The sequence below is a fragment of the Mya arenaria genome, chromosome 16 (assembly GCF_026914265.1).
Source record: "Mya arenaria isolate MELC-2E11 chromosome 16, ASM2691426v1".
NCBI lineage: Eukaryota > Metazoa > Mollusca > Bivalvia > Myida > Myidae > Mya > Mya arenaria.
The window spans coordinates 23,907,526-23,979,614 of NC_069137.1; the positions used below are offsets into that span (position 1 = coordinate 23,907,526).

Below are 72,089 nucleotides of genomic sequence, written 5' to 3' on the forward strand. Positions count from 1 at the left end.
CAAACGTGCACCAATGGCAATATATTGTATTTAGGTAAAATATAGATGTTTCAAATTTATCAGTTTTTGCAGATGCGTGTCTGAAAAAGAGTCATGGTTTACGTTAGACGACACTTGGAACAAATATCAATTATGACGTATAAATCGATGTAAAATGACAAGCCCAGGGGTTACTATTTTTGTTCAATAATTAACCGCACAGGCAGTGCTTGATTATCTCTAAGATATCCGGTACCGTGATTGTCAGTTTTAAACAGTGAAACAGCTTGATATTATTCAAAGTAATAAAATTATAGCCCGCTTTTAATTCATAATCAGCAATTAGTCAATGAGCAAATTGTGCAGTTAGGCCACAATGCATCATCTCCGCAATAATGTTATGTTCGCATATAATTTGGTACGCATTTATGAAAAAAAAATGACTTTCATATTTAGGCAAACAATCCGAATAGATACATAACCATATAAGCATTAATACCTGTCCAAGTAGATACATGTACTTGTAAGTATTCACACGTGTCCAAAAAGGTACATGATCATGTAAGCATTTACACCTGTCCATATATATACATGACCATGTACGCCTTCACACGTGTCCAAATAGGTACAGGAACATAAAAGCATTTACACGCGTCCAAATATATGCATTCAGACCTGGCCAAATAAATACATAACCGTATAGGCATTCCCAGATGTCCAAATAGGAACATGCCCATGTAAACATTCTGACGTGTCCAACTAGGTACATGACCATGTAAGTATTCACACGTGTCCAAATTAGTTACATGTCCATGTTAGCATTCACACGTGTCCAAAAAGGTACATATACTTGTAAGTATCCACACGTGGACAATAGGTTCATGACCATGTTAGCAATCCCACGTGTCCAAATAGGGAAATATACTTGTAAGTATTCACAAGTGGTCAAATAGATACATGACAAATACAAATACAAATACAAAGCATTTATATAGCGCAAAAATGTATAAAATATTCGGTTGCGCTGTACAATATCAGAACAAAACATCGCATACATACATAAACAAAATTAGCAATAATATTAAAGAAATATTATATGCGATATGATTTTAAAAGCACTTCGTATAGTCACTCTTGGGTTTAGTATCTTTGATATAGTCATTTACACAACATTCTAATTGTTAAACCGCCCAAACAAGTATGTCTTTAGTTTTGACTTAAACTGCTTTTCATTAGCAATGTCCATGACCATGTAAGCATCTACACGTGTCCAAATATATACATCCATATAAGCATTCCGAGGTGTCCAATTAGATACACATCCAATTGAATAACGTGTACATTCATACGTGTCCAAATAGATACATGACTATGTAAGCATTCACACGTGACCAAATAGATACATGACCATGTTAGTATTCACACATGTCCAAATATAAACATGACCATGTATGCATGCATACGTGTCCAAATAGATACAAGACCATGTTAGTATTTACACATGTCCAAATATAAACATGACCATGTATGCATGCATACGGGTCCAAATAGATACAAGACCATATTCGCTTTCACTCACGTCCAGACAGATGCATGAACATTTAAACATTCACACGTGTCCAAATAGGTACATGGCCATATAAGCATCCATACGTATCCAAATAGATACATGACTATGATAGCATTCACACGTGACCAAATAGATACATGACCATGTTAGTATTCACACATGTCCAAATATATACATGACCATGTAAGCATTCAAACGTGTCCAAATAGATACAATAGTATGTAAGTATTCATATATGTACAATTACGTACATGACTATGTAAGCATTCAGACTTGTTCAAATAGGTACGTGACCATGTAAGCATTCACACGTGTCCAAATAAGTACATGACAATGTAACCATTCAAACATTGCCAAATAGGTACATGAACATGAAAGCATCCACACGTGTCCAAAAAGATGCATGACCACGTAAGCATTCACACGTGTCCAAATAGATACATGACCATGTAAGCATTCATACATGTCCAAATAAATACATGATTATGTTACTATTCACATATGTACAATTAGGTACAAATACTTGTAAGTATTCACAAGTGTCCAAATAGGTATATGACTATATAAGCCTTCATACGTGTCCAAACAGATACATCACAATGTAAGCATTCATACGTGTCCAAATAGATACATGACAATGTAAGTATTCATACGTGTCACTATAGATACATGACCATGTACGCATTCACACGTGTCCAATAGGTTCATGACCGTGAAAGCATTCATACGTGTCCAAACATATATTTGTAAGTTTACACACGTGTCCAAATAAATACATGACCATGTAAGCATTCACTCGTGTCCAAATAAGCGCATGTACTTGTAAGCATTCACTGTAGGCGAAATAGATACTTGACCATATAAGCATTCACACGTGTCCGAAAAGGTACATGATTATGTAAGCATTCACACGAGTCCAAAAAGATACATTAATATATAAGTATCCACAAATGTCCAATTATATACTTGACCATATAACCATTCACACGTGTGCAAATAGATACTTGACCATATAAGCATTCATTCGTACCCAAATAGTCACATTACCATGTTAACATTCACACGTGTAAAAAGATGCATACACATTTAAGCATTCACATGTGTCCAAAAAGATACTTGACCATATAAGCATTCACATGTTTCCAAATAGATACAATACCACGTAAGCATTTATACGTCTCCAAATAGGTACATGACCTTGTAAGCATTCATACGTGTCCAAATAGATACAATACTATGTAAGCATTCACACGTGTCCATATATATGCATGAACATGTAAACATTCACACGTGTCCAAATAGGTACATAAACATGTAAGCATTCACACGTGATCAAATAGATACATGAACATGAAAGCATTTACACGTGTCCAAATAGATACATTAACATTGAAGCATTCACACGTGGCCAAAAAGATACATGGCAATCTTAGCATTCACACGTGTCCATATAGATACATGACCATGTATGCATTCACACGTGTCAAAATAGATTCACGACCATGTAAGCATTCACACGTATCCAATAAGATACATGACCATGTACGCATTCACTCGTGTCCAAATAGATACATGTATATTTTATAAAGTGCCTAGAAAATTATTTTTACATATTCAATAGTGAAAATAAGTGTTTAAAAATCGGACTACATTTGATATCGATATTCGGATCGAATCAGACCAAGTATTTTGAGTCAATATCGGACAATAATCGAAATTTCATAATACCATTTAGGAATACATTCTTTATGCATAGTATAGTCATGATCATTTAAATAGTTTAACCTGGAATCAGTACGTGTGATGCTATATGTATGCTTTTTGCAACAGTAAATAAATATCCATAACCTTTTTCTGTCATTAATAACTTAAAGAAAAAATATAACAACAAAATACATACTTAATAAGTGCACATCCATTGCAAAATGATGCACACCGCATCAAGTAAATTATCTTAGCATTTTATCCAGGTAAAAGCATATTAAATATTTGTTAACCAGCGTAACTTTCAATAAACTGTAATATTGAAGATTTCATTAAAACATCTTAAATTCATAGAAACTTCACAAACAAAGTAAATTTGTTAATAACAAACGATACCAAAAAAGGTTTTAAAAACAGATTGCATCGAGCCGGGATCCCCGGTATTTGCAGGTAAGACCGGACCGATTACACCATAGAGACAGATTATTGATGTTTATTTTAAAATATATAAACAATTAAAACAAATAGTTATTTTGGGAGGGTTTGTCAGTTTTTCAGCAAATGTGTTTACATTCACCGCATTTGTCCTCCGTGAGTGACCTCCCTGACTGAACTCACAAACGAAGAAAAGAAATGAATCAACCATATAAAAGAGAAAGAGGCAAAAAAGGATTCAATCTGCATGTTTGAAGGGGTCATAAACCAATCATGCATGGGCGAATCTGGATGCTTTTATAACGGGTCTGAGCTCTTATTGATATGTTACTACTCTTTAAAATGCAATCATAACTGAAACAGTATCGGGTTCACAAGAAATCATTCACAGATGGACGCAAGGACGACGGACATCGCGCCATGGCATAAACTATTCCGGCCAATGGCCAGCAGAGCTAAAACATAGGTTGATGAATGGTTGATCTGTCTGTGTTGCTGGCTATAAGGTTTGTCACATATATCAGATTAATGGTTTATAATTTATCTTCTGAATGACTATCTATCGATGCCTCAAGTTGTGTACACACATTGCTCCTCCTAGTTGGTAGACCTCTTTTGATTTTGGGGTCTTAAGGTAAAATTTCATCAAAATGAGTTAACATTTAATATAATGTTCTATGATCCTTCTGTTGTTTGAACTGAATTCAGAAATGTGTTTAGAAACAAACCAAAAATAGTGAAAAAAACACAACAGAATGCCAGCAATCTGCTGCCACCAGTCATTTTTATATAGATTCAAAAAAATAAGTTACGACTAAAATCAATTTGTTCTATTGCGCTGTATTTCGCTTGTTGACGCTATTAACCAAACTTGTGTTTTAATTCGTTCAAAACATCGACACTGCATAAAAGATGTTTAAATAAATATGAACTAAGGCGCTGCCTCTACGGGTTTGAAGTGTTATTGCCGTACACTTTGAGTTTACTTAATGACTAAGTGAAACATGATCACATACCAATAATGTTGCACTGAAGTATATTACAAGCAGGGATAATTATAATTTTAACTAGAATTGAATGGGCAAATATCTATTTAAATATGATAGTAAAACATGGCAAAACATTTTATCAATTGCTAATAATTATGATTGTATATATGAAATATAAGTAGCCAAACAGCTCTGGCAAATTGTCTGCAAAATATCTCAGTGAGAATACAGAATATATTCTTATTTGTTTGTTACAAAAACATACACCTTACTCCCCATCCCCCCAAAAAAGTTGCAAAATGTTAATAATGAACAAATATATTGTTTAGATTTTAAGGGATAATACAATTCTTCTTTATTGCATAATTATCTAAACGATGCTTTCAATAAACTTTAAAATATTTTTTTGTTTGCAATGACAAATCTGACAAATATCATGTCTCATGATCAAAATTATCTAAATTTCAATTAATGAATATTGTAAACAGTTTTGCTAAAATCAGGTTTAAACAAAAAGACCTGTGACAGTTAAATATGCAGCAACACATGCATTTTTACATATCTTCAACGGAGATCTTTTGTCTTGCATTTTGTTTAAAAGGTTGTTGTTTTTTACATCTGGTGGGAAATACAATTGTATGAATAAATTAATGTTAAAAATTTCCAGACTTTTAAAGGCCAATTATGTTATGACCTCTTATGAGGTATATTCTAAATCAAGCATAAAAATAGTCAAAACCAATTGTTCATATCATGGGACTTTCTTAAAGACCAAGTATATTAAAGTTTAAACTTATCAAGGTGTAATTACAAACAAATGACTTCTAACCCTCACATAATGTTTAACCCACAGGGTGATCTAAAAAGAAATGATAAATTGCAATTACAATCAACATTCAAAAGAGCTGAAAATATATTCTAAATTTAGCACCTATATAGAATATACCATAAAAGTAATCAAGTCAGTGATACTGTTGGAACGCACCCAAAAAAGAACACAGTGAAAAACCGTCAGCTGAGCTCACTAAGCACTATATCATATAATTTATTAAATTTGTTCAGCCAATAGAGCAAGACCAAATTTCAGTTCCAAAACCATATTTATATGAAAACAATTGAAACAATTAAAATCGTTATATTATATAATTTATACAGAATGACATCATGAGGCTATTCAATTATTCACATACGTTAAAATGCACAAATTAAAGCGACAGTCCGCAAATCGGGCAAATTAGCCATGAAAAAAAAAAATTCATCTATGTGTTGATAAGCATTCCTGACTGACGAATCCAAAAAAAATTTGGTTCAAATCGACCTAGAAATGAGTTTTTCGTGTCATTTTCAATATCTCTTCTTAACTATCGGCCCCCGAGAGTTAACGGTTATATAAATAGAAAAAACAGTGGGATTCCAAAGTTCTTGCGCATGCGCAGGGCGATACTATTTCCCGGTCTCTCCTCGTAAAATCCGGTCTCATAATTCCCGGTTCATAACTTATGGCCCCAGGCAACGGATTGTGTTGCTGATGTTTATAACACGATTTTGACAATCTTATTTGTTTTTATATGTAACAAAATGGTATAAAATATATAAACATTATGTCTTAATTTATGCAATTTGTTATAGGTATACACTATTTATGCAATTCGTGTTAAAGGTGTAGAGAAAGATGCGATGCAGTACAAATGCTCATGTTTTTTGCATAAAAGATTGAGGACGGCTAGAGTATGAAGTAACTTAGAATTGCACCTTTTAAATTATGTTATGTTATGTTATTGTTCTTCCTTTTATGTTTACCCCCCCCCCCCCCTCCCGACATAATTTTTTTTAAGCATAAATGATTACAATTGAAAAATTCCATGTTTGCATATCCGACTCATATCTGATTTACATGTAGTCAAGCATTGTTATTTTTTGTATTACTATTATCAATAGTATACTTATAACTGAATTTAATATGAAAAAAACACACACTCAATGTGTTTGTTATTCATGACATTAATTTCAGTACATGTGCATATTTTATGTTTTTATCTTTGCCTAAATTTATTTTATGTTTTATTGATATAAAATTTGAAATAAATAGTGACATAATTATCATCAAATATCTAATGTTTTAATCAACTGTAATCTTTTGTAATCCTATTACCCCCCGCGGTCATTAACACCTTTTTGATCACGCCCGATAGCTACTATAAAACAGAGACCGGAGGAGACCGGGACCGGATGAGACCGGGACCGGGAAATAGTATCGCCCCCAAGAGTAGTCGGAAAAACCGTAGACCTACTTTCTCTTTTGCCGTCTAAAAATAGCAACTTTCGGCAATTTTCAATTTGTTAAATCTAAGTTATTAAAGCGATTTTTTAAAAAATAATTGCGGTTCAGTCGGTCTGAAACAATGTGGAACTTATTAAAAACTTTTGAAATACGGTTACTTTTGCGGACTGTCGCTTTAAGGCTACAGTTATCTACTTTTAATTTATATAGATTTATCTGAAAAAAATGCTTGCAATATGTACAAATTATGTTGATAAAATTCAGGGTTCTTAAAAGCACAATCAATGTTTTCTGTACTGACAGCTGGATCTTAAATGTTTAGCATATCAGTTCAACAACATAAAGTGATCTTGGATTTATTGACAGTTAAAACACCATAACTACTATATACTGAACTGATTTCTTCTTGAAAAAAAATCATGAATAACAGAAACCGAACAAACCAGCAAAAACTGAAAGTATCTGGTTTGAAATGCTAAATATGGCGCAAAATTATTAGAACAGAGTTTTGCAATTGTCTATATGTTGCTCAATTATTATATATTTGCTGTAACATTTTGTATTATTTACACACAAACAAGTTTGACAGGGGTGACTAATATCTGCATTCTCTTGAAATATGGGATTCTGTGCTGCATCCAGTTTCAAATTGTTTCACCACTTCAGGCTGCTGGTACATCAGAATCTGCAAATAACATAAGTGCAATGTTTTTAACATAATAAAAGTACTAACTACTACTGTGAAGGTATACCAGTTAACAATCATTTGAGGCATACACAGTTCTTTACGTAGTCATAAATTTGATATAGTCACATAGCCATAGTTTAATTTGACGGATTCAAAGATCAAGACAAAATAGATGAAATATATTATGTTTGAATATTTTGCAATGAGTATTAAACAACTCCAAGGTAATTGACTACAAAGAAGCATTTTGGAGGAGTCAGAAATGCACTTACTTAGACATTTTCCATTCTCTGGAGGTGGTATGGAATTCCAGACAGAACTATCTTGAACAGGATGTTTTGTCCATAAAGGTCCTCTAGAGCTTCAGCAACCAGGTGGCAATAAAAACAGAAACAATACATTTGTGCTTTTACAGAATGTTGAAATGTATTTAGAAGTATTAAGGGATAAATCAAAAACCTGAAATTTAAAAAAGAGCAAACAAAATAGTTTCACAAAATTGACAAACATGCAGAGGTTGTTGTTTCATTAGAAAATGTGATATAATCTCATAGCCGTGACCGGAAATAATTTACAACCAGCATGAACCAATGTTATTTATGAATGAAACAAACAGAAAAGATAAACTGAAAAGATTCAAACCTGCTACTGTTTGGATACATGTTCATAAAGTGATTGTAAAATACTGATAAATTACCGCATGATGTCAACTCAAATTTAAGTTCGGCTGGCTGGTCTGTCAACATCTCTATCTCCATCCTGTTGCAAACAATACAAAATTAATAATACGTTATTAAGAAATTGGATTACTAAATATGTGCAATATACCTGTTTGATATAATTACTAAAACTCTTAAATCATAAGGACATTTACTAAAGGCTTCGAGTTGGGTTGGTGAAGCTGACGTTAATGCACTAGTCAATTGTACACCCCCCCCCCAGTTCAGGGGAATAGCGGGGACTTTGACTTTCGGTCAAGCCAACCCCCGCTAAAATCCCCACCCTGCGGGGACGAACAAATGGTAAAATCATTGCCAAATGGCCCCGCACCCCAGGAACTCTTAGTAAGGCCCATTCCCAATATATTTTGCACGAAGAAAAACTCACCGCATTCATCCGGGGCCACCTGAAAGGTAAAAACACGGCCCTTTTCCCCGGCTATCCACATTGATCTGTGGGGGGTGGGGCGTGGTTACAATTGACCTGGTGCATTTCACAAAATTATGTTGGGGAGGGGGTTACAATTGACTAGTATATAAATTGTTTATATATACATATAAGAACAAAACGACACATGAGTATTTAATAAATACGACATAGATGTATAAAATTACGTCTTGATGATTAAATAAACGCTGAATATTTTCTCTTTCTCTTTCACAATTTTCAATGTTTACATGTCAATTAAAAACAATACAGCAATAAGACTAGCGCAATCACTGTTCATTTATTTCATTCAGTCATTTTAGTAAAACGTTCAATCTCAAAAAAGAACAGCATTATGTCTCACGTATTTAGAAAGTACAGAAAGTAACGTTTCTGGTTTGTTTTTGTGTGTTATGGGTCATATTGCAGATCGTTCATAATATTCAAAATGGCTGCAGCTGTCTGCATGACATCAACAATCTTTTTCAACTACTATAAGATCTTGTTTAGAAGCTTATTGTCCCAAAAATCGTTGTAAAACGAAACTTCGTGATTTTTTCGGATGTCATAACTGCTTCAATGACATTTTTTTGGCTTTATACTGTATTGCGTATAAGTAAAACACGCTTTCCTATTAAATGAAGTAGTATTTTAACTCATACCCATATGTGGAAGTTCCGACCTAAAAAGTACATGTACTTCGGGTGTTTCCGTAATGAATTTTCATTGGTTTACGGAGGTCAAACCCCGCCCAAAACATGTAAAATTTGCTTGCCGGCGTGCACAAGCTTTATATGAACAATGTATGATAAGCTTTTCTGGTTTTCATTTTCATGGTTCAGTGGTGCCCAATTTTTTCATACCTATCACTCTGGCAAAAAGAAGTAGTCCCTTGCATATACGTACAAACCGTAAGAGGGCTTGTCTTCAAGCCCGTATAAAAAACGGACTATGTCATGAGTCGCTATGATAGCAAAACCTGATGAATGCATTCTCATAAATGCAAAGAAACCTTGCTCATTTTAAACCAAAATCTATTTTAGGTATTCAAAAAATGGATATAAAATATCGAACTGTTATACTTAAACGGAGTATTTAGGATAGGATTATATACGCAGTTGTATGGTAAAAATACCCAGACACATTTATCCAGTTTATAAAGAACTATAAAGATCCTTTCTCATCACATTTTAAAAGGTATAGAAATTTAGATGGCATGTGATCTTAACAAATAAAGTGCTTTAAATAACATCATCAAAGTGTTACCATTAAAACGTCAGTATGAAAGCTTGATCTATTTAATCCATGATAAAGAGGTTATAATGTTGAATCAAATATCTTACATGGTTTGCTGATATTCTTGGCAATATTAAACTGTAGTCGCGAAAGTTTTCTTTTTTAAAATACTTAATATGTCTGTAATATGTCTGAAATTTTAGATAAAGAAAATATTGAAAAGGTTAACGATTTTACAGGCATTGCATGGCTGTTAGCTCAAGAGCATGCATGTGCGGACATTAGTTATAAGCCTACGTGCATCCCATAATAGTTCAAACTCTTTAGAAACCACAAACGCCTCAACCTTTAACGGCTTTTGCCATACTGTATCTTAATTTCTTCTTGTATAATTGATATATATGACCACATTAGGATGGCAGTCGCTTTACGAATGTTTTAAACGGTTATTCCAACATGATTGTAAATATATCAATATCATATCATCATGTAACGTCAAGGTACACTTGATGCAATTTTGATATAAGAACATACGGTTTTGCTTAATGGAGTTAATACATATAAACTCGCGAATTTAAGTAATAAATACTTCGCAAGCAAGTTTTATCCAGATTGGAACCTTACGTTACCGATTTGGCAATACATAACGTTTAACTCTGCCAATAAATAAACTATTTAGATGCTAAATAGCTTCTAAAGTTTCAAAACGTCTGCTGGTTTGAAACGTCAACATAACATTTCCACATTCAAGAGTTCACAATTTATGCAGAGTCAAGAAATAAACTATGGCAATAGTACGCGCAAAGTAAGAAAGAACAAATATGGCAAAAAGCTGTACAGCATTTACTTCGTATTCCCTTACAAATGTGTGTTAAACGTGAAAATGAATTCCTTTCCTAACGCCCATTTATTAAACATTCTGCTAGCATTAGATTGATTTTAAGCATATACTTGATATTAATCGTATTACTAATAAATCAATGTAAATGATAAGCCAAGTAGTGTCTCTTTTTGTCTTACAATTAACCTTAAACCTCACAGGCAGTGTTTGAATAATCTATAGGATATCAAATACCGAGCCTGTCATTTGTCATATCATGATACATAGAATACTTGACCCTTTGACTGATCGTTTATTCCGCTGAATGCGTACGTATAATGCAATTCAAAACATGGTATGCCGCAATGATTGTAGCTTAAATATAATAAGGCAAGCAAGGTATATCAAATTAAATAAAATTGGACTGTTTCTTCACACCCTCAAACAAAATTGGCTTTTTTAGCATATCCAGAAATAGGGTTGGCAGAAATCGAACTGTTTTATGTACATTTTTGTGGTTAAAATCATTAAGAAAGCAGCTAAACCTTACAAGTGAATATCGCACTATTTCCTTTAACTTTCAATGAATTTCTACATTTCTAAATTGCTCTATTCTTAAACATTATTTTTTAATAATTTCATACAGTAATTTAGAATATCGCAACTGATATTTAAAAAGTGTTTTTATGCAATAAATGTAAATAATGTAGACCGCACAGTCATCAGAATTGCATTACCTGCTAAATAGGTAACCGCCTTGGAATGGTCGGTGAAACAAGAGTTCATTCGAGTCTACATGGGGCTTAAACTAATAAACATGACCATACATTTTTAAGCTGCTGTGCCAGAAACAAAGTTTCAGTAATAATGATGTAGGCTTGAAGCATGTGTTTTGTATTGATGATAACTGATTGATGATGCCATCAGCTGTTGGAAACTGAGTCATATAGAGGATATGGGATTCTTGTTCAATTCTATCAGGTTTTGCAGGTTTGACACAAGCTGACCGCAGTATGAGTGGTTTGCTCAAGAACTGTTTCATCATTGGTCCTTGTGATGGATCTCAGCTACAGAGTGCACACTTTTGTTTGTGTTCGTGTTTGTATAGATGTATATATCTTAACCCCTACAAATTGTTTGATCAACTGAACATTATAACCATGTAAAGTGGCCGAGCAGTTAATATTTTACCATTTTTTATGTTTGATATTATCTTATTCAAACCAATTGGGCGCATTTCCTAAGGAAACGTGTGCCCACATACATTGAAGAAATTACTAAGCTTGCAGAGCAATACTAGGCTCACCGGTGGTTTTATGAAATACGTAGTCAAGTCGTATGACACCAAAAAGTAGTTGAACAGGGTTAAGAAGTATATTCCAACTATTACAACAACTAGTGGCCGACAAGGGAACACCACTATCATAGCGTTTGACAGCCACATTACATGGGCCTATCAACAACTATAGATACTCGTAAACCGATGACCAATTTGGCGATTCAAACATTTCCATTGTTGCAAAGTTGGATGTAAAAAAGAAAACCTATGGGCTAGCGTAATTTCATCAAATGCGTTGCGCGTAAGACCTACGATATATATTGATAGTCCGAGTACATGGAACAAGAGGAGATCATGAAGCGTCGGGAGAAAAGACTGACTGACACACCTCATGAAATGATGAACGTCTATACGTTTGCAGTAATTGCATTAAGGCTAGGAAAAAGATATTCTCAAAAGATACTTCTTACCATTCCAAATAACTCGCATTTACCTTTGGGGCGAATTTAACTTTGGGAGATGCCCGACGAGGTTATATGTGTCCCCTTTGGTAAATAACTGACTTGCCTCTGGGGGTTTATCGAATTTTGCATTTTGCAGCGCTAACCGTATATAGTTCACATAATAAACTAAAATAAAATTAATTGTTGTGCTTGCATTACTATTATTAAAAATGAAGTTCCAAACATTTTACGTTTAGTTTTAAAGCACCTTCGTACACCATTTAGCGGAAACTGTAAATTATATAAAACCTACTTGATTCTTATTTTGTTATAAAATAGACACTTAAACGGTTATAAACAAATAACGCTTATATAAATGTATATCACGTTTTTCTTATTCAAGCACTTTATTATTGGTTTAGTTGTCTTCTTGCAAAAACCATTACCTTTACCTTTACATTTAAAACAACATTTAACTAAGCGGGCATAATTTCCCGACGAGAAAATGTAAGTAAACGCAGCATATAAGTGTGTCCTATTTGGAGAGAGGGGGGATTCGAAAAAAGAGACTTAAGTTTAAATACTTTTTATTTGTTGTTAGAGGTTTCATTTCGTTTTCATTTTCAGAAACATTTTCTAGTGATAAATGTCCGTTTTCTAAAATAAACAAATTACACGTTACATTTATGCCCGCCCTTTAACACGATTTGTACGTTTCATAAAATGTTTTTATACGTTTAGACAATAAAATGGACTAGACTTCTTGAACATGACACTACTTTAACATGGATTTTTGGCAATGCTATTGTTCACCTCTTTGATACCAGATAAAACCTATGCTGTAATCAGTGCCACGCTTATTACGAATTATTTGCGGTGTATAGTCAAAACAGAAGATTTTTACGAAACACGCTAGGTTTACATAAATAGGAAATATTTTAAGCAAATAAACTCAACCAATGTTATAAGTGATTGAGGTATGTATTTTATTTATATTTTATTTATTCAATATTTGTGTTTCAAAGTCTGTTTGTGATGTACACTCTAAAGAGTATTGTATATTGTTTTCAACCTTTTTTTAATATGTCTTATGATCAGTTCAATTCGATTCAAATTAGTGTTAACAGTCCGTATTGTTTAAACATAATGAAGTGTTTTACGGATACAACCCTGTAGAAAAAAACACTTTGTAATTTACCCATCAACAGGATTGTTTGAGCAATATGATAAACACGTGAATTACAATACTTATGTGAAAAACTACAGAAACAAGCTTAGTAGCAAAAACACAAACCCGGTTTTACGGCACTGGGTAAACGCCAACGACACAGAACACAAAAACAAAAAACCACAACAAGAAACACGGAAAAACAGCAAAAACACACAAACAGCACAGGACACACAACCATGTATAAAAAGCTAGGTATGTTTATCAAGGATTGTTAGGCACCCTGGAACGGCCAGTAAAATATCAATTTACTGGGGGTTTAAACCAGTTTACATGTACAAATCTAACTATCATCCCAACGATCCCAAATACAGAAAATCCTATCAAAGCATTACCCGCGAAATCTAAAAAATAAAACAAATAATTAAAACCAAAAGACAAAAAGGACTGAAAGCTTCGTTATGTAAGGATGCTATATTCAACCATATATTTTGTTTCAGGAATTCATCTTCAACAAATAAAATCAAAGTATGGCCTTTATATTCACGGTTTAAATAAAATCCATGTAATTCATTGAGTCTATCTGCCCAACTACCTGCATTTTAATTTTACGAAATTGCTTGAGAACAACATCATAAAAATCGGGATTAGCAATACTCTTAGCAATCTGAAAGTTAGGACAATTATTATGAATCGAAGCTTTTTGTTTCGAAATAAAAGTCGGTCTGAGGTGGAAAACACAAATTTCAAAATTTAAACAAACTCCGGGTTGGAGTTAATACATCAAATGGGGCATATATGTTGCATATGCTTTTTCAAGTTACAAAACAGTGCAATTGCAGCTTCAGCTAAGGCTACAAGTAAAAAAAAATGTAAAAAAAATAAATATTCGAACAACGAACCACGGGGCAACTTAAATCGTTATCACGTCCGGCTTACATGCTATCAAGAATATACAAACCTCGGGGTCGGACTCATTGGCATGGGTGGCAGTACCAATGAAGACAGAGAAATTAATGTTGGATATAATAATAGAAATTAAAATGTATTAAAAACTGTTGAAACCCTTAGACGACGTGTCAAGGCTATAACATAAGCTGCAGTTGGTCTCTTCATAAAGCTGTTTATAAAATATCTATGGCCAAGGCACACTATGACTTTAAAAGCAGTCATCTAAACCCTGATACAAACACGAGTTAAATAAGCAGCAATCTAAAGCCTGATACAAACACGAGTTAAAAAAGCAGCAATCTAAAGCCTGAGTTATACTAGGTCTTTAAAAGCAGCCATCTTCATCCCGAGTATCCAGATGCCTATTATTTCAAACTCGAGTCACACTAGGCGTTGTTTAGCAATTATCTTAAGCCCGAGTTAAACTAGTGTTTCCACTGCACTTATCTCAAGACGGTGTTTCAGTAGTACTTTCATTGCTACTATCTGAAGCCCGAGTCACACTAGGCCTGTATGGCGATAATATAAACCCCGAGTCACACTAGGCCTGTATGGCGATAATATAAACCCCGAGTCACACTAGGCCTGTATGGCGACTATCTAAAGCACGAGTTACACTAGTACCTTAATAGCAACTAACTCAAGCCCGAGTTACACTAGTTATTTCATAGCACTTAACTATTGCCTGAGTCACATCAGTACTTTCATAGCAACTATCTCAGCCCGAGTCACAATATTACTTTCATAGCCAATATCCCAAGCCCGAGTCACACTAGTACTTTCGTAGCAATGATCTCAAGCCGAAGACAAACTAGTACTTTTATAGCACTTATCAAACGTCCAAATCCCACAATGCCTTAATGACGACTATCTCAAGCCCGAGCCACACCAGATTTTTCAAAGTACTTATCTCAAACTAGAGTCACACTAGTACTTTCATAGCACTTATCAAAAGTCCGAATCACAAAAAACCTTTAAGTACTCTTAGTCACACCACGTCTTTTGAATCAAAATATTAAAATTGCTCAGTACATTTCCCATACGAATATGGCGTGTCGCGTTCATGACACATTTATGTAGGTCAAAGGTCCTAAGGTCTTATCCAATAGGTATTGGTCAATATTCCTTGTATTTGGCTTGTCGGTGTTGGAATTCGGTCATGCATTAGAGTTTTCCAAAGACTTGGAATGGCTAAAACTTGTCTTTGTAAAGAGGGTTTCTTCAATTAACTAGGCATAATTGCATCTGGCACAAAATGAAATGTATGTGGGTCAAATATCATGGTCACAATTAAACTTGTTTTATAGTGCTATGGCTTTTGACATTTCAAACAGACGTACCTATCAACATTAAACATTTAGTATAATTGCATATGTCTAGCATGTCAATACATTACAAAAAGTAGGAATTCTTTCACCATAGCATGTTTACATATTTAAAATTGTTTTTGCAATATCATAGTTGTACCCGTCCAGTGCACTAAAATGAAAAAAAGAAAAACATCATATGATATGGGACTATCTAGCTAAAATCGACGAAGTGAAAATAAATGGCAAATCGACAGACATTCAGCAGTTGTTTCGCTGTTTATCATATGAATTTCATGTACAATTTATCATACTGACTTCAATTGTCAAAATCGGCCTGTTTTCTCTGTTTTACGATTTCATATCTAATGTTTATCAGCTTGGTAACTTAGTAGTGTTGTCTTATATCTCGGAAAAAATCGAGATTCGGTAATATAACTACAGTTAATTCAGAGTTTTAGAACATCTGATTAAAATTAACCATTGACATGTGCACGCTCTCTGACTCAAGCATTCCTTATTTACAAAGCATGTTTATTCAGCTGTATTGCTTCAGAAAGTCTTGATTTATTTCCATTTATTGTGGTTTCCAAAATATATTAGAGTATGAACACGGTTTGGGTACAATGCTTATGAGCATTAAATCCTCGATATCATACCTATGTAACATGGCTTAAGATGTTAGCAATTGATAAATAAATGGACCGAATATTCTGCCTCAGTATTTTTATCTAAACACATTTGCCTGGTTTCAACTATGAAGAACACATAGATTTAAAACAATATATAACATATTACTAAGCAAAATCTGCCATACAATCTGTGTTCTTTAAATGATGTGCATGCCTTAATTGATAGTTGTTTAGCTATGGAAAGGCAAAATTATCTTCAGATTATCATAAAAGTTCTTAAACAACCAAAATAGAAATGTCTTAATGTTCTTCAAATGTTATTTCAAGCCAAAGAATTTACTATGGAATAAAATATTTAAATTTACTGAACAAAGCAAAATGAGACGGGTAGAAATAAACTAATGGCTTGTGACTTACGCAATTTGGCCTGACAATTTTGGTTGAATACATTATTTACTTGTGCCGAAACAACCTGCATTACAATTGGAATATAAGAAACTCACTTGGTTGAGGGTAAATATCATAAAACTCATTATACCGTGACAACATGGTTGTTCTATATCCGTAAAGGCTCGCGTGGAACCATTCTTAAAGAATTATTCAGGTAGAAATGTTGAATGCAATTATTATCGCTGCTTAATATATTAAAATGTTAATCATGGTTGAACCCTACAGATTTTTTAACGTGAAACATTGGTTGTTTAAGGAATAATGTTGTTTAAAGCTTTCATTTTGCACTGTCTATGGTTCAACAGTTAACTTTTCTGATTTTATTTGTGTCAGTTTCTTGGATCAATGGAATAACGCATTCTACCAAACCAGAATTTTCATTTTAGAGGAAATAAAACGTCCAACACAAGATGATACTCTAAAGTGAACATAAATAGTATTGTGTTTTGTAAATATTCGTTTTTAGAATGATAAAGTATGGCTGAGAGTATCGAGACAAGACACGAGAACTGGCTGAGAGTGGTCTGGGGACTCCTGTACGTGAAAGAAGGACTACAGGGATACGTAGATACAAAAGGCAAACAACAGTACCAAACGTTCATGAACAATGTCAATGCGAAGTGTAATAACCAAACATGTGATCAATGTCAGATCAACAGTAAATGCACAAAAGGCAGAACGAAAGTGACAGGAAAATCATCATTCAGGCCAGGCCATTTCTGTGATGAAATGAACAAAGAGATACATAACAATCATGCTAAAAACAATCCAATCTGGATGAATACAGATTCTACTCAATGGCATAATCGACACGTCGGTTACTGGGAGGTGACCAAGTGTTATCTCAGTTCAGTCGGCTACTTTTACAAGACGGGGCCAAATCATGTGGACGCTTCAGGACTTTTAAGCATCTGTATGAATAGTTCGTTTATCAAACAACATATAACAACTATTCAGAATTTTGAAGAGGTAAGCATTTGTTATACTTCAATAGTATTTTAACCCGGGTACTATTTACGCGTATGTATATCACCAAGAATAACATTATATAAATGTTTTTAATGTCATAGGCGCGTAAAAGCTCAGTGTATGTTGGAAATAAAACTATTCTTACTGTTTTGAAGAACAACAATAACTTTTATATAATGTATTCGAATTTGTGTTTAATATATCAGGTGCGAACCATAAGGAACAATACCCTGCATGACGCCCACTATGAGATGGACGGACAGACAGCAGACGACTGCCTGGACAAGATGATTAAAGTACTGGAGGACCCACAGGAACTTATACATGATACAGCTGCTAAGCAAGCCGCTAACCACATAAGAAAGGTTAGTAATTGTTATTATCAAACAGTTCTTGTATTCGATACATATACTGCTTGTATCATGTTATTATAAGTACTATTTGATATGTTGGCATAACATAATATTTTAATATTTCAGATCAAAGTTAAAACTGCAAATACACCGACTATTATGACGGAAGCTTTACACAAATGGCTGCAGATAAACTTTGACGTAAACAAATTTTTGAAAGAGATCGAGCGTCGGATGTTTGATAGGCTACAAGAGGGTCTGAAAGGATTCATAGTCGACGGTAAAGTTCATTCAGTTTTCTTTGACACGTATACTTTTCTCAAATTCTTAGCGTCAGGTTAGAAGTTGTCTTAAACAATATCATAATTAAAATCCAGTAAGCTACTGAATATTTAACTGTTTGTTTCATATAACCTGAACTTGTATTGAACGTCAAAGAGACCGTTGTATTGTCATTGGAATTCAACCATTATCGTCACCGTATATCTGAGGTAACAGACTCGGGTTGTATTTTTTATCAAAGGGCTATGCTACTTTTATTAACCAAAGCCATTGGTATACAGAAAATTGCCAAGCAATTCTCATTGAATATTAATCAAACCATTAAATATATAACATAAATAGGATTAACAAACTTTGGAATGAAATCGCGCTTAACTGTTCATATTGACGTTATTCTGTTTTAATGCTAACATAAGGTATACGTATTGTTACTTTCTCGACAATTCTGGTATTTAAATAACTTATTTAAGGACTCATATCAAGGTACAATACTCTGACAACGAGATGTGAGCAGTGATTGCACTATGTATATTCCTTGTTTATGGTATCAAGCCATTTAATACACATTTATATCGCACTTGCCGGATTAACAGTTAAACGCAATGGTTAGCGCGATTATATTTTAGGTTTGTGTAAGTGAATTGCGCAGTCCCAATAGACAGCAGTAAAATACTTTAAGTAGCTAAATAACAATGAATCTGCACTAGATATTCGTAGACATACTTGGACATATAATATGTATACGCCTCTTTCAATAATTTAATCATATGCATAAGTCATTGCTTATAATAGAAATTATGTTATTTTTTGTTCCTTTTAAGTCGTATTGTTGCATAATGATAATTTTTTTACATTTTTTTTTAACTTTTACCTTGTCAATGCAATATCCGATAATAAGTTTTCTTTCTTTATCTAACATTTGTTTGTAACCCTGAGACCGAAACAATTAAACGTAAAAAGTTTGTTTTGTATCTAGTTTTTTAATAAAATATACACTACATTAAATTTAAGTAAACCTAAAAACATACAATGGTATTTAAATCATAAGAACGTTAGAACTGAAATTGAACATTAGAGGAAAATAAAACAAGCAAGACTGTGGTAGGACTCGAACTTTTGTCTAAAACTTGAATCTTGTCCACACTTCTTTTGGTACAATATTCCGTTTAACCACTTCTACTCCAAATAACAAATGAAATAAGATGTTTTCAATCATTCACATCTTGTTGTTGGACAATACAATTTTCTGCAACACGGTTTTCTTAAAGGAATCATTTAACTACTTATTATTTACTGCTACAATATATTTTACGAATCTGATCAATCTTATATTAAGTACAAATAACGTATAAACAGCTTTTCTACTCGTTGCCTAATTTTATCATTTTTGCGTTACAGAGGTCAAACGTGAAGTGAAACACAGTTTAGATGACCGATGTAACGACGCAAGGGAACAAAAAGTGGAAGGTTAGTTCGTATCCACCTGGAACTTGAATATACAGGCTATAAAAATCTATATCAGAAACTATGATTAGAAACAGTTTTAGTTGTCCTTACATAAACATGTACTACGTTTGCAAGTATTGTATAGACCTTTTTCAATCAGGAAATCGGCTCAGTTTGTGTAGAATGTCGAACTTACTTAAGAGTAAAAATAGTTTACCCATGGATTAACATTAACTCAAAAATAGGATTAAAAAAAAACGTTTTTATTGTACAAATCTTATTATTAAGCCCCGGATGAAATAAACAAAAGCGGTTTTATTGTCTTGTATTTTTTTCGGTTAAGATGTAGGCCCAGACGGTGTCGTCGTCTTGCATAACCAAGGCCATACCTTAGGCTCGAAACTTGTGCATTACAATTACTGAAAACATGCTAATTCATATTCAGGCTTACACTACTTGGTAAAAGTGTTGTTTTGTTACCGGTTTGACTGATAATAGCCAAAGAAAAAAGAGATTAGCGTTGTCATCTACTGCTGAAGTGCTCAGCTTTACAAATCACACATGTAAACTAAAGATATAATTAAGGGTTTCTTTATTGTTGCAAAATATGGCATATGGCTATAATGGTGAATTAAATACAGTTTATGTATAATGTGAAACAAATCTCAACATTTGTGTTTTCTTCACAGATCTACGTCATCAGCTAGTCAAGTACTACCAGCAACAACTCAACGCAATGCCTATATCGCCCCTGCTGTCGGACAAGGACGAGAAGCTTGATAAGTTTTACGTTTCTCCGAAGATAGTCGAGAAGGATCCAAGAAAAGTTGGATCGAATGCGAATGAAAAAGAAACTCCTGTGACATCCTACAGACAGATGTTCTGTAAAGCAGGTGAATTTATGAAACACGTGTTTATTGTCGGCGAGGCCGGGATGGGAAAGTCGTCCTGCGGTGCAATGTGTGCCTTGAAATGGGCCAATCAGTTTTCATCAACGGAAACGTCCAATGACACGGACAAAAATGCTTCACATCAAATACCATTTCAGCGTCTACGGTCGAAATGGCAACATCGTATACATATAAACAACGAGAGTGAGCATACTTTATTTCCCGAAAAAGAGAAGAATTATAATTTCCAGGATGATTCTTTCTACAAGAAAATCGAGTTTTTATTTCACCTCAATCTGAGAAATTGTGGTAACATTTGCCAGATGACTGACATGATACGAGATCAGCTGATCAGCCGAATTTACCAAAAAGACGAGATGACTGATGCTTATTCAACTATGAAGCATGTGCTTTCCAATTACATGTGCATGATCATAGCAGATGGTCTGGATGAATGGTCCCATCCCGATGGCACAAACTGCAACTGTACAAGAGAAGACAAAGTAGTCCCATATTTAGCGCCAACCATAGATGCAATTGTTGTGATAACATCACGACCATGGAGAATGTCTCAGCAACGCGTTCGAGACACGAAAATAGACAAATATCTTGAGATAGTTGGAACTGCAGATATAAAGTTACTGATTCAGAAAATTTTGAACAGTCTTAATGAAACAGTAACAGAAAAGAAAACATTAGAAGATTTCGTTAAGTTTATTGACATAATGAAACTAAAATTTCTTCTATCGGTACCTATTGTATCAATGTTGCTTGTCTGTTTGTGGTTTCAGGGAAAGCCAGAATCGAGTTCCCTGTGTGATATATACGCACTTTTTATTGAAATGATGTTTGGTAGAATACATCGGAATGTGCCCATAGTTCCGCAAACCGATATTCAGTTACCGCGATGTTTCAAGAAAACAACTTGTATACAGAACAACATCAACATGGTAAAGAAGATGGCCGAACTTGCTTTTACGAAATTATTTTCGAATGATCGAACTTCGTTCTTGGTGTTTAAGGAAGTCGACATTTTGGCGCAGGATAATCTTGTGTTTCTTTTGAAATCTGGAATCTTGCAAGAAACTAAATCAGCATCTTTAATAAGAATAGAATCGAGTTACTCGTTCATTCACAAGACTGTTCAAGAGTTCCTTGCTGCAATACACATGTGTTATCATCCAGATGACTTAAAGAGAGTATTAGCACCCTTTTATGAGGAGAACGGTGAAATGTCGGATATTTCACAGGTGTTTGCCTTTATCTGCGGTCTGAACATTAAGATAGCAAATGAGATGTCTGCCATGATATCGAATAGTATATCCCTGGAAAATCAATCTTTCGTGACTGAAACAAGAGTCATTCAAATTCAGTCGACCATTGCATCGGGTTATAAGGAGGCCAAAGCCAGTCAAGTATCAAATATTCAGCTGTCACTCTTCAGCTTTGATTTTAGATACACTACCGATACCAAAATATTAGATGACTTGCTATCGATAAACAAGTCAAATGTACGATATATCAAGACCAGTACCGGGCAAAGCCAGGAGAAACTCAAGGAGGTGTTGTGTAGCTCCTCAGACACTTTAACCAATGTTAAGATTATTTGCCTTGCTGGAATATTTGATCTTTTGGCGTGCAACAGTCTCAAATGCTTATCTATACATGGAACTGAAACAACTGGTATTGTTGTCAATATAAATAGCCTAATTATATTGGATTTAAATTGTGTTTCAAAAAATGTTGAAAGCAGTATTTTGCAGTCATTTGATCGTGAACCGCGTGTATTGGAACACATTGAAATAAAAAAAATAACAAACATTAGTTTACTCTGCAAGACTCTTCCGTGTTTGATTTGTTTACAATACATTTCTATAGACACCGGAAACCTCGGTGATCACACTCTGCTGCTCCCACGCTCTATCAAGAGAGTTGAACTTTCAAATGTGACAATGAGTGCACGGTCGTTAAGAGAGATGATTAAGACGCTGGAAAATGTAAGGCATGATGTGAGGTGTAAATTACTGAAATGTACTGTGGATCCAAACTCAGAGTATGAGGAGATAATATCCAATTTTCAAAGGAGGGCATATTATTGTTTAGATATCGGGCACAAATATTTCTCTCTTACTTGCCTGAGCAGAAATACCTATACCTAGGGAGTTTGCGTAATGACCTTTGAAAGAGGGGTCCTTATTCCTATATAATAAATGAATAAAAATTATTCAAAAATGGACACAATATATTGTTTGCATGTTTTATTTTGATATATTATATTTCAATGAACATGGATTTATCAATGACTTTGTTATATCAGAATTTCTTTGAGCATATAATTTTCTTTAATTATTTTTTGGACACAAGCAAAGGTTTCCTTCAATATTGGTCTCACAAATTAGATTGCAATCAGTTGTACATCTTTAAGTGGTAAATTTATCTTAAATAAAAGGAACATGTTCACAATATTTTTATTTTTATTTTTTGTTAATTGCATCTGCAAACTGTGTCTGTGCATCTTATATTTCGGGCTTTCGGGCATAATCCTTACATATGACATAAAGATATGTAAAGTAGGCCATCAAGAATTCCTGTAATGTGTTAAAAAAACTTCAAAGCCTATTTTCTTAAAAGGAATGGTCGACGAAGCCTTGTGTCCGTAAATGAAATATTCAATAGTTTAACTTCACTTTTTTGGCATTGAAAATAAACAGTTTCTATTTTTGACAAAGCTCTACTTTTTGTGTGTCAGCTTGCGCTCGCTGTAAGTTAATGTACGTGAAAAGGTATAATTTCTTTAGGGGCAAATCGATGCGGGTATCAACAAGAGGTTTTGGAACGTTTTATACTACTTCATTTACGAATAGCTGACTATGACTTTACAACAAAAAAGGGTATAAAATGCACTTAGTAATCACACAGTCTTGGCCGAAGGTTGTATCAACTTAAAAACGTCAGTAAAAATATCCAGCACCAATAAAAACACCATAAAACAACAATAGTAATGATTTGGAATTAAAATTATGATATCACTACAACCAATTTACGACTATATCTGCATCAACAGTTTGTTTCGTAAATGTTCACTGGAGGTCACATTGGTAAATATTTATAAAAAAGTGAGGAAAGTAGTCCCGATTACGCGATCTCCTAAACCATACAATATTAGTGTAATATATTACTACAATCATCTAATGACATAAATTGAATTGATTTAAAAGCAACTGTATTGTGGCTATACGTACATGTATATCATAATATATTTTGATAGAATCATATTATAATGGAATATTTCAATGTAAATACGACAAATCCTAGATAAACATATAATAAAAAGACATGTACCAGTCATTATAGTACCAGTATTACTCTTTTGTTTAGATAGGAACGAAATATTAACGAGGTATAGAATCATTGTCCTTCTCTGAAACCCTAAACGTGTATTTGTGAAAAATGTAGGATATGTACAGTTTAATATTCTAAATTTTCATTTTTCAATGCCTCATTATATCCGAAATATGTTCCTTGCGATGCATATTGTGTCATGTTTATATGACATGAGTTTACTGGATACAATCCTTTTAAACACTGAAACGAACAGGTCTGACGTGTTTAAATTGAATAAAAAGAGTATGCATAATTGCACGTATGAAATCAAGCAATATGAAACATTTGTAGTTTGAAATAAGTATCAGTTTTCTGAAGGGAAATATGTTTAGAGAACTAAACCGAGTTTAAGTATATTGTAAGAGCGGCATACAGTTTACCGTAAAAACTAATAAGTGATATCCCTTTACAGTTGGTTCATTTAAGGTGCAATTAATAGTTGTTATCATAAATGCATTTAAAGATGTTGTTATTGTTCTTGATCTTGTTGTGGAATTGGATCTTGTTTGTGCCTTTGAAAGGTATATATTTTTTTATTTGGTTGTTGCAAAAAACATATAATGCATATGTTTTCATCTATCTAAAAGTATTCGTCATATAATAACATTTAAAATATAAAAACGATACCTTAGAGCAACAACAACAACAACAACAAAACAACACCAGTACTTTAAAAAATTAAAGATACGACAACACATTAAAAGAGACTGCTGAAAGGGAAGTAACAATGGTTTAATAACCCCCGAAGTCACAGTTAACCCCGAGTGTGTCTCTAACGCTATAGCTGACGCCCCAACTGGCAAGGCTGCTGGTGACGACCGAATCCAGTATAAACATCTTAAGTATGCCAAAGAAGGCCTATCACAGATTCTCGCTAATTTTTTTCACACAGATGTTAAGGCAAAGCTTCATACCTGAATACATGAAACGTGGAATTATAATCAAACTGCATAAAGGTGGCAAAAAAGAAAAGACAATCCAAACAATTTTAGAGCCGTTACGCTGATATCTGCAATTTTTAAGCCATTCGAGCACGTCTTGTTGGCTCGTACACGTAATAACATTCTGTGTAACATAAATAAACAGCAAGGCGGGTTTCAAGATGGTTTGGGCTGCAATATGACGTCTTTCATTCTTAAGGAGAGTATCTGTTTCGCACAAGAGCACGGTTCGAAAGTGTACGTGGCATTTCAGGACTGTCGGAAAGCTTTCGACAAGGTTTGGCACTCCGGCTTCTTGTACAACTTAATGACAGAATGCTCTTTGGACCCGACATCGATCCTAGCATACGCCAAGATATATTCTGATGTGTCCAGCTGTGTTAGATATGGAGGTAACATGTCAGACTGGTTTTCGGTACGTCAAGGAAATCGACAGGGGGGGGGGGACAAAAGCTTCCAGATCCTATATCTCCTCTATATTAACCAGGTTATCAACATGCTGGAGACGTCTGGTTACGGCATCTGTGTCTTCAACATCACGGTCAGCTCCCCTACAGTGGCCGACGACATGCTTCTCATATCGCACTCCGCAAATGGCCTTCAGGCAATGTTGGACATTTGTAACAATTATTCAGAGCGCCGGCGGTACGAATAAAATGCCAAAAAATGTTTTATTCTGGTCTTCAATGACAATATTGATAATAACAATGTACCTACATCTAAACTAGGGAACGATGTAGTATATATAGCTAAAGAATATGTTCACCTCGGAATTAAGTGTGACCCATTCTTGTCCTGCACTGCGACGACGCCCGTGTGAAAATGCGTGGTACCTTTCTTAATATCTGCAATAGTGGGTTATATTCGGGGAACCTCAATCCGATTACATATTTGACTTTATACAATTTCATCGTTATTCCAAAAGGTTTATTTGGCTGCGAGTTCTGGACAAAGTCTACAACGAATTTAATTAAAACAGAAAGGTCTCACAGATTTTGTGTCGAAATAATACAAGGTCTCACCAAAACTACAAATACAGATTTTGCATTATGTGCACCCGGAACAGTTTCCGTTGAAAGTCTTAAAGACTTAAAGAACTTCAATTTTTGGGACAAGTGTTTCATCATCCGAATAAATATATCGCAAAACATGCTTTAAACTACCGACTTGTTAGCTACTGTAATCTAGACAACCAATCAAAGGGATTGTGCCTGAAATACATAGAATCATGAAGAAAAACAATATTGAGGATATACTGTGGGACTATGTTCACAATGGAAAGTTTCCATCGAAGTGTATCTGAAAGAAATTTGATATGAAAGTCAGGAAACCTGCACAGAAACGACAGTTTGAACGTTCGTCATCATTAGGTTTTGTATCGGCGCATGAACTAAGGAAAAATACTGCCGCTGGCGTTTGGTTTTCAGCGAGAAAACATCCTCGACTATTGTTAATAAGTAGACAGTTACTGCGTCCAATTGGTGTGCTCGGCTCAACCTACATGCAAATATGTGAACAGTGTTATTTACATCATGACAATTACGTAGTACATAAATTGTGTTTCTGTCGTGAGATTACCACAGTCAGAAAAAAACTGTGGGGTCAAATTATAATCCAACACGGATACACCAACTTCAGAGAACTATCAACTACCTCTCTGAAAAATCAATGTCAAAACCTTCTAGGTATAGCCACGGCTACCAACGATAATCACGAATTGAAAAACGTATATTTTGCAGTACTCATTTGCAATATGCTTCGGCTGTAATGTTATATAGTTTCCATTTAATATTTGAACTCATGCTTATTTGAATCTCTGGTACAATGCAAAACACACTAAGTTATTTTAAGGTTTTGCTTTCGAGCTAGATTAACTATATAATTGTGTGGACATTATTATCACCCCGAATACAGACTAAGTCGTCCTTCCACGTCTTTATACAAGAAGGATGCTCTTACTGTATAGGACTTTTGAGAACAAATCCGAACAGGTTCTCTAATTTAACGTACATCCAACAGAAACAACGGGTTTTAGCTTTCTTTTAAAAATGTTTGAGTATCAGTATTAAACATCTCTGTAACTCAAGTACTTTGAACATCATTTACGTTATGTTTGATTGATCTTGTTTGTGCGTTTGAAAAGTATAGTTTTTAATAATTGTGTTGCAAATAACATAATGTTATAGTATTACTTTTTGTGTTAAAATGAGAACTAGTAAGATGGTGTGAACAATTGACGAGACGGTGGTCACCTCTAGTAATGCCAATCACAGACTTGGCTAAGCTCGGGGATATACACGTCTTTGTCACAATATTACCCTATCCCTTCTACCGTAATATATGGTGTGCATTATTGGCCATAAGGACTTCATAGCTTCACAATAGCCATATGCACTTGATGATAGATTGGTTTCCATTATCTTATCGTAAGATGGCCTCACCTATATGGCTTAAAACCAATTATGGTCTACATGCTAGGACAAACGGCCATATCTACAGATGTTCTTCTGACATTGACAAACCTCGACTAGTTCCTATTCAATGGTTAGGTTAACTACATGGATAATTGTAGGAGATTTGGCTCATATTTTACACTTTTTAAACCCAAAGAACAGGCATGCCTACCGATACTTCCACATGGTGACTGTTAAACATGGTGTACAAATAATGGAAAATTGGTCACACCTACGAATAGCTTACGTGTAATTGATTATGTTTTCATTTTCGAAGCTTATTAACCCGGTCTTAATTTATATACAATATATTGTGAGCGTTTAAGATGAAAGGGTCATATATTGTTCAGACTTGTTGAAATTCGATAGAGATGATCAAACAGTACTCAATAAGACATTCAACAGATCGTAACTTTTACATTAAGCTCAACATAATAATTGTAAGCAGTAATAGCTGGCGATAAAACCGACGTCAGACAGAAACACAAAATAATCACACGCGTTTGGCCGATATCGTTATTTCACTGTAGACAGAAATTAATCAAATAATATATTTCCAAAAAAAGTGGCCTGTTACCACCCGAACTCTTTCTTGTTTCAAATCGTATCTTAACTCGGATTATCTTAAAACAAATAATCTGTTATTCTATGTATAGAGTGGCCTTTAAGACCAGAGAACCAAATTAAGTTAACTGAAACAGTATATTTACGTTCAACAAACTGTTCTTTCTCCTGTCTATAGCAGTGGAAATCAGTCTTACTTTCTTCTCATATGCCCTATATCCACTCACTTAAGGCAACGTATGTTTAATTCCTTGGAATAACTGACATCCAGACTGCAATTCAAACTAAAATGTTGTTTTGAACTGTCCATCTCTTAAAAATATTAAATGTTCATTGCTTGAATACATTCATAATTTTCACTTTGATAAAAGGCTTGGGTTATTATGACAGCTGCATATAAACACAGGCTTTTAAGTGGTAGATATTTATAGAAATTGCAAGAAACGTATTTACAAAGGTGTTAACAAAATAACAAGATAATAAGGGCTCTTTTTCAAATAATCAAATAGAATGGTATCTTAACCATTCCTAGTGCATGTATTTTAAATATATCATACTATTCAATATTTGATTGATCACTATCCCTTAAAAACGGTGAACTGATGGATGATTGAGTCGATAGAAAGATAGCTACATGGAAAGATAAGTTTTATTTGTGTCGGCGAAATACAAACAAGACAACATAAGCTCTTGCAAGCTTTTGAACAGACTATGTCAAAACATTAAGTTTATGATAAAGAAGTATATGAAATATGTTAAAGCTACAAAGTCAATGACATCACAGTGGCATATGGTTTTGCAATGTTTTACAATTAAAACTAATATGAAAAAAGCAAATTGTAATTTAAAATATAAAAAGTTAAAGGATAGTTAACTTGAACACAATCATAAGGAAATAATCATCAATAGAATGAGCAAAGCTATACATTGCAGTTGTCTATCTACGGTATGTGATGATAAAGATCCAAAGGGAATATAATTATTCTCATTAAATTAGATATCTACTAAACATGTGGACCAAGAGAAGGCAGAAAACAAAAGAAAGCTTAATTATAGTATCAGTATTGTACCAGATTGACATATTTTAAAACATCAAACATTCCCATTGTTGCATAAACAGATGAAACAAAAACACATGCAACAAACATTATAAGACATGCATGGTACTAGCTTCAAATTGTTAAGCCGTACTTTAACAAAGCATACGAACGTGAAATGGACTAAGCAGAACTATGATTGAAGCACATGCAACTAAAATACTAAATACAGCAATGTACAAACTCATTGCACACATGCGTTTATAAGTGAATATGGAACAGCAGTTCATATACTCAGTACTAATGCAGTAAGCATTCTATTTAGCGGAAACAGATCAAAAAGACAAAATACAAACATTTTAAAAGCAAATAAAACCACAATAAAAATATGCATGTATACCCCACCAATGATGTTATGACTCAATAAACAAAGTTTATAAGCAGTGCATTTGTAGCCCCTTCCGAACCAAGAGGTGAGCAGATTTTAAAATTGGTTGAAGTTCGATCAAAATCTTAATTGATTTGGCCGTGAGTTCAACTGCGAAAGCGCTGCATTCCTGAACGAATATTTACAATATGTATTTTTTGGACATATCTGTCAAAATGTTAAATACCTGAAGTGTTTATGTAAAGAATTAAGAACAAGATCAGATTTTGAGCAATATGACTAACAGTTGTAAAATATTCTAGAGCAAATGTTTTCTTTCGACGAAACATTTTCTCTCTTGAATAAACAACATGTTCTGTGTACAAAAATGTTCAGCTAGTGAGCAGAAATTAGCATTTCACAATTCGAATGTGAAAAACAGTGAGTATGTTGCTTAAGTGTTAGTGTTGTATGTGTAGTTTGTTTATCTGTTTCTGTAATGTTTGTTTTTTATTGGTGTGGTGTGTATATTTTATTGATTTTTTTGTATTGATGAGTGTATGTTTTTGATCATTTGCTTTCACGTGTGTATCTTATTGAGAATGTGTTGCTTTTTGTGTATTGTGTTGATTGTGTGCTGTTCTGTATGTATTTTGTTCAATATTTTCTGTCTTTTGCGTTTTTTATTGATTGTTTTTTTGTATTTTATTGATTCATAGCTGTCTCCTTTTTATTCCGTTTATTGGTTGATGTTTTATGTGCATTTTGTTAACTGTTTGCTATCTTGTGTGTGTTTTGCTGATTGTTTGCTCTAGTGTGTGTTTTTCTTGATGTATTGTTGTATTGAGTGTATTTTATTGTTTTTTAGTTGTCATGAATGGATTTCGTGCAATATTTTCTTGTATATTTTGTTAATTGCTGGCCGTTAAGTGCGTATTTTGTAATTTGCTGTCTGTCTTGGGTGTTGATATTGATTATAAGCTGTCTTTTGTGTTTTTATTGACACATCACTCTTATGCGTGTATATCGTTGATTTTAAGTTGTCATGTGTGTACTTTGTTGATTATTTCATTATTCGTTTGTATTTTAAGGTGTGTAGTGTTTTTATTGTGGATTGTTGGCTGTTTTGTTTGATTTTTGTTGAGTGTTTGATGTCTTGTGTGTTTTGTTGATGGTTTTCTGTATCGTAATGCTTGTTTGATGTCTTGTGTGTTTTGTTGATGGTTTTCTGTATCGTAATGAGTGTTTTCTGTCTTGTGTGTATATTATTTGTTGCTTGTTATCAAGAGTGTACATTGTTGATTTTGTCATTAGCGTTCGAACGTTTGGCAATAAGCAATGTCTCATTGTGAGTTATATTGACTGCTTTTAGTGTTGCTTCCGTTGCGTTCTCGGTCGATAAATGCCGTCCGAATTCATCGAATTATCTTAGGCTTAACATGTTTCAGTTTATAACTGTATATAGCCACATTTGACCGATTTATCATAACTAAGTTAACAAATAGGGTAACGTCCTCGTTATTGACCTTTGATTATTAACCGCTCCGAAAGATTAAAAGATGCACTGAATATGATTTGCATTACTTATTTTAAGATTTGAAATATTTGTTTCAGCTGTCCTTGTTATAATTAAATATATGAGCACATCATAAACTATTAACCATTTACATTTATCATCGAAGGAGGTAACAGTACGAAGGATCTGAACAAGCGGCCCAGTATGTGCTTTAACTAATGTTATGAATGTAACACATTTAATCATAATTTATTTTGAAATTATTGGTCTTTAACAGTCATATAACATTTTAAAGGAAACAAATATTTAATTTAAGCAAACTTCAAATAGCGTGATGTTCTAAATCCAGATTTGAATATACAGATAATATCATGAACTTGTGTCTTCGAGATCGCATCGTAACCTAGTTGAACTAGTTACAAACGCGATAGTATTCTTCCAAATATATACCTAAGAGATAAGGATCAATAAATGTGATTTCTTCTCACGTTTGGATTTAGAAGTAGTTGATTTAATGATATCCACGCATTAGTGTAACATTATTAAATTGGCAGCTGTTTCTGCACAAGGGCTTATTTAAACAGTTCCGGAGAATTTTCTAGTCAGGTAAATAATATATTGTATATAAATAAGTGTTTAAACGTGCATTTAGGTTAAATTTACCTTTTTTACGTTGACAATAAAGTATTTCAAAAAAACTTGTTAAATACGTATCGTGTTGGTCAAAGTACTGTACTTTGTCTAGATTGATAGCAGTTTTCAGAATTTATAAACTACTTCATATGCGTGACAAGCCGATTCGTTTGCGAACTGTGGAGTCCCCATTGATTTTGTTTATCATACAGGGCTTCACTCATTGCCGGTTTATCAACTCTTCTTAACCGAGTTATAGGATCGAAACCATTGTATTTTTATCTATTGTAGTTGATACCTAGATTTGATAAGAAACGGCATACAAACTAGCCATTTTACTTTTCAACTTCGTGTAAGGACATACTATGTTGCAGAATACGTTTAAATTTAAATGAAAATACTTAAAGACCTGACGAAAGCTAAAACAAGGTCGGTTTGAAATACAAAATGCAATGCAACAAACGCAAGCCACAGCTGGAGGATTTGGAAACACAAATGTTGATCGTTTTGGTAAACTGCTTATTGCTCATTTGTCGAAAGTCACTGTGGGTGTACAATAGCGTCACAATTGATCCTCACAAGAAAAGTCCCCACTGATTTATTACAGACATTTTTTTCTAATTGTCGAAAAATCCTAAAAGATTTACTAATGAAATATAAAGATAATGGATTTTTATGTGTTTTTTTTTTCAGAATAAAATGGTATTTATCTATTTATTATTCGGAGCAGTACTTGGTAATTATTATATTTCTTTCTTTGCAATGAATCCATGCTATATTGAATTTTTTACCTGGCCTGGAAGTAAAGAAGCATCGCTTTTTTTGCCATGAGGTGATCGAATATAGATGTTCTTATCTTGCCATGAAATAATTGAATAGTGCATTTCCTACTTAACCATGAATTTAAAATTACACAATGTTAAGCTCAAAACTTATATTCAAAAGTTATATTTGTTTAAAAAGTGACCTTTTTATCTCATAATTTGATATATTTACACCAATAGTGTTATTTGCGCACTATGGTACATTTTTTCATTTACAGCTCCTGGTGCAGACAGTTTGTATTGTCTGAACTGTCACGATGTTTCAAGAGCGAGGAATTGTGAACACATTAAAGAATGTGGCCCGCATGAAGTAAGTCTAATCACATACTTATGTATGAAACTCGAATTATGTGTTTTTTGTCTTCTTATTTTCCTTCGTGTATATGCAGCTCAGATGAAGTATTTATGCAAACCAACTAATATACATATCACTCCCATAATTCCTGTTTTAGTCTTCCTTTTGTATATGTATATTTAAACTCTCTCACAGTAAGCAACAACCGTTGAACAAGCTTTTATTTTTCATGACTCTAAATTTCCCATAATAGAATTGAAGCGCTTTGCTCAAGCGAATTATTAATGATGTAATTTCAGTTGCCCTAAAAGTGGCCTTATTCAAAACGTGGCATAACAGTTTCTATTTCCATATCGTTAATGATCATATCAAATACCGTAATAGCGTCTTTACAATCAGTACTTTCAACGCATAATATTTTGTTTATTATCGTAATGGCGCCAATAAGATAACTATCATGAATATATCGTGTATAAGTGTATTGCCGTAATGTGGCATGTATGGTTAGCAGCATGACTGCATTACACAAATTGTATTCTCGTTGTGCTCCCTGTTCAGTTTGAAGCATGAAAGCATGATGTGTATTTGTATTTGCGTAATGGCTACTGTATGGTGCGTAGCATGAATGCATAATGTAATGTTATTGTAGTAATGGTGATTGCATTAATTTGAGGGAAAAAATGCGTGATTGAAGTCATTATCGGGGTGTGAACGCATTAGGGCTGGTTAAAGTGTGTGAAGTCCAAATGACTGTACTGTATTAATTTAAAACAATGTTCACAGTTGAAACTCATCATGTTAAGATGATGCATAGCGTCCATTTTAGTTCTTTGCTACTGTAAATGTTGTTCGCATTGAAACACGTCATGTTTAGATGGTCCATATGATACTTTTGTAGAGCAGTGCTAGTGTGAATAGTGTTTGTTGTTGAAATATGTCAATTTGGTCAATAATTTCCCATTGTAGTTCTGTGCTGGTGTAAATATTGTTTTAATGTATATTTCAAGTTTGTTGAGAATTTTCAATTTGTTAAACTGTGCTAGTGTCAAAATTGATTGTAGTGGAAACATGTCAAGTTGGTAAATAATTTTCCATTGTAGTTATGTGCTAGTGTAAATATTGATTGTAGTGTAAACAGGTCAAGTTGGTCAAGAATTTCCCAGTGTAGTTCTGTGCAGATGTAAATATTGTTCGAAGTGGAAACATGTCAAGTCGATAATTTTCCATTGTTATACTGTGTTAGTGTAAATATTGATTGTAGTGGAAATATGTCAAGTTGGTCAATAAATTCCATTTGCGGCTATTTGCTAGTGTAAATATTGTTTGCATTTGAAATATGTCAAGTTGGTCAATCATTTTTCGTTGTAGTTCTTTGCTAGTGTTAATATTGTTCGTAGTGGAAATATGACAAATTGGTCAATAATTTCCCATTGAAGTTCTGTGCTAGTGTAAATATTGTTCCTAGTGGCAATATGTCAATTTGGTCAATAATTTACCATTGTAGTTATGTGCTAGAAGAATTGCTCGCAGTTGAAACAAATCGTGTTAAGATTGCCCATAGGGTCCCGTTTTTGTTCTTTGTGAGTGTACATACTTTCGAAGTTAAAACATGGTTTGTTAAGTCCATAATATAGTTTTGTAGTACACTTGTAGAATAAGTATTTTAGTACAGTACTAAGACAAGCATTGGTCGCAGTTGAAATAGTCAAGGCTTGTTCATAATATCCCTTTATAATACAATGCTGTTGAAGTTGTGTTCTCATTGACTACATGTCATGTTGAGTTGATCGATAATGCTCCTTTGTAGTTCTGTTCTGGTGTAGGTATTATTCGCACTCAAAACACATCCTTTTATGGCAGTCCATAAGGCCTATTTGCAGTTTTCTGCTGGTGTAAATATTATTCACACTCAAAACACATCTTTTTAAGGCAGTCCAAACGGGCTATTTGTAGTACTCTACTAGTGTAATGATTAATCAAAAATGATACTTTTCATGTTTAGATGGTGCATAAGCTGCTTTTATCGAACTGTGCTAGTGAAAGATTTGTTAACGATTTCAACACATGGATGGTCCATAATGTTCATTTGTATTTCTTTGGTAGTGTAGGCATTTTTCGCATTTGAGACGCATATGAAAGTCCATCAAGTTAGTTTGTAGTAATGTATCGTGTAGATTTTGCTAGCAATTGAAACCAACTATAATAATTGTCTACTCAGACATCAGGTAGAAAATGTGTTGTTGTTTTTTTATTTATAAACCTAACATCAGGTTCGTTCCAAGGCAAGCAAATTAAGTCAAAGTTGTATCATATGAATCTACTGAAATATTTATTTGTTTCAGGTATGTGTATCAACTCTGTATCGAACATCTAATGGTAACCTAAGACGAACAGTAGGATGTAGAGGCTCAGATGTAAATAATTTTCTTATTTCGTTCACTCAAACACATATGCGAATACAGACACACACTCATGCACACGCACACACACGCACACACACACACACACACGCACACACACACGCACACACACACATGCACACAAACACACACGCACACGCTCACACACACGCACACACGCACGCACGTATAAGTACATGTCTAAGCACCGCCACATAAGGACAAGCAACATGGTACATTCAAATGAATACATCTCGTTTTAGAGTGTATTTTTTAAAATATTTACGTCTTGATATTGGTCGGACTGAATGTTAGCTGTGTGGATCATTAAATACATAAACAATTTTAAGCAAAACACCACCAACTAGGGACATTGATTGACCCGTAAATTTAGTATGAATCAACCCAAATAGGAACATTCTTGGCTTCCGAAATAGGCAAATTATTTACAAGGCAAATTGTAACAAAAGCGGTTGTTCGTAAAAGGAAACTTCAAAGTGTTTTTTTTTTAATCAACCAGAGCGTACCTAATAGTATTACTCATTACCTGAACATAGCACTCATGGGACCCGAAATATAAATTGTCATTTAAATGTGGTATTTTCCATAACTAATCAAAATTGAATGAAGCCGTTTGATAATCGTATTTTATATTGCTATAACTTACAAGAGTGTTGCTTGTTGATAAAAGAGAGAGGTAAATCATTTGTCTTTGCATATAGGTTTGTTTCATCACTGACCAATTCTTTTTGAAATACACTCACTTGATATAGTAGAGCAATGCAACTTATGAAACATGAAATGCATCATTCTGCAGAAGAAAAAAAAATATAGAGAGATTAAAATTAATTAATTTAAAATTTGAATTAACAATTTATTTGAGCCGTCAACTTAAATTCTGTGGGCGTTTCTTTCAATTCCTTTCAGAAATGCGGAAGCAACAATGTCATTGGTAAACGGGCGGATGGTGCGGGGATTCTTTGTGACGAATGCTGCAATACACCTTTTTGTCAGGCTGGCCTGTGTGGCGACGAAAGTAAAACCTACTAACCTATTTATTAAATATTTCTGCATAGATAATTTATTCGGACGATACCAAGTAGTTAGGAATACGTAACTTTTCTTTGTCTCCGTAGTTCGCGTTAGGCCACGTGTCTCATTTTACATGAAACGTACTGACCTTAAGTCATACAGATCATGGTGTAAAGCATAGTGTCAGGCCATTCTAAACTAAGGTGTTATTGTAGTTTAAAAACCATTCAGGTGGCCTTAATTTCGTCATAAGATTGAAAACCTTGTACTTTAAAATGGACATTGTTTTGACCTTAACAAAAATAGTACTATGCCTCCATGTGTTAAAAAGGAATATAGCATTATGCAATTTACAACATGTAATTTCGAATCTGGTAACAGAGTGCCTGACTAAGATTCTCATTGTTTATGATTCGGACGTGTTGTAACAAGTATATATATATTGGTAATGTTGCGTATCTTGAAAGAACATGCATTTGTTTGAACACTATATTTAAAATAACACATCATGTTTTAAGCTTTGGGTACGTAAACAGATATGAATTTGTAAAAAGGTTGTTACGTTTTGTTGTATCCATCGCATACTGGGACTTTTGAAAAACATTTATTGCGCTTAAGTACTAAATAACTTGAGGTGAAGATATGCATTCCAGTCACATGGTTGTCCCATCTTCGCACCAGGGCTAAAAATTCTACTAGTACAATTATTTATAGTCCAAAATGGTGTATTTTGAGCGTATTTCATAAATATATCATTTTGTATTTAGTAAGAGAGTACCTGACGAAGATCCTAATTGAATATGATTTCGTCTTGTTGTGACATGTATGTATATCGTTTATGTGGCGTATCTTGAAAGAGCCTGCATTTGTTTGAACAGTATTTCATTAAAATAACATCATGTCGTAAGCTTTGGGTTCGTAAACATATATAATATTTAAGATAGGTTGTGACGTATTGTATTATTTATCGCATACTTGTTCTTTTTAGATACTTTTAATGCATTTAGGTTATTTCTAGTCCGAAATGGTGCATTGTGAGCGTTTTTCATAGTATTTATCTCCGATATTGACATTAAACTGTAAACTTGAACAATATTAGGGACAGGGGAAGGGATCTTCGGATGCACCTCCCCCCTGAATTCGCTAGAAAAACCCCAAGGCGTATTATCTGTGTACAGTTATTAAAATGTAAGTTTTAGTAAATGGGAGTTTTGATCAATAGCAACGGGATAACATTTTCCTAGAAAAAAGTGGCTAATATCCACTGATATTTTGTTATCTGGTCTAAAATCATATGCTTTTTGTTTTGTTCTGATTAAGAAAAAAAATAAAGTGTTTGCAACGATATATATATATATATATATATATAATGTCCCTTTAAATACTAATACCTGTGCATATTCCGGAATTGAACATAGTAAAAAATGGCGAGAATTTGGCGTTTTTCAAACGTCTGTATGACAGAGTACATAACTTTTCAAGTTTTGCGTTGGATAATTATAATATAATTACTGAAACTATGTACAAAACACATAACATTTACAAGTCTATGTAAATGAAGATTCATTTCATGTAAAACTAACCTCTTTTTATCTTTTACTGGTATAAATATAACTGGCAAACACTTTTGATTTTCTAGCAAAATTATAGTAAATTAAGTTTACGATAATATTTTTCTAGTTTTATTACATACTTTTATAACATATGTCCCTGCATTTTTCATTGTTTCCTACTTTTATTAGATTACAATCAAGTCAGGGGTCCTATTTGTTACAATTGTGCTCACCAGCTGGACAGTAATGATTGCAGTAGGGTTGTTGAATGCAGTCGCGATGAAGTAAGTATAATTTATTCTCCGACAAGCTTAGTGTATAGCTGAACGTAATCTTTTTTATTTCTAAGTTGAGTGTAAGCTTTATGTGTTGTTTTTTTAAATATAAGTACTAGGTTATGAAAAGTTTCTGTGTATTATAATATTCATTTATACTGTATATTTCAATATTTGTGTATGCTTTGTTTTGTTTTATTTCATCATAAACTGTATTTAAATAATTATTTAAACAGAGTATTCTTTTATTTGGTTATACGCTTTAATATAATAATGGCTTAATCCGCGTTTGTTCTCTTGTATGTGTATTGTGTTTATAATTTTGTATTTGCGCGACTGCACCTCGTGCAATGAAAGGAATCACACTCACAAAAAGCGAGTTGTTTGATATCATTTTTGGTCACTGCTCCCCGTGCCATATCTAAAATTTTACACACAAACAGGTCCTCGTGTCACATAAGACATCTGACCCGTAAAAAGCGGGATGTCTTATAGCTTCATTTGGCAACAGATCCTCGTGTCACATAAGGAATCTGACCCGTAAAAAGCGAGAAGTCTGATAGCTTCATTTGGCCACACATCCTCGTAAAACATAAGGTATCAGCGCAAAAAAGTGAATAGTCTGATAGCATCATTTTACCACTGTTCTTATTGACATATAGGGAATCTAAACCACAAAAAGCGAGTAGTCTGTTAGCCCTTCAGGCGAGTAGTGTGAACACTTCAATTTGCCTCTGCTCCTCGTGCCATGAAAGGAAAAGAACCCACAAAATGCGGGAAGTCTGATAGATCCATTTAACACTGCTCCTCGTGCCATATAATGAATCTGACCCACAAAAAGCGAGAAGTCTGATAGCTTCATTTAACACTGTTCCTCGTGCCATATAAGGAATCTGACCAACAAAAAGCAAGAAGTCTTGATAGCTCCGTTTAATACTGCTCCTCTTGCCATATAAGAAATCAATCCCACAAAAAGCGAGAAGTCTAATAGCTCCATTTAATATTGCTCCTCGTGTCATATAAGAAATCAAACCCACAAAAAGCGAGAAGTCTGATTGCTCCATTTAACACTGCTCCTCGTGCCATATAAGGAATCTGGCCCACTAAAAGCGAGTATTCTGATAGCTTCATTTGGCCACTGCTCCTCGTGCCATATAAGAAATCAATCCCACATAAAGCGAGAAGTCTGATAGTTCAATTTAACAGTGCTCCTCGTGCCATATAAGGAATCTGACCCACAACATGCGAGAAGTCTGATAGCTCCATTAAACACTGCTGCTCGTGCCATATAAGGAATCTGACCCACAAAAAGCGAAAAGTCTGATATTTTTCAATCCATATATATGCAAAAAGCTACAGACCATAAAAACCATACCTGACATAATATGTTATTTAATTTACATAATCTTGATCTTATCTAGGGTTGCTCAACACTGTTTTTAAATCTATGTCTGATAAAATATTTGTGTGTTCCAGTCTACGCCTGACCACATCTGCGTTAATGAATAGCCCTGGCCTGATATGTATTAAGATTTATGTCTAAGCACATCTGTATTTCTATCTATTGCCGACCACCTATATAACTATTTCAATCTAGGTCTGAGAACACCTGTATGTTAATATACGTATGACCATACCATCAGTTTGTCGACACCTGCAGTTTCATTTAATCTTGGTGACACGTGTATTTTTATTTTTGTGTGACCGTCCCTGTATTTTCAACTAGGTTTGCACCCAACACGCTGGGTCGATTGGCGCGGGATCTACCTCCGAATGTATGGAAAGAACTGTGAGTAGTCTATGCGCATGACTGCCATATCTCTGTCATCTCCCTGCCACTTTAATGCGACGAGATGTTTCTTATGCACACACTCATATTCATTTTAAACAAACATAAACATAACCAACCAATTTTAAGATTTTTAACTTGGTTTGCTATTATGAGGAAACTTAAATTTATACCTGTTCGCACGCACAAAGCATTATTCCAGCGTTTTTATGATGTGTTAACAGCATTGTGAAAAGCTTCGCCAATCGCTCCCTGCATCAGGCTTGGATATAACAGGAACGAATGGGACATGCTTCAATTGCTGTGAGGATGATATATGCAACAACAGCTGCACTCTGCCTACTCAATCACCGAGTGAGTAGCATTAATCCCAAGTCATTTTCTCTGTTTGCACCGAATGAGTAGCATGAATCTATAGTCATTTCTATGCTTTGCATAATGTGCCTAGCCTTGACTCCGAAATATTTCCTCTACTTGCAGGGTGAGTAGCATTAACCCCAAGCTATTTTCTCTGTTTACACTGAGTAAGTAGCATTAACCCCCAGCCCGATCCTCTGTTGAAACTGAGTGTTCTCAGTAAGTAGCTTTAACCCCATCCATTTTCTCTGTTTGCACTAAGTAAATAGGACTTACCCTTTTATTTGTTTACACTGAGTGAGTAGCTTTAGGCCTCAGCAAATCCCTCTGTTTACAGTTTCCTTTTGAGTTTACTATGTGCATTACAGACCATTCAAATGCAGTTGCCCTAATGTAACTCTGAGAAAATGCTTGTGGGTTACTGTGTTTAATTGGCATGTATTTGGAGGAATAACTTATCACATAAATAATATTACTGAATACCGTACAGCACGCGTTGATACCAAACGGCGTTATTTGCTTTCTTCATCAACAGACATGTTTTTGAGTGGTTTACCGATCCTAAAACCATATGTCATCCCAACGCTGATAAAAAAAAAACTCACATGCCATGATTCGTCATCTCTGACTATTATCTAAAACAACAGTGATAAGGAAAGTTTTAGAAGGTCAAATTGTAAGTCATCTTAAATAAAAAAAAATCATTAACACTTCCAAGTTTCTAGGAAAGAATATGACCTTGACTTCAAGTCGTTGAATTAGCGTCAATAAGAATATACGCATGCGCATTCTGGTGAAGCACAACATTGCAACATAACGTCATATGTATACCTTAACTTCTGAGTTTTAGAAATGTGGAAATCAGTATCGTAACTTTGAAGTGGGGCGGATCGGAAATTCGACGGTCGGGCCGGTATCTCGGTGAACCTTGTTGCAAACTTTCGTGACCTCGGGTCGGTATATTTCGATCTGCATACACGCGAATTATACTTATATCCCTTTTATAATTTTGGCAAAGGAGATGTCATATTATCGATTAGTTATGTTTTCAATAGCTATTTAAACAAGATAGATGTACAATCCATCATTATTGTTAAAACATACATTAAAGCTGTAAACGTTAAAAGAAACTTCGTTTTGGCCCATTTCCTTTTTTATTGTTGTTTAAAGTTGTTTACGTTGAGAGACTTGTCTGTCTGAACAATTTCCGTTCCGTCTCGTTGTATTTATCAAAGCTGTAAACGTTAAGGCAAAGACATATCCGTTTGTCTTGTTGTATATATTAAAGCTGTTAACGTTGAAAAGAAATTCTTTTTTGCCAACCTCTTTTCGTTTTGTTGTTTTAAGTCTAGATGCTAACGTTGAGAGAAACGTCTGTCTGAATTTCCGTTTCGTCTTGTTGTATATATTCAACCTGTTAATGTTGAGAGGAAAGTCTGTCTGAAAAATAAAATGTCCGTTCTGTCTTGTTGTACACATTGAATTTGAGAGAAACGTCTTTCCGAATAATTTCCTTTCTGTCGTCTTATATATATCCAACCATTTAACGTTGAGCGAAACGTCTGCCTGAACAATTTCCTTTTCTTCTTGTTCGATATATTGAAGCTGTGAACGGTGTTAGAAACTTCTGACTTGCTTATTGCCTTTCTGTCTTATTGTATGCATTAAAGCTTTCACGTTAAAAGAAACGTATGTCTGATCCATTTGCTTTCTGTCATGTGGTTTATATTACAGCTGTTGCAAAACAATGAATTTTAATACAAAAACAATTAAAAAAGATGCCATCAAACTGTAATATCAATTTTCAATTGTTTTTAATTGATCCGTTTTTTATTCGACTTGTCTGTATTATGTTCAGTTGATCCGTATTATGTTTAATAATTCCGTATTGTGTCCATCGTGTCTGTATTGTGTTTCACCTGTCTGTATGAGTTCAGTTGAACTGTAATATGTTTAAAATAGCCCTGTTGTGTTCAATTGGTCAGTATTATGTGACGCCTATCCGTATAGTATTCAGATGATCTTCAGTTGTTCCGTATAATGTTTAATAGTTCCGAATTGAGTCCATTGTGTCTGTATTGTGTTTCACCTGTCTGTATAGTGTTCAGTTAAACTGCAATATGTTCAATATAGCAATATTGTGTTCATTTGGTCCGTATTATGTGTCGCCAATCCGTGTAGTGTTCAGATGATCGGCAGTGTGTTCAGTTGATCCGTATTATGTTCGGTTCATTCTTATTGTTTTAAGTTGGTTCGTTTTTTTCCATATTTAGTTTTGTGATATGTCGATCCACATCGTGTTCAGAATTGTGTTTATTTGTCCTAATCGTGTGCAGTGTGTTCAGTTGATCCATATTTTTTTCGGTTAATTATTTTTGTTTTAAGATGGTTCGTATTTTATTCGACACGTAGTTGATTCGTTTTGTGATCTGTCGTGTTCAGTATTGTGTTTATTTGTCCCTATCGTCTTCAGTATGTCCGTATTATGTTTATATTCCTGTGTTCTGACCAACTGATTCGTTTTCTGTTTAGTTGGTCCATATTGTTTTCAGCTGGTCCATATTGTGTTCAGCTGGTCCATATTGTGTTCAGTTGATCCATATTGTGCTCAGTTGGTCCATATTGTTTTCATTTGGTCTATTTTTTGTTCAGTTAGTCCGTTTTGTGGTCAGTTCGTCCCATTTGTATTTATTTGTCAGTATTGTGTTCAGTTGGTCAGTATTGTGTTCAGTTGGTCCATATTGTGTTCAGTTGGTCCATATTGTGTTCAGTTAATCCGTATTGTATTTATTTGTCAGTTTTGTGTTAAGTTGGTCCATATTGTATATTTTGTCAATATTGTGTTTAGTTGGTCCATATTGTGTTCAGTTTGCCCAAATTGTGTTCAGTTGATCCGTATTGATTTCATGTGTCCGTATTGTGTTCAATTGGTCCCATTTGTGTTTATTTGTCAGTTTTGTGTTCTGTTGGTCCGTGTTGTGTTTATTTGTACGTGTTGTGTTCAGTTATTCCCATTCGTGTTATTTGCCCGTATTGTGTTCAGTAAGTCATATTTATGTTTATTTGTCAGTATTGTATTCAGTTGGTCCTTTTCGTACTTTTTTTGTCCGTATTGTGTTCAGTAAGTCTTAATTGTGTGTATGTGTCCTTATTTTGTTCATTTATCAGTATTGTGTTCAGTAATGTTTTTATTTGTCCTTATTGTTTTCAGTAATATTTATCAGAAAAAAACTTGCATCCTTTTATCGTCTTGATTATCTCAATCACGAAAATTTCCATTCAACCCTAAATAGTGCATACGTTATTACAGTTTGTGAATATGCACGTTATTTTATCTGAGATGGGATAACAGATTTTGCTATTTTTAGATATTTAAAATCGGTAGATTTTCTCTAAGTGCAACAACACATTTACAAACGATATAAAAGAATGTGATGATGAGTCAACAGGCATAAAAATAACATAGGTGTGGAATGGATAACTTTTGTTGGTTTATTTCTTTGTTTTAGATACAGCCTGTGTGGATAGAACGCAGCTAGCCACTTGTAAGCTGGCAGCCGGTTTCGTATGCGGGGACAAAGACAAGGCGAGGAACGCAGGCTGTCTTCATCATTGTGGATACTGTTAAATTTTAATATCATTAAAATTGTCCAAACCAATTTGTTTTGCAAGTACATGGCATAGACAGGTCATGAGTTTAAATGACTAACATTGGTTAGCACATTTTAGCAGAACTGGAAACTCGAATATGTACTGAGGACATATTTCGATCGACTTACACATTTGATTGCAAGAAAGATAAACTTAACACTATTCTTGGTCTTCAAAATGAAACTGTATAAACTATATTTTTATCCATGTTTTATCATAAGACATTCGATATCAATTATCTGTTTAAAAAAAGGTTATAAAACTACTTTTTACTTGAAATTTATTTTTTTCTGGATGTATTTTTTATTTAATTATCATCACGTAATATTACCTTAACAGTTTCGCTACAAGATACGAGAAACTTTACTTTAAGTCCAGTATGTTGAGACGAATTTAATGAGTTATATGTGAAATATTCCGACATGAATAACAAAATGCATAACATAAAATGAAACAATAAGTTTGTGACATGAAAATAAAAGCATAAGTGTTTAATAGGTTACACATGGAACGAACGTTTTTACAAAAGCCGTTTATAATAAATAGAACATCAAAGAAAGTAAGCTGGATCAGAGAACATTTCAAAATGATAATATCAATTGTTTTGCCGACTGTACGGTACACGCACACAGTTCGCTAGTTTACATACCATTGTATACGGCTAGATACTTCAATAATATTTATTGTAAATTTCATAACAGTATACCTTTAAACAACAAACGTGTAAGTAGCATTATGTATAAAGGAATAACTGCACGGTATATATATGTGGGTAAAAAATATAATAATTTTAATAAAGTATAAGTTGCTAGAAATATGTGTAAACAAAGTATATCTAAGAACAAATTTATCTTGAATTTTAAAGAGCTAATTATTAATAGTTCACATTTTAGGGACAGCAATGTCCAAAGACGTTATAGCTCATACACTTGGTAAGCAGCTTGATGTGTGAGCTAAGGTGCAATTCAGTGTTTGCTTCGTATCAGTGTTTACTGGGTCGGCTGACCCACCGCAGCGCGTTAGGGGTGAATTTCGAAAGATTGGGGGTCTGGTAGCCGGGGGCGGCAAACTGTTTGCATGGCTTTAGATCGCAACTCTTGGTGTAATAGCACTGTCATCCGGTTTTAAAGGATTGGTGATCAGTTGACGCTCCGCATAACGTGTCTTGGTCTTATTTCAGTAAACTGGGCTCAAGCTGAGAACAAAGTGATCATGGCACTGTCCGCATAGCTTTATATTGCAAATCTGTATGCATTCCCAGTATCATCAGGGACTTGTGGTTGTCGGGTGAGTCTCTGCATCTAGCATATCTTGGTCGAAATTCAGTATTCGGGGTTCAAGCTGCGAGTAGAATGTTCAGGGTACTCTCCGCATTGTTTTAGATTGCAACTCTGGGTTAATTAAAAATGTCAACCGGAATAAAACAAATCGGTCGGGTGACCTTATGCAAGCGTATCTCTGTCAAAATTCAGTATTCGGGGTTCAAGCTCTGCTTAAAGTGTTCAGGATAATGTCCATTTTGCTTAATATTGCAAATCTGGTTGTATTAGCACTATCATCCGGAATTAAAAGATTGGTGGCCAGCTGACGGTCCGCAAAACGTATCTCGGTCAAAATTCACTACTCGGGGCTCGACTTGTCCGTAAAATGTTCAGGGTACTGTACGGTAGCATAACTAAGCATATCATTTAAATGCACATTTATATCGAACTCGCCCGATTGACAGATCAGCGTTAGTTAGCTGGATGGTAATTTAGGTAAGTGTTAGATAATTTGCAGGTTCCAGTCTCCAGCAAAATAGCTTTATTCACTATCATAAATTATATTTCTATTAAACGTTTATCCAATACTGCTTCGAGTTAAGGTTGAGTAATGAGCTTATAAACTACACAAAAAAAGTATTAAAACTACTAGAAAGTTTATGAAATTTATAGAAAAAGAAAGCAAAAACATGCACTCAAATTGTAGGGCACTCGTATAAAACAAAAAGAACTTGCCACACGTGTTGGTACCTTTAATCTAGTCGCTGCACTTTTTACAATAAAAACAGTCATATGTATTATTATGAAGAATACATTTGTTTCCAACACATCCGCTTCCAGTTAAAAGTAGAATTAGGTGATATTTCATCATTCAGACAGTGTTATTAACAGCGGCTGTGACTGCAACAATAAATCCAAGAAATCTTTTAAATTTCAAATATACGTAAAAATCAATATGTTTAATGACTTCTTAAAACCCTGTTACACTAGGCCGCGTTCCCACGGCGTCCAAGAACAAATACGAACGCGCAGTGGAATCGCCAGTTTCATATTACGTGTTATTATTATGAACTTGATACGTCTTCCGGTTCCGGTGTAAGCAAACGCATAAAAAGTGCTCTCCCTATTTAGTTTAAATAATGTGCTTTAAATTGTGAATTAAGCAAAAGTGTTTGGATATTTAGGACAATTAGTGAGTCATCTAACTTTAGCAGAAATGTCATCGCATTTTGTTAATTGATAGCAGAGATACAGAACATTTAAGTAAATCTCTTTGTTTCCACTGTACTTTTGAAAGAGCCATTTTGTGTCACTTGTAAAGGTGATAAGTGTTCACCTAATATGATTGAAAAATCGTCACGCTTGAATGGACAGCAGAGCGTTTAATGTAACGGGAATTTCACGGCCATTAAATTAACGGTTACCAATTACTATCATTATTATTAAGTACTTAAGAGCTCAACTCGCAGTTAAACGCAACGGCCTGAAAGCATGGACGATACCGACCCAAAGACGTTGATAAATAGCAGTTTAATACGTATTAAGCAAGAACGGTGTAACAGTGGGAACCATAATAATTCGTTATGGGACGATGATAGCTGTATCACTGAAGATGAAGACTGCTCCCAGACGTTTCTACCCCAACGGGTTTTCCAAGACATGGACAGCAAACTAGCTGGCTTGGCTAAAGACGACTATGTTAGACAGCTATTAATCGTTTGTAACAACAATTATCGTCGCATTGACAGCTACAGGAATGTACTCGCCGACAGAGCGCGCGAACTACCCGGATGTCCACAGACCCGCCTTATAAATCGCAAAACATCCTCGCAGACATCACGAGAACGGAAGTGTGCTATAGACTGCTATGTACTTAACGCATACATCTCCGGAGAGAACACGAAGGATGTTTACGACGTATTTGCTAACACTGCCTCTCATGAAACTATCATTATCGATAATGACCTTACGCAGCAAGAAGTCACAAAACCAGATATCCTCGCCTTAGTAACAAACCTAAGTACTGAAGTTCTAAAAATATCTAAGCAACAATCATATGACTCTGCGCTTCTCAAAACCATCCAATCTGATGTTTCGAACATTGTGAGTAGTTATAGGGTTCTGAATGGGACAATGAGAAGTGTGCTAGCAAGATTGCCTGAATCAACTGCAGATTCGCAGTTAAATAAGCTTCAAAATGATGTTAATGGACTGGGGTCTGCAATTGCCACTGTAAATAAGAGACTTGTAGAGGCTAGCCACGAACTACCCGAGCAGCAACCAAAGACCTACTCAGAGGCTATCAAAAGCCAACCCACGCAGCAGACGACCGACGTTACAACAAGCCCGCGCCCCAAATCAGTGACTGCTCATAATGTGTCTTACAGTCCGGTATTAACTGAGAAGAATTGCTTTATGGCCAATAAGATCATTAACAAGACTGTGTCAAATAACCAGAAGCCGGAAGCTATTGCAAACGTGGTCGATAAACCAGTCAAGACAAGCAGTAGTAACAACGACACTCATGCATATAAACCAGTGGAAAGTGCAGAGCCTCCAGCAGCTCCAGCTTCACTGGAACGTCCGCGCGCAACGTCAGGAAAAACAGGGTCCAGTGAACATACCGGTTTCACTGCCGCCAGAAGGAGAAAGAACGTCTCGTACTACATCGGGAACATTGATCATAGGACCACGGAGAATGATATATACACGTATTTCAAGGACAACGATGTTTATGTATCCTACAATCGTGTCTTCCACGGCCGATTTGGCTCATCGGCGAAAGTTAACGTGCCAGAGGATCTTGAACCAATTATTGACGACGCGTATTTCTGGCCTGACGGCATTTCTTATAGAAAATGGAAGTCCAAAGAAGACCATATTCGCGAGCGAACATCAAAAATACGCTCGCGGTTCCGTTACCAATACCAGCGTAATGACAGTTATGATGGCTACGGTGACTACGAAGATGACAGTTATCACTTTAAATCGGCATCTAGCGATCGGTACCGGTCCGATAGATATAGTGACCGCAGACGACGCATGCGCGACGATACTTGGCATAACCATGATGGTTACAGTGACAACCAGGAGCGTCACACGTACTGGGATAGACAACAACCGGAAGAGGACACTGACGATTGGAATCCTACATCATACTAGAGTGATCTGCGCTTTTTGATATTTTATATATTTATGTATAGTGTCAAATTTGAATTATGTTAAGGTTCACGATGCTTGCGCACCTACTTATTTTAATCTGTGTTATGTCATTGAATCTTCCCTTTAGCAAAAATATTGGATCAGTATAACGTAGATTTTGCACTTATAAATGAGCATAAACTTTTACCTAGATCTGCAATGTTTATGAACAGCATTCACTCAGATTACGAATGTTTTGTTAATACTGACGAAAATGTAGATAATTTTGGTCCAGTTATGTGCGGAAAAGCAGGCACAGCGATTATGTTTAAGAAATCACTCTCGTTTAGCATAAATCAGTTACCTTATAAGGAAAACCATCGTATACTTGGAATTGAGTTTATATGTCATGATAGATTGCCCTTATATATGTTTTGTGTGTATATGCCATCGTGTAACAACATAGAATATTATAAGTCGGTTTTAAGTGAAATCCAGTCATTAATAACCTATTACACCCAGGTTGGGGACGTTTTACTAGCAGGGGATTTCAATGGACAGCTAATTGGAAACCATGAGTTCAAGAGTGCTAACACCAAGTCACGATTGCTAACAGAATTAATAATGAACAATAACTTGGTATCATTACAACATGTACGTGGAAATAGATATGACGGTACGTTTGTGCCAACGGGGAAAGTAATCGACCACATATTGTTTGAATCATCATGTGTTACTTTGTGTACTAACTTTATAATTGAAGACAGTGCAAATATTATAACATCAGACCACTTACCACTAGTCTGCAGTCTGAGTATGACTCCTATTCGAAAACCGGATCCACCACTACGTGTCAACGTTGCTTGGAATAAATGTACAATTGAAAATTATCATAGCTATCAACATATGTTACAAAATGAACTGAACTGTATACTCATAGTTGAAAGTACAAAATGCTGCCCAGACTTTCTTAACGACTTAATAACTAATGCAATACACCGTGCAGCTAGTATTCTTCCAGTAAGCAAATATAATAAAAGGGCGAAACCTTACTGGTGTGAAGAAGTAAAAGCCGCCCACACAAAGGCGCGCCATCTACGCCGAGTATGGATCAATGAGGGTAGACCGAGAGGCTATATCAACGATTCATTTTATGGATACAAAGCCGCTAAAAGGGAATTTAGACGTGTTCAGCGCTGTAAACAAAACGAATTTGAAAACAAAGCTATCGATGACCTGAACATGGCTGCAGAGCTAGACTACCGATTATTTTGGAAACTACTCCGAAAACGAAGCGGTAAAAAACCATTAATGTGTAACGAATTATCTGTTGATAACAAAACATACGCAAATGAGAACGTTATAAGTGGTTTTGAAACATATTTTACCAGGGTGTTTGAAGATAAATTCGTGAATAAGGATGAAAAACTTAACGAAGATTTACAAACATTTTTAAGGGAAGATAACGATATAGCAATGTCACTAGAAATTACGAAAGAAGTTACAAACGAAGAAATTACCAGCGCAGTGAGAAGCCTGAAACTTCGTAAAAGCCCCGGAATCGATAACGTTTTAAATGAGCACATAAAACATGGTGGTGAAGTATTGACAAGAGCATTAGCTATTCTTTTCAACTCCGTGCTGTACAACGAACGAACACCTAACAAATGGAGCACCAGCATTCTTATCCCTATTTACAAAGGCAAAGGCAAAGACAAGACCGACCCAGGCAGTTACAGGCCCGTCTCCCTCAGTCCATGCTTAAGCAAACTATTTGAAAAGGTTATACTTAACAGAATCAATGACGTTATAAAATCGCAGCACATAAACTTTCCCAATGAACAACAACAAGGTTTCCGTAAAGGCCTCAGCTGTGTTACCACCGAGTTTAATCTACAAGGGACTATTTATCAACAAATAGAACGAAACAGCAACGTGTACGTAGGCATGCTTGATCAGAAGGCTGCGTTTGATGCTGTGTGGCATGATGGACTATTCTTAAAGCTTGGCCAGTTTGGAATAGTCGGAAAAGCCCTCCGTACACTTAAAGCATCTTATAGCAATCTTAAATGCGTTGTTAAGCTTAATGGCGATACATCAGATAGCATCAACATACAAAAATCAGTTCGCCAAGGAGGTGTTTTATCTACATTTTATTATTTAATCTACGTCGACAACCTTCTGAAAGATCTTGAGATCAGTAACAAAGGCTGTTGTGTTCTTTCAACCAAGTCCAACAATCCTGCATACGCCGATGATATTGCCCTGTTGGCGTTATCTCCCTTGAATCTTCAGAAATTGATGGACATTGTATATCGCTACTGTAAGTCATGGCGAATAGACATGAATGTAAACAAGTCAGAAATAATCGTATTTACAAGAAAACGTGATCCACCCAAAGTTGCAATAATGTATGGTGACCAGATACTCCATCAAACTAATAGTGCGAACCACCTGGGTGTGAAACAAGTTTCTAACATGAAGTGCAAAGCACAAATTGAAGAGAGATGCCAAAAAGCTAAAAATGCATTTTTTGCAATGACTGCTCAAGGTGTACACCCACATGGTCTTAATCCATTAGTTTCGGTTAATCTCTATGTTAAAATCATAATGCCAATTGTTCTCTATTGTAGTGAATTATGGAATAATATTGTACAAAGCGATATAACTTCAGTTAATCGCTTACAGAATTTTATGGTTAAGAAAATACAGGGATTTCATTTTCGCACGAGATCTGATATGTGTGAATCAATGCTTGGGCTTCACAAATTGTATTCATCGGTGATCATTAAGAAATTGCTATTCTTACATTTGATACTTTGTCTAGACTCTAAATGCACCACTAAGAATATTTTTCTACGACGATACTTTCAGTTTGTAACAGATAGAAATGTTTCTTTAGGTTTTATTCCTGATATATGTAAAATCCTATGTACATATTGACTTCAAAGCTTTTTCAACAATGCTTTAGTTAATCCAGAACGAATTCCCTCTAGACGTCAATGGAAACATACAGTTAAAACTATTGTTTCATTGAAAGATACCTCATTATGGTCAGCACGAACTCTGTCAGACGAGGATTTTAGTCTATTTAGAATTTTGCAACCGCGTGTAAGTAGAGCAACAGTGTATGATATATTTGACTTAAACTGTTATAAACATATTCGCATGTTTATTGCAAAACTGTGGTGCAAAAGGCCACCACAATTGCCACAACGATGTCATGGATGTCAAACAGTTACTGACAATTTGGATATACACATCATTCACGGGTGTACCAAACATGAGCGTGAAAGGTGGCGTCTAATCACTGACGTCATGGAAATGGACATGGGCCTTGCGCAAGAACTGTTGTCAATGGATAGCGTTATGTTTTTCTTAGCACTTCTTGGGGCAGAACTAAGTGTACAGAATTACCAAGCAGTGCGAAAACAATTCTTGAGACGATCGTTTGTATTTATTTATAACTGTCTCGTGAATAGTGCATAATTGTGTTCGATACAAGACTTATACCTCAAAGTTTGATGCAAAGGATACAAACACATTTTCAATATGCATGTTGATATAATATGCTAATTATTGTGTATGTACATATATCATGTATATAGATATCATGCCTTCATAGTAGCTATTTGTACATAATATGAATATCACCGCTAATGGTGGAAATAAAGATGAGTTGAGTTGAGTTGAGTTGGTCATACATAACTTGCAATGAAAAGGCTCTTGATTGTTCACATTGCCGTTTTATTCTGTAATTGTATGTTCAAGACTATAACATATACCCGTATATTATAGATATGTTTTTAGCAAATACGTAGTAGTATTTCTCGACAATATATTTATTGTAATAACAACAACGGCAAGTGAGAAGTAATTGCATCTTTTATAGTCATTGTTCTACGGTATAAAGCTTTTTTTGTACGATAGTATAACTAATCATATCATTTGAATGCACATTTACATCTAACATGCCCGATTGACAGATCAGTATTAGTTAACGCGATGGTAATTTATTAAGTGTTAGTGGGAATTTGAGGGTTCCAATCTCCAGCAAAATAGCCTTGTTCACTAACATAAAAACTATTTCTATTAAATCTTTATCCAATTAAATATAACTTGCATCGAGTTAAAATTGAGTAATGTGTTTTTGAGCTACATTGATTTAATAATACAAAACGGTTTTGAAGTTAAAACTAAAATACGAAAATCACACAAACATAACGGATGCACTCAATTTGAAGGGAACGCGTCAAAAAACATTAAACTTTGCCACATGTGTTTGTACATCTAATCTAGTCGCTGCACTATTTTACCATCAAGACAGTCATATGCAATTTTATGAAGAATCCATGTGTTTCCATTACTCTGTCAACACATCAGCTTCCAATTAAAAGTATAATTAAGTGATATTTATTCATTCAGACCCTGTTGTTAGCAGCTGCTGTGACTGCCACAATTTATTTAAGATTTGTTTTCAATTTCAATTATACGTTAAAATCAACGTATTTAATGACTTCTTAAACCCCTGCCGCACTAGGCCGCGTACCCACGGCGTCCAAAAACAAATACGAACGCCGATCTGCGCGCAGTGGAATCGCCAGTTTCATATTATGTGATATTGTTATGAACTTGTTACGTCAAGCAGACTGTTATTTGGTTTTAATACAAAAAAACATTTTGTTTTTAATGCATACTTTGATAAGATTTACCTTTTGCGTTTTATCTTTATTACGGATTGTTCGGATAAGAGCGAGGTTTGTGCACATAAACTGGTTTAAACCCCCAGTAAATTTACATTTTACTGACCGTTCCAAGGCGGTACCTAACAATTCTTGATAAACACACCAATTATATATATATAGTATTTATGCACTGTGCTGTTTGTAGAGTTTTGTGCTGTTCTATGTTTCTTGTTTGTGATTTTGTATTCTATGTCAATTGTCGTCACCGGGGTAACAACCTCGGCCTGTAGCATTTGATAAAAGTGATATGATGGTAGTATACAGTGATATATAGCAAAATACAAAATAATTCTTAGTGGATAATTAGCAAAAAATTGAAGATAGACACTGACAGGTCATACATACTTTGCAATAAAAAGGCACTTGATTGTTCACATTGCCGTTTTATTCTGTAATTGTATGTATATGACTATAACATGTAGTTATACATTATAGATAAGTTTTAAAAAACATCAGGTTTAAAAGCAAATACGTAGTGGTATTTCTCGACAATATATTTATTGTAATAACAATAACGACAAGTGAGCTTTAATTACACTTTGTATAGTCATTGTTTTACGGTATCAGGCCTTTTTTGTACGATAGCATAAATAATCATAATCTTTTTTCATCATTTAAATGTACCTTGATTTAGAACTTGCCTGATTGACAGTTCAACATTAGTTAGCGCGATAAAATTTAGGTTTGTGTTAGGGAATTTGCGGATTCTAATCTCCAGCAAAATAGCTTTATTCACTAACATCAAAACTATTTTAAACCTTTATTCAATTTAATATAACTTTTATCGAGTTAAAATTAAGTAATGTGTTTTTAAAGAATTTAAAAAATACAAAACAGTTTAAGAAGTTTCGAAAAATTAGGGCCTGCTGTCATTGACACAAAATACTTTTATATTCAAGTATATGTGTACATCATGGAATGTTATGGCTTCTATTTATTCATTGCCTTATTTCATTATCATTGAATTATAGAGGTCGCAGGTTAGGTGAAGAACAGAGTAGATGACAGGGGTATCACCGAAAAGGAGCACAATGTCGAAAGTTAGTTTGTGTTCACCTACAGAAATCGTTTAGTTGTCACCTCAATGCAGTGCAAGTTTTAAGGCAGTTGTCAATAGGCAGTCTGGATTGTAATGCCGAGAAAAAAAAACGTTTAGTGAGTTATATAACTAAAGTTAATAGTTGTTACTTACTCGTACTCTTTGGGAAAATACTTAGTATTGATATATATATATTAATTAAATAAATTAAATGCATGACGTATCTAATGAGATGCACTGTAAAACACATTGCTTTCGACAGTTTTAATGATATTAAGTTTTAACAAAATCCACAATAATGAAGGCAGCCTGCGTTGGTAGCCTTGTCTTTGTCCCCGCATACAAAACCGGCTGCCAGCTTACAAGTCTCTATCTTCGTTGCATCCACACAGGCTGCATCTAAAAGCAAGACATACAAAGATATAACTTATCGGATCCACAAATATGTTATATTTAAGCCTATTGTCTCATAAAGTAATTTGATAACGTGTGTAAAGGTGTTGTTTCACTTAAAAAAATATAGATATTTCAAAGATAGCAAAACCTGCCATTATCCCTTTCAATTGAAATTAAGTGCACATTTACTGTCATAACGTTTTCTTTGTTTACTGTTGGTAACTTAGATTACATATTTATAATAAAAAATCTAAAACCATTCCATGAAAACAAACATTGTATAAGGTAATCAGGCAGCAACACTTAACAGAACCATTAATGGAGATCTTTGAGATTAAAATAATAAAGACTTTAATAAATGAAGGTCTTTTCTGGAAAATATTACTTTAAAAAACACGGACATATAAACACAATACGGACCAACTGATCACAATACGGCAAAAAGCGCACTGCGGACGAACTGAGATCTATGAGGACCACTGAACACAATACGGACCAAATCAGCACAATACGGACCAACTGAGCACAATACGGACAAACTGAACACAATACGGACTAACAGAGCACAATACGGACCAACTGAACACAAAACGGACCAACTGAACACAATACGGACCAACTGAACATAATACGGACCAACTGAGCACAATACGGACCTCTGAGCACTATTCGGACCAACTCACCACAATACGGACGCACTGAACAAAATACGGACCAACTGAACACAATACGGAACAACTGAACAAAATACAATCCAACTGAACACAATACGGAACAAATGAACACAATACGGACGAACTTATCACATCACGGACAAAACGCAATATTCGTACCACCTGAATAAAAAAACGGACCACGTGAACACAATGCGGACCAAATGAGCACAATCAGGACAAACTGGTCACAATATGGACCAACTGGACACACTGCGGAACACAGATCGGCATAACTGAGCACAAAATGGACAAACTAAATACGATACGGACCAACTGAACATAAAACGGACAAAACGCACAATACGGACCAACTGATCACAATACGGACATGCGTTACACAATGAAGATAAATTGAAACCAATATGGTTCTATTAAACATAAAACGATCAACTGAACGTCATTCGGAAGAGCGGATTACTGTTTTGATAATCTGAGGACTTTAAAATTGATATTAAAGTTTGAAACCATTTATTTCAATTGTTTAATTGTATTTAAATGCACCGTTTTGCATTTTACTAAAAGCGGAAATATATAACCACAAGACTGAAAGCAAATGGGTCTGATATAAACGAAGACAAAAATGGGCAGAAATTCCTACCAACGTTAAAAGCTTAAATACATACAACCAGACGAAAAGGAAATAGGCCAGACAAAAGTTTCCTGTCAACGTTAAAACAGTCAAAACATCAAACACAAATGACGTCAGACGAGCCAAATATAAAATCCTATCACCGATAACAAGATTAATAAATACAACAAGACAGTAAGCAATTCGGCCGGACAGAAATTCTTATTAGCTTCAAGTTATACAACAACAATGAACCAAACGTAAGATTCTTTCACCATTAACAGGTAAAATATATACAACAAGACAGAGAGCAAATGGGTCAGACATACAGAAATTGTTATCAACGTTTACAGCTTTATAACTGAAACAGCCTCAAAACATACAACACAAATTAAGGAAATGAGTCAAATTTAAGTTCCTATCACCATTAACAGCTTAAAAAGAACTGAAACAGCCTCAAACTATATAACACAAATGAACAGCTTAAGAACTGAAACAGCCTAAAAACATATAACACAAATTAAGGAAATGAGTCGAACTTAAGTTCCTATCATCATTAACTGCTTAAGAACTGAAACAGCCTCGAAACATATAACACAAATTCACAGCTTAAGAACTGAAATAGCCTAAAACATATAACATAAATTAAGGAAATAAGTCGAACTTAAGTTCCTTTTACCGTTAACAGGCCTAATATATACAACAAGACGGCTACCAAATCGGTCAGACAAAAGTTCATATCAAAGGTAAAGGTTTTAATATATATAAATGCGATGGAAATGAGCTTAACATAAGGTTATACCATCGTTTACAACTGTAATATGTACAACAAGACAGAAACATAATGGGTCAGACATAAGTTCATTGTATTCACCATCAATATGCACTCCACATCTTTTTCGATTTAATATTTTTAAAGCGAACATAGATGTTATATTGATACTGTAACATCTCTTTTGCGAAAGACATAAAACGAACATAAGAAAATGATAAAATTTACGTGTATGCGGGGCGGATCAAAATATCCGAACCGAGGTCACGCAAGTTGTTAAAAAGGTTCACCGGGACATGGACCGGACACCTTTAATGACCGTCGAATATTCAATCCGCCTCACTCTAAAGTAAATGTACTGTTATTCACTTATCTAAAACTCAAAAGTTAGGCAAAAACATTATGACGTAATGCTGTAATGTAGTTTAAATGCATTTCACCAGAATGCGCGTGGGTATATTTTATTGAAGTCTCCTTCAACGTCATGACACGCATTCATTTCAAGTCGATACATATCCTTACCTGTAAACTTTGAAATGTCAATGCTTTTTTTTTACATATAATTATATGAAATGACTATTTGACCTTCTAAAATATTGCTTTTTTATGATAGCTTATTCTTATGAGTCTTGAAACGTGCATTGTCTTAATCAGCATGAGGATGACAAGATATTTTTAGGTTTGGTAAAATACTGAAATACATGTAAGTTATGCAAGAAAGCAATTTACGTCGTTAGGTTTCGCCATGCTGTACGCTATTCAGTAATAGTATTTATCTGAATACTAAGTAATTGAGGTTTCTCTGTTCTATACATGTCAATTAAACTCAGTAATTCATATTTTGACTAGGAGTAACATATTCTCTTTGGGATAACATCACTTGGATGGTCTGTAATACATACTATATTAAGTCAATAAGTAACTGTAAACAGAGGTAAGGACTGGGGCTTAAAGCTACTCACTAACTGTAAAAAGAGAGGGTGGATTTTAATGCTACTTATTCTGTGTAAACAAAGGAACTAGCTGAGGTGCTAATGTCTCTCAATCTGTGCTATCAGAGGAAAATCCTAGGGGTAATCCTATTGATTCAGTGCAAACGGAGGAACTTTCTAGGTATTAATTTTTCTCACTCGGTGATATGATACATGCGTTGTTGCAAATATCATCATCACAGCAATCGAAGCACGTCCCATTCGTTCCTGTTATTTCCAAGCCTGATGCAGGGAGCGATAGTCGAAGCCTTTCACAATGCTGTTAAAAACAACATGGAAAAAAATACAATAATGATTATGGGGAGAATTTAAACTGAATATATACATCATTTCATTATCGTTGTAAACATAATGGCAAATCACGTGAACATTCGACTCTTGAAGATGGTGCGTTATGTTTATGTTCATGTTTGTTTTTTCAAAAAGTAATGAGTGTGTGTATAAGATACATCTCCTTGTATTAAGGTGACAGCGGTTATGACAGAGAGGCAGCAGTCATGAGTCTATACTACTCACATTTCTTTCCATACATTCGGAGGTGAACACCTGGCTGACTCCCATGCCAGACGATCCAAGGTGTTGGGTGCAAACCTAAATTAAAACAAAGGCATTGTCATACAACAATCAAATTACATGTGTCACCAAAACTAAAACAAATTGCCGCTGTGGACATACCTTCATCATACTGCAGGTATGGTCATACCTAGATCAACATAAAGGTGTGTTCAAGCCTAGTTTGAAATATATAGGTGTCCGGAACTATATAGAAATATACATGTGGTCAGAACTATATCTCAATACATATTAGGTGAGGACTTGCTGAAAATGACGATTTGGTCGGACGTCGATTAGCACACAAATATGGTCGGACCTAGAAAGCATGACAGCACTTTTTCAGTCCTTTACTGAAATAGATATGCTGCAAGATCTAGATTATCATACAGATTTGGTCAGATAAAGATACAAATGCAGATTGTGTCAGCCCCTGAAACACAGATGTAGACAGCCCTAGATTAGATCTAGATTATAGAACATATTATGTGAGACCTAGATTTGAATACAGATGTAGACAGCGCTAGATTAGATCTAGATTATAGATCATATTATGTCAGAACTAGATTGAAATATAGATGCAGTAAGCCCTAGATTAGAGCTAGATTATGGAACATATGAAGTCAGACTTAGATTGAAATACTGATTTACACAGCCCTAGAAGAGATCTAGATAATAAAGCATAGTATGTCAGACCCAGATGGAAAAACAGATGTAGACAGCCCTAGATAAGATCTAAATTATAGAACATATTATGTCAGACCTAAATTGAAATACAGATATAGACAGCTCTAGATTAGATCCAGATTATGGAACATATTATGTCAGATCTTGATAGAAATACAGATATAGACAGTCCTAGATTATATCTAGGATTAGTTCTAGATTATAGAAAATATTATGTCGGACCAAGACTGTGATACAGATGTAGACAGCCCTGAAAAAAATCTAGATTAAATACCATATTATATCAGACCTAGATAGAAATACAGATGTAGACAGCCCTAGATTAGATCAAGATTATAGAACATATTATGTGAGACCTAGATTTGAATACAGATGTAGACAGCGCTAGATTAGATCTAGATTATAGAACATATTATGTCAGAACTAGATTGAAATATAGATGTGGTCAGGTCTAGATTGGACATGTGATGTTTGTCAAACATGATGCCCCATGACCGCCATGCTGACAGGAATATTTAGACAATTGTATAAATTTTGCATGGATCGAAATGACAGTTGAATATGAGTTGTTGCTTTAACATTTCGATTCTATAACCTCAGAAAATAAATCATCTGGTCACCCAACAACATCTATGGCCAAATGAAGCTAACAAACTTTTTAACTTTTTGTGAGTCGGATTACTTAAAGGGCACGATAAGCAATTGTCAAATAAGATAATTAGACAACTAGCTAAAATGTGAGTCGGATTCCTTAACCGGTACAAGCAGTGGTCAAACTTAGCTTACAAATGAAAATGTTATTTTTTCCTTAAAAAAGAACGATAAGCTTTTGTAACTGTACAATGAAACTAGCAAGCAAATATCTTATTTATGGGTCAGATTCCTTAAAAGAGCACGATTAGTAGTTGTTAAATGAAGTAGGCAAATAGCTAGCTTATCTGAGGGTCGTATTCATAAAAAGACACAATAAGTAAATAAGCAGCGGGCAAATGAAGTAAGCCGACAACTCGTAATTAACCGCATAAAAAATATAACAATGTACCATATTTACAAATAAAAAAGCTACGTATCCACAAGTATAAACATAGACAAGAATGCACTATTCAACAAATATTAGAATACACCGTTTCAACTAGTATAAGAATATACATCACCGTTTCAATAAACATACGAAAACACCGTTTCAACAAGTATATTAATACATCACCGTTTCAACAAATATAAGAATACACCGTTTCAACTAGTATAACTATACATCACCGTTTCAACAAATATAAGAATACACCGTTTCAACAAGTATAATTATACATCACCGTTTCAACAAATATAAGAATACACCGTTTCAACAAGTATAATAATACATCACCGTTTCAACAAATATAAGAATACACCGTTTCAACAAGTATAATAAGAATACATCACCGTTTTAACAAATATTAGGATACACCGTTTCAACTAGTATAAGACTAAACATCACCGTTTCAACAAATATAAGAATACACCGTTTCAACAAGTATAATAATACATCACCGTTTCAACAAATATAAGAATACACCGTTTCAACAAGTATAATAATACATCACCGTTTCAACAAATATAAGAATACACCGTTTCAACAAGTATAATAATACATCACCGTTTCAACAAATATAAGAAAACACCGTTTCAACAAGTATAATAATACATCACCGTTTCAACAAATATAAGAAAACACCGTTTCAACAAGTATAATAATACATCACCGTTTCAACAAATATAAGAAAACACCGTTTCAACAAGTATATTAATACATCACCGTTTCAACAAATATTAGAATACACCGTTTCAACAAGTATATTAAGAATACATCACCATTTCAACAAATATTAGAATACACCGTTTTAACAAATATTGTAATAAATTCTTTTAACAAATATTAGAATACAACGAATAACACAATATTAGAATATACAATATCAATAAATAATAAGTATATTTCCTGACATGGTTGTCCGATCAGCGCAGTTGTAAGCGCACTCACTCCTCACCTAGGATACCGTGGTTCGATACCCGGATTGGGCGCGTGTGATTTTGGTTAGTCACCAAGCTCGAAAAGTGGGTGGTCTCCATATACTACGAATTCCCCTTTAACACACGACGACACTCTCGCACATCATCGTGGCAACGAGAGTGACATAGTAAAAGTTATAACTTTCTTTACAATCATTTTTAAATAGATAAAATTTCGAATTCATGTTCAATACACTGTATAAACTTATATTAAAAAATTGATAATCGAATATACATAGACTTTAAATGGAATCGGTTTTCGAACGCTCAACTTAACACTCAACAGCAAACAATCGGATCACGCTCGGCTATTTACGGAATATATGTAAAGCTTACCGGAGATGGCCGATTGCTTTCGATTGGCTTATATTTACCTCATCGCGACTAACACTCAACTAAGCAAACAATCAGATCACTCTCGGTTATTTACGGAATATATGTAAAGCTTACCGGAGATGGCCGATTGCTTACAATTGGCTTATATTTACCTGATCGCGAGCGCACTCAATTATCGTACTGCAATCCGTACTTTCCAGTTGTTGATTACAATTATAACAAATAGGACCTCTATCTTGCACGTAATCTGAAATAAATATACAATGGAAACAGCAGGGACAAACAAGAAGCGTGTCGAAATTACCTCAAAACTTAGGGAAAATATTGAAATTAGCGTTGCCGTTTTCAAATGGAAATAACGTACTTTTTTCTGATGCTGCCATTGAATAAGTATCCTGATTAAATACGCTTTGACGCTGTGTTAAATCAATGCATATAATTTAACCTTCTTCTTACGGTTAGATAAACATTTTTTTTAAAACATTTTTTGACTGGTAAGTATCTGTTTAAAAGCCGTTTTTTTTTTGCCGCACAAATATAAACGTGTATATAAAGTAGACAAAGTTATGTAGATTTAGCGCCTGGACATTATAGTGAAACCGTTATCTTTCGAAAAATGAAGCCACGCAGCAACGTTCAATATATATATAGGTAGTTTTACTTTCATCGCCACAAAGTCCAGCCTGACAAAAAGGTGAATTGCAGCATTCGTCACAAAGTATCACCGTACCATCAGCCCGTTTACCTATTGGAACGGAGCTCACACATTTCTGAAAATAAACTCAAGGAACTCTCACTGAGTTTATTTATTCCTAAGATTGACCGTATCAAGTCATTCTTTTTTATTTCTGAAAATATCTGACATCAACTGTTATGATTAGATACTCATTTAAACGAAAATTAATATTCAAAATCAATCAATTTTCATTAGGAATATAAACGCTTTGGAGCAGAATGAAACAGTTGTTGCAATGTTTTAAACTAGTTCGATTCAATTTACCAATATTGATTTTATTACGCACGTTTTATGTTATACACGAACTCATATTTCAAGTATATATGAACGTCTTCTTATTCACTCTCTATTCTATCAGCAAGCAATACTCTTGTAAAATATAGCAATTTTATTGCGTTTACCTAAATCACTTTAGATGTTAACTAGTTAAGTAAAATGTCATCTTAAAATGGAAGTTTACATATCGCAACCCAATAAAATATGATCAATAAATATATGTTTATTCTTTAATTAACCTACCATTTAATTATAATTAATGCGTATCTTAAACCGCGTGCAATATCCTTCATTGCAAATGCAAAACTTCTTTTGATACTAATCAATTAAATGGCAGGGTATGTTTAAGATTTACCAGATAGCTCAGACGGTCACGGGGTGTAGCACTACGCATTATATATTTGTTCATTGTTATTATAAAAACTCAACTGTACTTATTAACGATTACCGGAATCGGTCCAATGCAATCGGCTTTTAATACATATTCACGCTACTTTTAAACTATTGGGATATTTGTTTGTTTCATTGTAAGATGTGATGCAACTAGTGGGCACCCAAAACTATATTTCACGGACGGCTTTAAACCACGAGTGAAATATTGATTTCAGGTGTTCACGAAGTAAACTGTAAAAGACCAAATTTGGGGCTTTGTTTCATTTTAAATAGAGAATAAATGGTGGTTATCTTTATTTAAAATCAATAGTTGGTGGCTAATGGCTTATGCTAAAAGAGAGGTAATGAGTGAAATTATTGCGATATTCAATACTTGTTTTTAAGAAAATTTGATTAATTTAAAAGTGAAGGTGATATTTATCTCTTTTGGTGCTCACTCGGTGAAAAATATTACAATATTTTACTGAAACCAGCAACATACCTAAAAGAACATTTAAAGAACAGTTAACTGTAGCTTTTCGGTAAAAAGCGAAAGTTTTATGCGGACGCAACGTCATTTTTGTAAATAGCGCCGTTGAAACTGTGTCCCTGCCCTGAGCAGACTGATAGTTGGTTTTGGACGTGAAAGCAGGTTCAAGTATAACTTCAAACACTTATTGCATGAAGGCCTCCAGCCCATATACACATATGCATACAATCAATTATAAACAACGAGAGTGTTGACACAAGGCAAATATCGTATGTATTTGACAAATTGACCAAATTTGCATTGAAGTAGTACCACGATATACTTCAATACTTGCTAGTTGCTATTCATAAAGGTTTGTCTTACTTTATCAGCATAAAACAAGTACATAGACAATTTCTTAATAATTATTTCATTTTCAGATGCATTTAGCAAAAAGAACTTATGGAGACTAGGATTAGTATAATAATTCGGTGGTATATAAACTTCTCGTATGACCTTATACAATGGACATTTGATAATAAAATTGTATTTATCCTCAACAAGATTTTTACAAAATAAACAATCTTAAATCTCTAGCAATTCCAGAATGTCTTCCTGTTTCAATAGCCAGTTCAAATTTGAAATGAGTTAAAAATGTATCATAAGTATACTTTCATCGTTTTAAACACGAAAAGGAAAGCCTATAATAACTCACTTGTGAATCTCTGCATCCTACTGTTCTTCTGAAGTTGCCATTAGAAATCACATACTGAGTGGATACACACACCTAGAAAAATAACATTTAGGTAATAAACCCTGAGCTAAATTTTCTACATTCTAACATATCTTGTGTTCATTTTCTAAACAAAATAAATATAATGGTATATGTGTGCGTGATTTCAGATAATACTATACTGAAAGTTGTTATGGCCAAAATAATGAGATTTGCAAAACAGTGCCCTGAATTTCTTATCGATAATGCGAACAATGCCTACATCAGCACAATACTAAAATTTGACTTTTTAAGAAAATTATTTGCATCGCGAAATATACGAATCAAACATAAACCATGTAAAAACGTTGCGTTTAATATCTATCTTAAGGCGCAATTCAGGTTAACGGTTCACTATGAATGTACAGGCGTATAACGATAAAAGAGATACAAGTTTGTGTTCTATATAAAAGCACAAACGCTATTACGGTGAAAAAAGATACATGTTTCTGTTCTATATGAAAGCACAGGCGCTATTACGGTCAAGAAGATACATGTCTCTGTTTTATATGAAAGCACAGGCGCTATTACGGTCAAGAAGATACATGTCTCTGTTTTATATGAAAGCACAGGCGCTATTACGGTCAAGAGGATACATATCTCTGTTTTATATGAAAGCACAGGCGCTATTACGGTCAAGAAGATACATGTTTCTGTTCTATATGAAAGCACAGGCGCTATTACGGTCAAGAAGATACATGTTTCTGTTCTATATGAAAGCACAGACGCTATTACGGTCAAGAAGATACATGTCTCTGTTTTATATGACAGCACAGACGCTATTACGGTCAAGAAGATACATGTCTCTGTTTTATATGAAAGCACAGGCGCTATTACGGTCAAGAGGATACATGTCTCTGTTTTATATGAAAGCATAGGCGCTATTACGGTCAAGAGGATACATGTCTCTGTTTTATATGAAAGCACAGGCGCTATTACGGTCAAGAGGATACATGTCTCTGTTTTATATGAAAGCATAGGCGCTATTACGGTCAAGAGGATACATGTCTCTGTTTTATATGAAAGCACAGGCGCTATTACGGTCAAGAAGATACATGTCTCTGTTTTATATGAAAGCACAGGCGCTATTACGGTCAAGAGGATACATATCTCTGTTTTATATGAAAGCACAGACGCTATTACGGTCAAGAGGATACATATCTCTGTTTTATATGAAAGCACAGACGCTATTACGGTCAAGAGGATACATGTCTCTGTTTTATATGAAAGCACAGGCGCTATTACGGTCAAGAGGATACATGTCTCTGTTTTATATGAAAGCACAGGCGCTATTACGGTCAAGAGGATACATGTCTCTGTTTTATATGAAAGCACAGGCGCTATTACGGTCAAGAGGATACATGTCTCTGTTTTATATGAAAGCACAGACGCTATTACGGTCAAGAAGATACATGTCTCTGTTTTATATGAAAGCACAGGCGCTATTACGGTCAAGAGGATACATGTCTCTGTTTTATATGAAAGCACAGACGCTATTACGGTCAAGAGGATACATGTCTCTGTTTTATATGAAAGCACAGGCGCTATTACGGTCAAGAAGATACATGTCTCTGTTTTATATGAAAGCACAGGCGCTATTACGGTCAAGAAGATACATGTCTCTGTTTTATATGAAAGCACAGGCGCTATTACGGTCAAGAAGATACATGTCTCTGTTTTATATGAAAGCACAGGCGCTATTACGGTCAAGAAGATACATATCTCTGTTTTATATGAAAGCACAGACGCTATTACGGTCAAGAGGATACATGTCTCTGTTTTATATGAAAGCACAGGCGCTATTACGGTCAAGAAGATACATGTCTCTGTTTTATATGAAAGCACAGGCGCTATTACGGTCAAGAGGATACATGTCTCTGTTTTATATGAAAGCACAGGCGCTATTACGGTCAAGAGGATACATGTCTCTGTTTTATATGAAAGCACAGACGCTATTACGGTCAAGAAGATACATGTCTCTGTTTTATATTTAAGCACAGGCGCTATTACGGTCAAGAAGATACATGTCTCTGTTTTATATGAAAGCACAGGCGCTATTACGGTCAAGAGGATACATGTCTCTGTTTTATATGAAAGCACAGGCGCTATTACGGTCAAGAGGATACATGTCTCTGTTCTATATGAAAGCACAGGCGCTATTACGGTCAAGAAGATACATGTTTCTATTTATATGAAAGCACAGGCGCTATTACGGTCAAGAGGATACATGTCTCTGTTTTATATGAAAGCACAGGCGCTATTACGGTCAAGAGGATACATGTCTCTGTTTTATATGAAAGCACAGACGCTATTACGGTCAAGAAGATACATGTCTCTGTTTTATATTTAAGCACAGGCGCTATTACGGTCAAGAAGATACATGTCTCTGTTTTATATGAAAGCACAGGCGCTATTACGGTCAAGAGGATACATGTCTCTGTTTTATATGAAAGCACAGGCGCTATTACGGTCAAGAGGATACATGTCTCTGTTCTATATGAAAGCACAGGCGCTATTACGGTCAAGAAGATACATGTTTCTATTTATATGAAAGCACAGGCGCTATTACGGTCAAGAGGATACATGTCTCTGTTCTATATGAAAGCACAGGCGCTATTACGGTCAAGAAGATACATGTCTCTGTTTTATATGAAAGCACAGGCGCTATTACGGTCAAGAGGATACATGTCTCTGTTTTATATGAAAGCACAGGCGCTATTACGGTCAAGAGGATACATGTCTCTGTTTTATATGAAAGCACAGACGCTATTACGGTCAAGAAGATACATGTCTCTGTTTTATATTTAAGCACAGGCGCTATTACGGTCAAGAAGATACATGTCTCTGTTTTATATGAAAGCACAGGCGCTATTACGGTCAAGAGGATACATGTCTCTGTTTTATATGAAAGCACAGGCGCTATTACGGTCAAGAGGATACATGTCTCTGTTCTATATGAAAGCACAGGCGCTATTACGGTCAAGAGGATACATGTCTCTGTTCTATATGAAAGCACAGGCGCTATTACGGTCAAGAGGATACATGTCTCTGTTTTATATGAAAGCACAGACGCTATTACGGTCAAGAGGATACATGTCTCTGTTTTATATGAAAGCACAGGCGCTATTACGGTCAAGAAGATACATGTCTCTGTTTTATATGAAAGCACAGGCGCTATTACGGTCAAGAGGATACATATCTCTGTTTTATATGAAAGCACAGACGCTATTACGGTCAAGAGGATACATATCTCTGTTTTATATGAAAGCACAGACGCTATTACGGTCAAGAGGATACATGTCTCTGTTTTATATGAAAGCACAGGCGCTATTACGGTCAAGAGGATACATGTCTCTGTTTTATATGAAAGCACAGGCGCTATTACGGTCAAGAGGATACATGTCTCTGTTTTATATGAAAGCACAGGCGCTATTACGGTCAAGAAGATACATGTCTCTGTTTTATATGAAAGCACAGGCGCTATTACGGTCAAGAGGATACATATCTCTGTTTTATATGAAAGCACAGACGCTATTACGGTCAAGAGGATACATATCTCTGTTTTATATGAAAGCACAGACGCTATTACGGTCAAGAAGATACATGTCTCTGTTTTATATGAAAGCACAGGCGCTATTACGGTCAAGAAGATACATGTCTCTGTTTTATATGAAAGCACAGGCGCTATTACGGTCAAGAAGATACATGTCTCTGTTTTATATGAAAGCACAGGCGCTATTACGGTAAAAAAGATACATGATTCAATTCATATTAGACTATATGAAAATACTGGCGCTATTACGGAAAAATGATATACATGTTTTTGTTTAATATCAATGTACAGGTGCTATTACAGTCAAGATAAAACATGGTTCCATTCTATATTAAAGTACAGGTGCTATTACGGTGAAGCCGATACATGTTTCCGTTTTATATTAAAGTATAGGCGCTAATACGGTTATACGATATATGTTTCTGTTATATATGAAAGTGCAGGTGCTAATACGGTTAATACGATATATGTTTCCTTTCTATATGAAAGTGCAGGTGCTATTACGGTTAAATACGATATATGTTTCTGTTCTATATGAAAGTGCAGGTGATATTACGGTTAATACGATATATGTTTCCGTTCTATATGAAATTGCAGGTAATATTACGGTTAATACGATATATGTTTCTGTTCTATATGAAAGTACAGAAGCTAATACGGTTAATACGATATATGTTTCTGTTCTATATGAAAGTACAGATGCTATTACGGTTAATACGATATATGTTTCTGTTCTATATGAAAGTGCAGATGCTATTACGGTTAATACGATACATGTTTCTGTTCTATATGAAAGTGCAGGTGCTATTACGGTTAATACGATATATGTTTCTGTTCTATATGAAAGTAAAGGTGCTATTACGGTGAAGCCGATACATGTTCCCGTTTTATATTAAAGTATAGGCGCTATTACGGTTAATAAGATATATGTTTCTGTTCTATATGAAAGTGCAGGTGCTATTACGGTTAATACGATATATGTTTCTGTTCTATATGAAAGTGCAGGTGATATTACGGTTAATACGATATATGTTTTTGTTCTATATGAAAGAACAGGTGATATTACGGTTAATACGATATATGTTTCTGTTCTATATGAAAGTGCATATGCTATTACGGTTAATACGATATATGTTTCTGTTCTATATGAAAGTGCAGGTGATATTACGGTTAATACGATATATGTTTCTGTTCTATATAAAAGTGCAGGTGCTATTACGGTTAAATACGATATATGTTTCTGTTCTATATGAAAGTGCAGGTGATATTACGGTTAATACGATATATGTTTCTGTTCTATATGAAAGTACAGGTGATATTACGGTTAATACGATATATGTTTCTGTTCTATATGAAAGTACAGATGCTATTACGGTTAATACGATATATGTTTCTGTTCTATATGAAAGTGCAGGTGATATTACGGTTAATACGAGATATGTTTCTGTTCTTTATGAAAGTGCAGGTGCTATTACGGTTAATACGATATATGTTTCTGTTCTATATGAAAGTGTATATGCTATTACGGTTAATACGATATATGTTTCTGTTCTATATGAAAGTGCAGATGCTATTACGGTTAATACGATATATGTTTCTGTTCTATTTGAAAGTGCAGGTGCTATTACTGTTAATAAGATATATGTTTCTGTTCTATATGAAAGTGCAGGTGATATTACGGTTAATACGATACATGTCTCCGTTTTATATTAAAGTATAGGCGCTAATACGGTTAATACGATATATGTTTCTGTTCTAAATGAAAGTGCAGGTGCTATTACGGTTAATACGATATATGTTCTGTTCTATATGAAAGTACAGGTGCTATTACGGTTAATACGATATATGTTTCTGATCTATATGCAAGTGCAGGTGCTATTACCGTTAAATACGATATATGTTTCTGTTCTATATGAAAGTGCAGGTGATATTACGGTTAATACGATATATGTTTCTGTTCTATTTGAAAGTGCAGGTGCTAATACGGTTAATACGATATATGTTTCTGTTCTATATGAAAGTGCAGGTGATATTACGGTTGAATACAATATATATGTTTCTGTTCGATATGAAAGTGTAGGTGCTAATACGGTTAATACGATATATGTTTCTGTTCTATATGAAAGTGCAGGTGATATTACGGTTGAATACGATATATGTTTCTGTTCTATATGAAAGTGTAGGTGCTAATACGGTTAATACGATACATGTATCTGATCTATATGAAAGTGCAGGTGCTATTACGGTTAATACGATATATGTTTCTGTTCTATATGAAAGTGCAGATGCTATTACGGCAAACAAGAAACATGGTTCCGTTCTATATGAAAGCACCAGCGCTATAACGGTAAATGATATACATGTATCTGTTTTATATGAAAGTACAGGTGCTTTTACGGTGAAGATGATACATGTTCCCGTTTTATATTAAAGTATAGGCGCTATTATGGTTAATACGATATATGTTACTGTTCTTTATGAAAGTGCAGGTGCTAATACAGTGAAGACGTACATGTTTCCGTTCTATATTAAAGTACAGGCGCTAATACAGTGAAGACGTACATGTTTCCGTTCTATATTAACGTGCAGGCCCTATTACAGTGAAGACGTACATGTCTCCGTTCTGTATTTAAGTACAGGCGCTATTACGGTGAAAACATACATGTTTCTGTTCTATATAAAAGCACAGACGCTATTATGGTAAACCAGATACATGGTTCCATTCTTTATGAAAGTACAGGCGCTATTGCGTTGAAGACGATGCATGTTTACGTTCTGTATTAAAGTACAGGTGCTATTACAGTAAATAAGATACATGTTTCCGTTCTATATGAGAGTACAGGTGCTATTACGGTCAAGAAGATACATATTTCCATTCTATATAAACGTATAGGTGCTATTACGGTAAATAATATATTTGCTTCTGTTCTATATAAATGTACAGGTGCTTTTACGGTCAAGATAATACATGGTTCCATTCTATATCAAAGTATAGGCGCTATTGGGGTGAGGATTAAACATTTTTCCATTTCAAATGAAAGTACAGGTGTAATTACGGTAATGTAGATACATGGTTCCGTTCTATATGAAAGTACATGCGCTATTGCGGTAAATAATATGCATGCATCTGTTATATAGGAAAGTACAGGTGCTTTTTCGGAAAAAGAAGAAACGTGGTTCCGTTCTTTATGAAAATATAGGTAATATTTCGGTGAAGAAGAAACGTGGTTCCGTTCTTTATGAAAATACAGGTAATATTTCGGTGAAGAAGAAACGTGGTTCCGTTCTTTATGAAAATACAGGTAACATTTCGGTGAAGAAGAAACGTGGTTCCGTTCTTTATGAAAATAGAGCTAATATTTCGGTGAAGAAGAAACGTGGTTCCGTTCTTTATGAAAATACAGGTAATATTTCGGTGAAGAAGAAACGTGGTTCCGTTCTTTATGAAAATATAGGCAATATTTCGGTGAAGAAGAAACGTGGTTCCGTTCTTTATGAAAATATAGCTAATATTTCGGCGAAGAAGAAACGTGGTTCCGTTCTATAAGACAGTGCATGTGCTTTTACAATACATAATTAGATAGGTTCTTCCCAGCCGGAGCGTAGGGTGTTTTGCATAAACGAGGTTTACCGAGTTTCCTCAGAACACCCTGCGCGAGTGTTAAGGTAAACTTATCTTAAACGAGCAGCCATGGTAGATGCCTTTTTCCCACCCTCAGTTAAACAAAATAAAGTTAAAATGATCTTTTTTCGCTGGAAATCTTTTGTGCGTAGTGAAAATAATTTACGTTTATATGTGTGTGTGATAAATCGTTGTTGTCATGGATATGCGCGCAGTGATTCAGATTATGTTATTTGTCATGTCGTCCATTAAAAAGTTCTTGAGGAGAGTGCAGCATAAATGCTTCAATGCAGCATGAAAACTTATTGTTGGTGCCATTTGAAGCGAGAAATGATAACTTGGATTTTATATATTTCCACAAGACAATGTTTCCATGATGCTAAGGTCTTAAACTAAGGAACTAGTTTTGTTTTTGGATCTACTTATCTGAGGTTGAAGAAATATGGTTGCACTCTATATGAATCTATATGCGCTTTTACGGTAAAGAAGATACATGAATGTATTCTAAAACAATGAACGTACAGACTCTGGAACGGTGAAAAGGTGTTTAACCCAAAAAAACGCTCATAGACTATTATTGTAAATAAAAGGTTCATTAGTCGTTATCAATATGTGTAAAATATTTACAGACCCTATTAGGGCGCTGCTCTGGTAATTGAAATATGCCTGATGCATTCATCCTACGAACCATACCCTTTGTTTTACCGTATTCGATGTTCGAAGGATCGTATTTATGAACCTTTAAAGGTCTAGTTTAAGCCTTCTATAAGTTACCCCCCCCCCCCCCACCCCAAAAAAAAGTAATATTAATAAAAAAAATCGGTGTGTAGTAAACCTCTGTGTATTGATCTTAATTTAATTATCTGGTGCTTTCTTATCAGATTTCATCTGAGTATCCTGCAGTGAAGTTTCGGAAGTGTGATTATAATATTGGACCCTAAATTGC

The 72,089-nt window shown here is 34.6% G+C and overlaps 2 protein-coding genes and 2 long non-coding RNA genes across 4 annotated transcripts in view; 2 read left to right on the top strand and 2 right to left on the bottom strand.

Moving 5' to 3' along the window:
* The first annotated feature begins 13,424 nt into the window (after positions 1-13,424).
* Positions 13,425-23,483, top strand: LOC128222568 (uncharacterized). Its single transcript, XM_052931645.1, has 6 exons — positions 13,425-13,547; positions 17,545-18,047; positions 18,254-18,412; positions 18,527-18,680; positions 20,081-20,149; positions 20,818-23,483. Exons 2-6 carry the CDS (start codon positions 17,556-17,558, stop codon positions 23,175-23,177), a joined length of 3,234 nt encoding a protein of 1,077 aa, XP_052787605.1. The 5' UTR covers positions 13,425-13,547; positions 17,545-17,555; the 3' UTR covers positions 23,178-23,483.
* A 2,038-nt stretch (positions 23,484-25,521) lies between these two features.
* LOC128221504 (uncharacterized) lies at positions 25,522-44,065 on the top strand. The gene is made up of 9 exons (XM_052930111.1): positions 25,522-25,620; positions 25,831-25,963; positions 32,956-33,047; positions 35,375-35,446; positions 36,359-36,467; positions 38,206-38,300; positions 40,018-40,080; positions 40,305-40,434; positions 43,947-44,065. The coding sequence occupies exons 1-9, from the start codon at positions 25,522-25,524 to the stop codon at positions 44,063-44,065; spliced, it is 912 nt and encodes a 303-aa protein (XP_052786071.1).
* A 17,428-nt stretch (positions 44,066-61,493) lies between these two features.
* Positions 61,494-63,942, bottom strand: LOC128222172 (uncharacterized). Its single transcript, XR_008259087.1, has 3 exons — positions 63,912-63,942; positions 62,005-62,113; positions 61,494-61,590 (listed from the first exon to the last, which is right to left on the bottom strand). It is a non-coding gene; the product is annotated as an uncharacterized LOC128222172 (long non-coding RNA).
* Positions 63,943-63,945: 3 nt separating this feature from the next.
* LOC128222176 (uncharacterized) overlaps positions 63,946-72,089 on the bottom strand; it is a 12,511-nt gene continuing 4,367 nt past the window's right edge. The window contains exon 4 of the long non-coding RNA XR_008259092.1: positions 63,946-63,983. This is a non-coding gene — a long non-coding RNA (uncharacterized LOC128222176). The remainder of the gene's footprint in view (positions 63,984-72,089) is intronic.

What these genes read in the sequence shown, in the direction of transcription:
- LOC128221504 (XM_052930111.1), top strand. Translation starts at nt 25,522, where the DNA reads ATGACGTCTTTCATTCTTAAGGAGAGTATCTGTTTCGCACAAGAGCAC. An exon ending in AAGAATGTGGCCCGCATGAA is followed by an intron (nt 33,048 to 35,374) that starts GTAAGTCTAATC and finishes TATTTGTTTCAG; the next exon opens with GTATGTGTATCAACTCTGTA. An exon ending in TGGCCTGTGTGGCGACGAAA is followed by an intron (nt 36,468 to 38,205) that starts GTAAAACCTACT and finishes TACTTTTATTAG; the next exon opens with ATTACAATCAAGTCAGGGGT.
- LOC128222568 (XM_052931645.1), top strand. Translation starts at nt 17,556, where the DNA reads ATGGCTGAGAGTATCGAGACAAGACACGAGAACTGGCTGAGAGTGGTC. An exon ending in CTATTCAGAATTTTGAAGAG is followed by an intron (nt 18,048 to 18,253) that starts GTAAGCATTTGT and finishes TTAATATATCAG; the next exon opens with GTGCGAACCATAAGGAACAA. An exon ending in GAAAGGATTCATAGTCGACG is followed by an intron (nt 18,681 to 20,080) that starts GTAAAGTTCATT and finishes TTTGCGTTACAG; the next exon opens with AGGTCAAACGTGAAGTGAAA.